Source organism: Vigna unguiculata, chromosome 8 (genome assembly GCF_037176805.1).
Source record: "Vigna unguiculata cultivar grain cowpea cultivar isolate G323 ecotype 2 chromosome 8, ASM3717680v1, whole genome shotgun sequence".
In the NCBI taxonomy this organism is placed as follows: domain Eukaryota; kingdom Viridiplantae; phylum Streptophyta; class Magnoliopsida; order Fabales; family Fabaceae; genus Vigna; species Vigna unguiculata.
In genome coordinates this window covers 35,692,758-35,761,272 of record NC_140799.1, presented here as the reverse complement: position 1 = coordinate 35,761,272, position 68,515 = coordinate 35,692,758, and the positions used below count along the sequence as shown (strand labels likewise).

At 32.4% G+C, this 68,515-nt stretch overlaps 7 protein-coding genes across 13 annotated transcripts; 5 read left to right on the top strand and 2 right to left on the bottom strand.

The window, feature by feature from the left end:
- The first annotated feature begins 17,223 nt into the window (after nt 1–17,223).
- On the top strand, nt 17,224–20,535 carry LOC114193009 (glutamine synthetase N-1). 2 transcript variants are annotated; one of them, XM_028082691.2, is made up of 12 exons: nt 17,224–17,457; nt 17,658–17,697; nt 18,268–18,371; nt 18,497–18,545; nt 18,656–18,762; nt 18,865–18,952; nt 19,189–19,317; nt 19,428–19,502; nt 19,585–19,638; nt 19,805–19,842; nt 19,927–20,086; nt 20,193–20,535. In XM_028082691.2, the coding sequence occupies exons 1-12, from the start codon at nt 17,384–17,386 to the stop codon at nt 20,343–20,345; spliced, it is 1,071 nt and encodes a 356-aa protein (XP_027938492.1). In that variant the 5' UTR covers nt 17,224–17,383; the 3' UTR covers nt 20,346–20,535. The 2 variants fall into 2 exon arrangements, with proteins under 2 accessions (XP_027938492.1, XP_027938493.1); XM_028082692.2 differs by lacking the exon at nt 19,927–20,086 and having other exon boundaries at nt 20,253–20,535.
- A 3,722-nt stretch (nt 20,536–24,257) lies between these two features.
- Nucleotides 24,258–31,881, top strand: LOC114193356 (glutamine synthetase cytosolic isozyme 2-like). 4 transcript variants are annotated; one of them, XM_028083113.2, is made up of 13 exons: nt 24,264–24,400; nt 25,757–25,842; nt 26,363–26,545; nt 29,433–29,591; nt 29,702–29,750; nt 29,860–29,966; nt 30,062–30,149; nt 30,365–30,493; nt 30,670–30,744; nt 30,842–30,895; nt 31,067–31,104; nt 31,199–31,358; nt 31,507–31,881. In XM_028083113.2, the coding sequence occupies exons 3-13, from the start codon at nt 26,472–26,474 to the stop codon at nt 31,657–31,659; spliced, it is 1,086 nt and encodes a 361-aa protein (XP_027938914.1). In that variant the 5' UTR covers nt 24,264–24,400; nt 25,757–25,842; nt 26,363–26,471; the 3' UTR covers nt 31,660–31,881. The 4 variants fall into 4 exon arrangements, with proteins under 4 accessions (XP_027938915.1, XP_027938913.1, XP_027938916.1 ...); XM_028083114.2 differs by lacking the exon at nt 25,757–25,842 and having other exon boundaries at nt 24,258–24,400; nt 26,371–26,545; XM_028083112.2 differs by lacking the exon at nt 25,757–25,842 and having other exon boundaries at nt 24,258–24,400.
- Nucleotides 31,882–32,058: 177 nt separating this feature from the next.
- LOC146884444 (uncharacterized) lies at nt 32,059–33,108 on the top strand. Its single transcript, XM_085665671.1, has one exon. It carries the CDS (start codon nt 32,321–32,323, stop codon nt 32,903–32,905), a length of 585 nt encoding a protein of 194 aa, XP_085521797.1. The 5' UTR covers nt 32,059–32,320; the 3' UTR covers nt 32,906–33,108.
- Nucleotides 33,109–38,888: 5,780 nt separating this feature from the next.
- On the top strand, nt 38,889–41,447 carry LOC114193390 (Pentatricopeptide repeat (PPR) superfamily protein). Its single transcript, XM_085665372.1, has 2 exons — nt 38,889–40,889; nt 41,064–41,447. Exon 1 carries the CDS (start codon nt 38,952–38,954, stop codon nt 40,779–40,781), a length of 1,830 nt encoding a protein of 609 aa, XP_085521498.1. The 5' UTR covers nt 38,889–38,951; the 3' UTR covers nt 40,782–40,889; nt 41,064–41,447.
- Nucleotides 41,448–47,338: 5,891 nt separating this feature from the next.
- LOC114195235 (aspartic proteinase PCS1-like) lies at nt 47,339–49,065 on the bottom strand. Its single transcript, XM_028085633.2, has one exon. The coding sequence runs from the start codon at nt 49,049–49,051 to the stop codon at nt 47,720–47,722; it is 1,332 nt and encodes a 443-aa protein (XP_027941434.1). The 5' UTR covers nt 49,052–49,065; the 3' UTR covers nt 47,339–47,719.
- Nucleotides 49,066–55,229: 6,164 nt separating this feature from the next.
- LOC114194213 (NAD(P)-binding Rossmann-fold superfamily protein) lies at nt 55,230–63,716 on the bottom strand. Its single transcript, XM_028084326.2, has 11 exons — nt 63,602–63,716; nt 63,228–63,274; nt 62,191–62,284; nt 61,355–61,502; nt 60,549–60,761; nt 60,008–60,142; nt 57,646–57,780; nt 57,266–57,481; nt 56,568–56,692; nt 56,028–56,085; nt 55,230–55,447 (listed from the first exon to the last, which is right to left on the bottom strand). The coding sequence occupies exons 1-11, from the start codon at nt 63,694–63,696 to the stop codon at nt 55,337–55,339; spliced, it is 1,377 nt and encodes a 458-aa protein (XP_027940127.1). The 5' UTR covers nt 63,697–63,716; the 3' UTR covers nt 55,230–55,336.
- Nucleotides 63,717–63,832: 116 nt separating this feature from the next.
- Nucleotides 63,833–67,760, top strand: LOC114194212 (uncharacterized). 3 transcript variants are annotated; one of them, XM_028084324.2, is made up of 6 exons: nt 63,833–64,051; nt 64,653–64,746; nt 64,935–65,154; nt 65,934–66,082; nt 66,159–66,290; nt 66,392–67,760. In XM_028084324.2, exons 1-6 carry the CDS (start codon nt 63,963–63,965, stop codon nt 67,589–67,591), a joined length of 1,884 nt encoding a protein of 627 aa, XP_027940125.2. In that variant the 5' UTR covers nt 63,833–63,962; the 3' UTR covers nt 67,592–67,760. The 3 variants fall into 3 exon arrangements, with proteins under 3 accessions (XP_027940125.2, XP_027940124.2, XP_027940126.1); XM_028084323.2 differs by having other exon boundaries at nt 66,159–66,314; XM_028084325.2 differs by lacking the exons at nt 63,833–64,051; nt 64,653–64,746 and adding an exon at nt 65,576–65,718 and having other exon boundaries at nt 65,021–65,154; nt 66,159–66,314.
- Nucleotides 67,761–68,515: the final 755 nt, after the last annotated feature.

Genomic DNA, 68,515 nt, shown 5'->3' with positions numbered 1-68,515 from the left:
ATTATTGCTTTTATAGAACAAAGAGGGTCACATAGGGATTTGTGTTATATAAATATGTATATAGTGTATATTTATTTATTAATTTTCTTAATATTCCGTCAGAGAAATACAAAATGAAATGATCGAGTTTTCAACCTTATAAGGGCATAGGTGAACGAGTAACTTTTTCTACAGAATAACAGATTTTTTTTTATCTCAATTTTATTATTTTTTAAGTATTTATTAATTTTGATTCTTTAACTTATACGGATCATTTATCAGGTTAATGTTCATGATGTGTGTAAGGTCCACTTTATTTCTTACCTTTATTTTAAAGGCTGCTCCAAACGGTTGGGTCTAAGGGTTGGCCCAAAAAGGGAAAAGGAGACCCTAAGTCTGCCCCTCACACTTCCATTTCTTTTACTCTTCAGATTTTTGCAGCCGTCAAACTCCCTCTTTTTTCGCAACAGGAAGCTCTGCTAGCTAGGGTTTGATCCCAGCTCATGGGCAAGACAGCTCTAAACTCAACTCTGCTCCATGTAAGTTAATCTCGAGCTCGTGCTTCTCACTCTCTAGGTATCCTTTCTTTTGTTGATCACAGTAGGGACTTTGTAGTAATCTCGTTCCTAATCTGCTCCCCTTCGTTTTTAGCCCCTTGGCCTACTCTTAGGATTATGGTGCTCTTTGTGTGCGTGTTTCGAATGATTGTTTGTTTTGCCTCCATTCCATGATTGTATGACTTGACTATTGTGGTTAATCGTTTGTGAACCTGTTTAAACCGTGTTTGGGGTCGAACACTTGTCTGTTGTGTGAATGAACAGTGGCGGGCACTGGTTTTCTCGCCCAAGCGAGCATGCCTCGCCTAGGCGAGACTAGTAGGGGGCTCACCCAAAAAACTTCTGCATGAATGGTTGCTCAGGCGACTTGGCTTCATTTTGAGCAAGGTGCAATCTCGCTTAGGCGAGACGTCGCAGAACCCATTGTTCCCTTGTCGCGCCCTCACCTAGGCATGATGGGACTCGCCTGAGCGAGAGGGTCCCTCTCGCCTGAGCGAACCCTGTTAGCTTGAACGAGGCTGCGGGCAGGTTTTGATGTAATTATTGAATGGTTCATTGATGTGTGGCTTACTTGTCGGATCTAAATGCTTTACTAGAAGAGTTGCGTGATGACACCATGATTAATATATGAGTTTGAGATGGAAATGACATGTTATTTATTGGGTATGAATTGGAAAGCATGAGTTGTATGATTTGTTGTCTATACATGATACTAATGTTATGGGAAATTCTTGATTGGTGGGTGGAACATGTATAAAGTATGGGTAGGGCATAATTCCATGACTCTTGTAGTGAGAGATCTTGGTGGCGCCTCATCTGTTGGACGTAGTCCCATGGACCCCCTTAAAGGGAGTTCCTGGTGGTGCCTCAACAAAAGGACGTAATTCCACGGGGGGTCGTGGTGGTGCCTCAAGGCCAGGACGTAATTCCACGGAGGCCACGTGGTGATGCCTCTTGCAAGGGTGTAATTCCGCGAAGGCCTCGTGGTGACGCCTCACTGTTAGGACGTAATTCCACTACTTGGTGGTGGTGCCTCAGTTACGTATCTGAATAGTCAAATCTTGGGGTCTCATATGTTTTGATAGCTCTGGTGTGATGTTTGTTATTTATGCTTGCCTTTGAGATTACATGTGGACTGTTATAATATGAGATTCCTTTACACTAGCTTACCCTTTTGCTTGCTTGTATGTTGTGTGTGGTCTTCTCTATTGCAATGATCATCAATTTTATTGATGTGAGCAGATGTGAGGACCCTTGGCAGTGGTATGGATAATAGGGATGCTGCAGCTTGATGGATTGGATGAGTATTGGACCCACTGTGGGGCCCATCACTGAAGGATTTTATTAGCTATGTTTCTCTTGTCCGCACAAGACCTAGTATAGTTATTTGCTTTTCTAGTGTACTTTATTTAGGCCGTGTGGAGCCTCCTTTATGTAATCTGGAAAATGCTTGGCGTATTGTATGCCTGCATATTCCAAACTCCGTACTCTCTGATTATTCATGTATGTGACATTTTATCAATTTGAGGTTATCCAGTTTTTGGGATGTTACATTTATGGTATCAGAGCGGTCGACCCTTAGGATCTATGGTCTAGTGTGCCTGCTTAGCTACCGTTGTAACTTGTGTGTTGCTAGCTAAGCTCTCAGCTAATCAAGTCTAACTCTTGTTTTTCCTATGTGCTAGTGACATGACACCTCAGCGTAGGAACTCTCAACCTTCTCAGGATGACGCACCAGACATCGCCAGGGCGATAGAAGCGATGGTGGCTGCTATGGCACAACAGAGTACTGTAATGATGCAACAACATGAAGCATCAATGCAGCGACAAGCGGCATCACTTGAGCAGTAGCAGTTGGTCATGCAGCAGATGGAAGCTGCTAGGGTGGCTGCTGAGGACGCTCACCGTCAACACATGGAGGCCCTCCGTCAGTTGGAGGAAAACAGGACCACTGCCCCTGTCCACGGTCCTGAGCCAAGACCTCTCCATCGGGAATGGAGTTTGGAAGACTTTCTGAAGCACCACCCGACTAAGTAAATGGGAAGACCAGTCCAGATGTCGCAGATCAGTGGTTGAAGGACATTAAGAGGATTTTTGATGCTAAGATGTGCCCCGAGGATAGTAGATTGGCCTTTGCGGTGTACATGCTCACGGGTGAGGCTGAGCACTGGTGGATCAGTATGAAGTCCATCATGGAAGAGAGGCAGGAACTAGTTACTTGGGAGGTCTTTAGGAGAAATTTTCTCTCTGAGTACTTCCCTGACAACGTCAAATATGCTAAAGAGGTGGAGTTTTTGCAGTTGACTCAAGGAAGCAAATTTGTGGCTGAGTATGCGGAAAAGTTCAAGCATCTCAATCGTTTCTACACCATGCCATTGGATGAAGAGTGGCGATGCAGGAAATTCTAGAACAGCCTCCGTGGAGACCTTCGACTGATGGTGGCCCCACTATCCATCAAGGACTTTGCGGCCTTGGTGGAGAAGGTTAGGGTTATGGAGAAGATGAAAGTGGAAGTAGAAACTCAGCACCCACACCAACAGAGAGTGGGAGGACCATCTGGGTCCAGGCATAGGCACGAGGAGAGGAGGAAACCCTATACTGGGCCTCATTCCCAGTCTTAGGGGTCTAGGGAATCCTCTTCTCAGTAGGGCAGGATTCAGTGCTACCAGTGTGGGGGACCGCACAAGAGGAATGTTTGCCCTCAACTCGCAGGCTTCAAGAGGTGCAACAATTGTGGCAAGGAAGGCCATTTCGGCATAGATTGCCCCACAGCGACGCGTACCCCAGTTCCAGCCCTTGTGAGAGAGTGAAAACTAAATTGTAACCTCTTATGATTAATTTGTAATTCTTTAAGGGAAAGAAAATTTTCACAGTTACATATTAATTAGAGATAAAATCAATTTAGAATATATAAGTAGGTGTAAAATTCATCTTACAAGTAAGTTTTGTGAGATTGAGTTAAATTTAAAGTTAATTTCTTAACATGGTATTAAAGTCATTGTTAGAGTCACCACAACATTTTGTAGTTTAGACCACACTAAATTATACAACGGCTAAATAAATTTGGCCAAAACATATAATAAACAACATTTTTATAAATGTTGTATAAATATCATGAAAGTCCATGATTATATAACTGTTGCTTCAAACTTAGTGGGCAAAACCAGTAAAAATGTGGTCTAAAATTATAGATGATGTCTAAAATCAACCTGAAAAACTATTGTCTATTGTGAGGATTTTAAGTAATAATTTTAAAAGTATTGTCGTACTAAAAACCATTATTTATTATCTATAGCTACACTCACCTATACCACGCCTAAAAAGTTGTAGTCTAATCTTTAGCTCACGATTTTTATAATTTAGATCACAATTTTATGTCATTGTCTAAAATAATTTTTGTTGTAGTGAGTCTATCTTGAGAATTTGGTTGTCTGTTGAATATATTATTACATCCGTTATCCGACCATCCATTAATGTCAAGTTCCATTATTGAGATGTATATATCTCAACGTGAGGGATGTATTGGAAGTCTCATATCGACTAAAAGTAAGACCAGTTTAAAGTATGTAAATATGTGCAAACCTCACCTTACAAATCGAGTTAGACTTATTCTCACTAAAAACTTGTTTCAAGTTTGAAAGTTTAAATTATAGTTCATTAATAATTTAAATAGACCACATTAACTTATTTTATTTTATCCGTTCCTTCTTTTATTGTCCTTAGTTATTGCTTTGTTTCAGACAATTTTGTATTATATTTGTTAGAGAACTTGGTTTAAATCTATAAACATTTGAAGTAGAAAGGCTTCTTATGAGCCATTATTAATATGATAGTTTTTATTGGTTTAGTTGATTAGAAAATGACTTTCAAGATTGTGGTCGTATATACTTCTTTGGAGTTAAAGAGATCTATAGTGGAAATAATTGTTTTTCCTAAATTATTGTTCGGCCATGATAAATTAAAAATGTTTTAAAAATGTGGCCATAACAAAGAATTGATAGACATAGTGTGTATTTTCTAAAGTAATGGGGGTTTTCAATAAATCTTATTCAAAAGTTGCATAATGTTTACATCCTTAAATGACAGGTTTTTAAAGAGTCTTTGAATATTTATATTTCGAGAACAAAATTGTTGTTCTTTAGGATAATGTTAAAATTTCAACTCAAAACTCCAAGTTTCTTTCTGAATTTCTTTTTTTATTTTCTTGTTTCTTTTCCATATTTTCCACATACGCATTTCTTTTCTCTCTTTATCATTTTTTTATCAGCCATACAAAATATATAAAATAATGGATACATAGCTTAAGAAAGATCTAAAACAAAATAAAGAAAAAAGAAGAGGATAACTTCAAAAACCTTATTTAGAGATAAAGTTAGAACAACACATACAGACTTTCACAAAAAAAAAAAAAAAGCACATCCTTAATAGAGAGAAAAAACTAAGAAAGAACAAGACAGGTGAAGAAAAAAAAAAAAAAGATAAGACATGCACATGCTAACGATTTTGTGACTGCTTCTCTTCTTTATACTAGCCTTTGCCCCTACTTGGTTGTATAGCCCAAGTCTTAATAACACATTATCAATGTTAATAGTATAACCGAGTGTATGGAAAGAGACTATGTGTTACTCTTAATCTCTCTTTATCATATTTTCATCTTTTACTTCTCTCGGTTTTTTATTCCCTTTTTTGCATCTCTTTCACAAACTAATTAATCCTATTAGCTAAATGATAACAACATCTTCAATATTTCTATCCAATTGGATTTCAATTTAATGTATGTTTATTTTTTTTATTATAATATCTCTATTTTTACTAGGGTGGCAAAACGGACTCGTTTTGGTCCGTCCTGTCTTCGACCCTTCAAAAATAGGTTGAGTCGGGCTGACCCACCGTTAAAAAATGGTTGAACAATTCAACCCATCTCGTCTCAGGTTGGACTTGTCAGCCTGCCACTTTTTTTTTTTTACCTTTTTAAATTTTTTTATAAGTTATATAAAAATTTATTTATATAATATAACAAATTAATTTATTTTTAATTTTTAAACACAAAAAATAAAAATGAGTTGGCGGACTGGCCCGTCTTTGATCTGTCAATTGGGCATGCTAGGCAGACTAGGTCACAATGGGTTGGCAAGTTAGAAATTTCAACCCGGCCTGCCCTTTTCCTGGTAGGTTGGTGGACCGATCTAGCAGACCTGACCCGCTTTGACATCTCTAATTTTTACATTTCAACTCTATTTTTAATAATGGATTTTGTTGGTCTAGTTAGTTGAGAATTTTGATTCTTTGGTTGTTATTTTTATGTTGCACTTGGTTGTTTCTTTATGTTAGGCTTCTAAGTGGCTAGTATTGAGAGTTTTCAACTATTGCTTACACTTTAAGTAAAAGATTTATTTTTTTAACTAGAAAATCACTTGATAAATCACTTTTAGAGATAAAATAATTAAAAAGGTAAACTTTTATATTTGTTAAGAAAATAGATATTGAAAGATAAAGAAGGGAATGCCAAATGAGTGTAAAGGTTTTTTTTTTGTCAAATTAACATGGTTCTTAAGTAAATTGTAGGTAAGGAGAGTTTTTTTGAAGCATTAATGAGATGAAAAATATCTTATGACTATGGAATTATGTAGTAGTAAGATATTTTGTTAAATTGAAATGGTTGTTTAGATTACGTTCTAGCTTAAGAATATTAAATTTAATTGTCAAAATAAGTATTGGATGATGAGATTTGGTTTGAACTCTGGTATATGCATGCCGGTTCTGGAAACAAATCTAATGTGAATTTGGAGATTTGGTAGAAGGTTTCGAATTTGTTAACATGTATGAAGAACTTTGGCATTTCACAGGCTTTAATATAAAAGTTGTGATTGAGAGATGTCCATCTTGAAAAATATTTGTTATATGTAAACTGAACCTTATATGAATTAGTTAGTATAATTTAGACTTGTTAAAGTGAATCAACGTTTTTTTTTTTTTTAATGGAATTCATTTGGGGAAATTATTATGCATAATCCAACCAGTGGATGATATTCTATTCAAATTTCATCCAAAGAGGATTAGAATCTGTTCATTGTGCTGAGTCAAAGTATTCTATTTCCACATACATGTTTAATTTACTTGTGTGATAACTTATAAAAAACGATTATGCATAAGCATTAAGTGTAAGTTTTGATGTTAGTTATGTTGATTATGCTTGAAGCAATGAATTATATTTTGATTTAAATAATATGAAATCGCTATTTGAGATGATATAGACTATAGTCTTTTATTTGAAGTATTAAGTATAAACCTACTACTAGAAGGAACTTCAATGGTGTTTTAAATCCTACAAAGCTCAAAAAGAGTTTTTGTACTACTCTAAAATTTGACTCATGGAAGTTAAAATTTGTAAACCTACAGTTTTTAAAATGAATAAGATTTTAGTATATATTAAGTTATGCTTAATACATATCTTCTAGGTTTTGTTAGTTGCTACCAATTTTGTATAACCTTTACTATTATTATTATTTTTTTTAGATTTTCTTTCTATATTTAGTTTCCAAATAGTGAATACTGAATATGGAGTATTTTTGAACTATAAACATGGTATAACCATTAAATGTACTCCATATAAATTAAAGTAGGGATGTTAAAAAAATATGTATTTGTGGATATGGGTATCTGAATATCCATATCTATGGATACCCATACTTGTTATAATATATATTTTTCAATATTAACACATTGATTTTGAATGAATTATTGGTTTTAAAAAATTTCTATTTCTTTGTAAATTGTCATTCAACACTATTTAAATGAGTTATTTAGACTTTGTTTGAAATTTATAAATATTATGTATTTTATTTTATTTTATTTGAAGTGATGGTTAAGATATATTATTAAATATTTTTTCATTATTTTTTGCGTGGATATTAAAAAAATATACAAATATCTACACACGGATGTGAAAACAAGTACGTGACAATATTTATCTAACAAATATGATACGAGGGAGTTATTATCCGTAATCTATCTATGTTGTAATTACTAAAGTAATCTTTTTGTTAAACGAACTCAGTTGAGAAAGCTTCTTGCAGTTGATTATGACAACTTAAAGTGATCACATAGCATCATTAATTATGCGGTTTATAGACACTAGATGAAATTTGATTTTGTTATTAGCCTTTAAGAAAAAGAACATGCGTGCTTTTGAGTAACGTATAAATCGTACTAAAAACAACATGCACCTAACTGTTATAACACTCCTTATGACTGATATTTCGTGCAGAGTTGGAAGTATGTTCTATGTTTATTTGACAATTCAATGTTATAGCAAGATAAATTATAAGGGTCGCTTTTGTAACTATAGTACACATACCTAAGTAATTCTGACAGTTACGTAAGGGTACGAAATTTGGTTCAATTCCATTATTATTTGAGGGTAACAAAAATATGTAACTTACACGCAATATGGATGTGCTTTCATGTATAATAATAGTCATAATTGCTTCACTGTTTTGTAGTAAAAATTGCAACCTTTAGTTTGGGTTTCTGGTATGCGTTGATGTGATTGTTTCAGTGAACTCAATTTCGTATCATGTGTTTTGTTCTAGTCATATCGGAAACGAGAAAACGAAAGGGCATGGGAGGGGACAGAACAAGGACTTGAAGGCTCGTTGCATTTAAAGAGGTCTGCGACAGTGTTCACAATTAAAAAAACACTTGATACTAACTTTTCTTATTTTGTGTCACTGCTTCTAACTTTTCAATTTTTTTTTTAAATAAATGAATTTGATTTCTTTGATTACATTAATAGTGGTGTTATCATATTTATGAGGACGTGAGGACATTAATTGTTTGAAAATGGCATATGGGTCCTATGATTTTGGTGATGTTAAAAAAGAAATGGGTGAGAAGAAAGGGTTTGGATATTTGGTGTGTTCTCAATGACATCCACCACTATCAGACTTTGGAGACCAAGTCTTTGAGGATTAGTTGCCCAACTTCTACAACCTTGGAAAGGAATCTACATTATCCAATTTTGTTCTTTTTTTGAGTGTCCAGGGACTATTTTCTGCTATATATCATGATGTTTAAGACTCGTGTTCAAGTTTTTTAATCAAAAGACTAATAATAATAACAATACTTTGTCAAGCAGATTAAGAGAAATCATGATAGGTTCATATTATCTAATACTATTTTTATTATTGTTAGACCCTATTACAACAATTGAATTAATACAATTAAGAAACGTGGTTGAAAAAACTTCTCTTTTGTTTTTAATTTTGTTTTTAAAGTATCATTCTCCATTTTTGAGTGTATTTTTTTACCCACGAATCATTTTCCTATTAGGTTACGAGAATGGAAACACACAAAAAATGAAATTTATGTCATGCATGAAATTATTGTACATGACGTGAATTTTAAGTCTAAATTCAAACCTACAAAATTAATGTGGAACTTTTAATATATTCATCTCACATCAAATATATACATCTTGAGTATGAGACTAGATATTAATGGTGATCCGATAACAATTCAATAACAGATGAAATAATATGCTTAACAAACAACAAATTTTTTGATAACGGGTGACACAATACACTGAGTAAATGATAAATCTCACTAGGATAGACTCTAACTCATGACTCTAACATCATGTTAAGAAATGCACTTTAAATCTAACTCAACTCAACCTCACAAAATCGACTTATATAACATAAGATTTGCACTCAATCATATAAAATCATCTTATTTTAACTAATATGAACTTAACATTTGAGACCAAAAGTAATATTGATTCTTCAAACCCAAATTATTATCTGATCCGCAGATTTATATACCGCAAGAACCTATATCAGTAAACTTATACATTAAAAGTTTCCGCAAATATTCTATATATGTTCAGCCATGCATATGCAGTTTCTAATAGCAATATCTTTAGTTTGTTGGCTCTTAGAAAGAGCATCCACATATATAAAACCATAATAATAATTATTTACTATTTTTATTGGAATCTATCAGCAGATTCTGTACAAAAAAGAGTCGAGGATTGAGTAAGTGGAGTTTCACTTTCAGTGTCACTAACTCTCAAGTACACTCACTCAAGTGCAAACTAACTGCCTTATTAGATTTTGTCTTTTATTTCTTGTTGAGATTCTTCAGTTTGAGGTCATAAAACCTTGGAAAATAATATTGACATTCATAACCACTTTTGACAACTATTTTTCATTAAAAAAATATTATATTTAGATCATAATAATGAATATAAATAAAAATACCAAAGTTTTTGGCTTCACTATTTTATTTTATTGAGTAATGGTATTAATTTGATGAGTTTATTGTTATTTTGTATCCTCTTCAGTAGAGTTGGATTTGATAAAATTGTTTTTCTTCATATAAGTACGATTTTTTTGTTGTCAGATTTTGATGTTACAGTTGAACTAATGAATTGAATTTTTTTCATATTTGAGAGGAAAATAAATAAATCAATAGGCAAAGGACTGGTATAAATTTCTACGCTTTTAAATCTGGAGCACTGTAACACAAATTGTTCATTAACCTAATCCAGTTATAATATTAGGTTGGATTATTGAATTTAATAGTTTGAAAAAGATATCACGTATTAAAAAAAAGGTTCATAACACGTATTTTTAATATTTCTTAATAAAAATAAGACTAAGACAATACTTATAATATTTACATTGGTAATTTATATTATAAAATATAAATTATGTTTATAATAAAATTATTAAAGAAATACTCTGCTTTATGATATATTTATTCAAAGGCTAGTTAAGTTGGAGTAAATTTGTTTATTTAATATTTATTAACTGGTTATTTAACTCAAGTGTAATTAAGTATATAAAATAAACTCACAAAGTGTAATAAACATTCCGGACAGAGTGTTTTTGTTTTGTCAGAAAAAAAATTGCAAAAAAGGAAAAAGTAGCAGAAGCTTATAAAGCAAAATGAAAGTGTGAATAGTAACTCGGATCAAAGCATTCAACTTTGTGGCCCATAAAGATATGGATCATGACAGCACACAGACCTAAATTGTGAGAGGCCCAATTCGTTAATGCAAAATTGTAATATGCACCCATGAAATTATCTCATTCAGTTTAGACACTAAATAAATAAATAAAATGGTTTAATTTTGAAAAATAATTATACTTACATCAAGTGAACCAATTCCAATAACTTTTATATTATCATCATTTAATTCCAAATATATGTTTATTATATATACACTGAATTCCATTGATATTTTAAGCCATTATTTACAAATAGTCGCGGCCCACGTCATATAAAGAGCATTAAGAAGATACAACACTAATAAGACATGAATTTAATCCACGCATAAACGATTGACACTACTTCTAACCTAAAATCTTAAAATAATAAATTTGTGGATTTTCATCTTGGATTAGTTTTTCATTGTTACTCAATATCGGGGTTCTTTTTTAAATCAGGATTCTTTTGAACCCATAATTATAAACTAGGGTCACTTGAAACTTCTTTTGTTGTAGAATAGGATAAAGTCATCAGGATTACGACATTTAAACGGAAATCATCATGAACGTAATCAATTTCTTTTTTTTTTTTGCAAAAAGTAAAGTCATTAAAACTTTTACCGATTCTTGTATATCAGAAAATTGAGTATTAAGATCGTCATGACTCATGACGACTTCAATTTTGTATTTTTTTTTAAATATAAAAAACGCTAAGAGTCCTGACGACTTTCATTTTCTTTTCGCAAAAAAAAAAATGAAACCAATCACACTCACAACGACTTCAATCTATTTTTACAAAAAAAAAATTCAATTAACCCTATTTTACTATTTCGGGTTTAAAACAATCATGTTCTTTTTTTTTTTAAAAAAAAAAAACCAATATGGGACTATATTTATATATGAATTCTCAACAATAAATGTCCCAGCTAATATTTTATATGTTTTCAAAATCAGTAAGAAAGTTAACTATTGTTGCATGCTACGAATAGTTTGTTCCAACATTGGAAGTATTTTTGATTTACGTTATGGAAGTTTGTGGCCCATGCATATATTCCCTATATCAGCTAAAAAGATAGCTTACCCTAGTTGTTCGTGTTCATAAACAACAACAAAGTGTGGGAAAGGGGAAAAGGTTTTGGAACGTACACATTTATACGTAAACATGGAAGTGAAAAAGTGACATGGATGTAGGAGAATTTGAAGTGTGTGGATAGAAAGACATGAACAAAAATTTGAATGGTCCAGCTGTGGAACATCTTGTGCAGAGAATAAGTTCCTCGTCATTTTTACAGAAACAGTAACGGTTGTAAACCGCTCAATGGAGAAGAAGATGAAAACCAAAGGCTGCAATAATGGGAGACTATAAGTAGATACCACACATTATGGGGCTGTAAGAGAAGAAAGGAAAAGATTGATGAAATTGTGATAGCCTCTGATTGTGGCATCTTAAAGGCTGAAAAATGTGCAAAGATGTTTGTTACTTTCAAGAAATTGTAGGGCATAGGTGGCATAGATAGATATGTTGAACATGCTTCCATGGCTTCTCCACTCATGTTAGCACAAAGTATCAAAATCATCAAATCAAGTTTGGTTTCTTTTCCATCCATCAAGAAAGTGGGTTTGGCTGTTTATTGTAAATAGACAGTGTTAGTGGCTTTAAGAGATCACACCATAAATCACATTCTATGTTTATGTTATTGCTCTTGTTTTGCTTTCTCAAACTGCAGAGTGTTGTTGTCATACACTTTTAAACCTAAAACAAGTTCCAGTTTTTGTGATTTTCGTTTTTATATTTTTTAAGTTTTGTATTTTTGACAAATATTTAATTAATTACGCTTGTATTATATTTCTTTTATACAATATATTAATAGTATAATATTATACTATTATATATTAATATAAAAAAGAATAAAAAAGAATCCACCGTCATTATAATATTATGATATTTACATAAAGAAGTATTATGCAAATATAGTATAATATTTACATAAAAAAGAATAATATATTAATATATAGCATTTAATTATTTAATCAGAGTTACCCCCAAAATCCACCGTCATTTATTTTTAGACAAAATTCATATTAGTTTCTAGTAATGTTTTTTTAGATTTATGTTTATTTTCATTTCATTTTATAAGCTTTTAATTTTGATTTTATTTTATTTTTGTGAAATAGGGTAATTTTTATCATCAATAAAACCAGTAGCTTTACAAATCAAACTAAAGAGAATAAAAACAATTTAGAAAGTTTAAAAGATAAAATAAAAAAGAAATAAAGTTGAAAGTACTAATTAATTTCACCTTTTATTTACGTAACCATTACGCTATAGCATTTGCCTTTTGATACTAAACGAGTTATACACATTTATAGGACTTCTGAAGCAATGGCATACGACGATAGAAAGTATCATATATACTGTGAATATTGTAAAAATAAGGTAAATATAAAATATGTTTAGCAAATAAATTTATAAAATTAAAATAAATATGTGTAATTAAGAAAATAAAAGAATAGTTTGAAAATATTTTAAATTTCAGAAAACAAAGGTATTGGTGACTTAAAATAGTTTTAACATTATTCGAAAAGAGATATTAATAATGACCCATGCCATGATATCCTTTAGGAGAATAAAGTTTCTTCTTATATATGAAAGTTAAACGCAATAATGAATAAAATATTCACTTATATTTTTAACCTTATTTATATTTGAGTAAGATAAATTGTCTCTTCTCCTTCACTTCCTTTTCTTTTGTAGAAAATTAAGTAGGCAATGAAAGATTAACTTAATAACTTTTTTCTCCATCTTAAATAACTTTCAATTTTAGTCTTTACAAATGAAAATCTTACATTATTTTGGATTTTATCGAATTGTTAGCATAATTTTGGATTTTATCGAATTGTTCTTTATGTGAGGATCAAAACACAGTTTTTTTTTTTAATATAAAAATCAAAATAAAGTGTACAGATTGTGAGGTTAGATTTTAATTGTCGTTTATGTAAGGATTGAATTTAATAAATTATTCAGAGTTTTTTTTTTTTTTCTATAAAGACAAAAATTAAGTGTTTTTTCTTTGGCATGGGTTACTAAATGAACAACAATTCCAATTGCATTTTATTTAACTTCACCACAATTGTGATTTTGACAAAAGTGTGGATTGGCTCATAGACAATTTTTATGAGTAGATTTTATGTAGAAATTAAAATAAATTTTTTTCTAAAAAACATGCAAAAAAATATATTGAAAAAAACGTATTATCCCCTAAACCCTTAAAATGTATGTTATCCTGCATAGAATATAAAACTTATACCTATGATATTTTATATTTTCTTTTAAAATGACCTTAGTTATGTGCAAAAATATAAAACTTATACCTATGATATTTCTAGGGATCATACCATTTACAGAAATTGCGTGTGAGATTCAAAATGGAGTGTGTTTCTTAGTCACTTATGTATGTATCCTTTTGTTTTGGGTTTATTGCTTTTTGGTTTTAAAATTTTCTTTTTAATTTCCAATCAATAATAATCATATATCTTGTTTCTTAAAAAAAAGATATATAGTGTGATTTACATAAATATTCTGACTATGACATATATGCTAACCAATATTAAAAAATTAAATATAAGTAATTAATATACTTTTTTTTTTCTCGTGAACTATCCTATACCTACAAATTTAGTTCATTTGATAGAGTTTTCCTCAAAATTGATATTAGAACACACCATATAGGTTTGTAATGAAATATGGTTTGATTAAAGAAGTTTTAATGATAATTTGCCTCTAATTTCTTTACTAATAGCTGATTTGAGTTTTATTCTACAAATTAATCATAATAAAAGTTCAGGTAGAATTTGTTTTCCTCTCACAATTAACTAGAGCTGTTAAAGCGGGTAACCTAACCCGACTCGGCTCAACCCACCACGGGTTGATCACTTAGTGAGTCAACTCAATCCAGTTCACTTACTAGCGAGCTAAAAAAATTTGAACTTGATCCGGTCCATCACGGATTGATAGGTTAAACAGGTTGATTCACGAGCTCACTTAATTAAAAATATACAATTTTTTTCAATCAAAACTAAATTATAATTCTAATTAAAATATAAAAAAATTTCAATACAAACCAAAATCAGAAAAGTACAAATTATCTATGTGTTGGCTAAAAAAAACCTAATCTAATCCAAATACAAATGTCAACTTAACAAAAAAACACTTGTATAACCCTTTATTTACGGGTTGGTGAGCCAACCCGGTTCACCACGGGTTCAACTCGGGTGAGCCGGGTTCTAGGTAGACCGAGTCAAAAATCAACCCATATTAAAATTTGTAAAAGTATTTTAATCTAACTCGATCCGAACTCGTGATAGACTGAGTTAGCTCGCGGATTCCAATCCATTTTGACAGTTTTACAATTAACCTGCAACGATTACTAAAGAGCTCAAATGTCTCTTCGTTAACATAAATATATTATAATTTCATAAATATTATTAAAAAGAAATTTATATACTACTTGGTGAGTTTTATGTAAATATTATATGATTCTGGCGTAAATATAATGAGTTTTATATGCTTTGCTAATATTTCTTTTTTCAAAATATTAAATATAACAGTCAATTTAATCAATGAAGAAAAAAAAAACATGAATCAGTTGGTTTATTATACAGAAGAAAGAAACTGTTACTTTAACCCATTAGTTAAGGTGGTATTTAACTATTTTAATGAATAATATTTTTAATGTCTGACTTTAGTGTGTGGATAATTAGTTAATACATTATTATTGTTTTTTTAAAAAAATTAATAACTCATACTAAGTCACATAAAAAAAATTAAAATAAAGTAAAAAAATAGATATCGTATTATAATTTTCCTTAACCATTTGTTATTATCATTGGAACATTTTACACTTTTGATGAGATTGATTTGAGAAATATAATGTTCATTTTCAATCTTTTATTTAGATGATTAGTTAATTAAATACATTTTATCATATTTTCCTTCTCTCCTATCGTAATTCAAACATCACTTTCCACATCATCAATTAATAAAATTACATCTCTTTTATTTAGATTATTGTTAGATTTTTTTCTGTTGACGTTTGTCATAATTAATATTTTTTTGCAATATTTATAGTAATTCTTTGTGTTATCTCATTAACATTTGTTGTTATTTTTGTCAATAATTTGGATATTTTTTCTTCTAACATTGGGGAAACTTTAGAGCAATATCAACTAATTATGAGTTGACATTTATTCGTTGACATTATTACAAAAAGTCAATAAAATAAACTTCAACAAGTCACTAAATTAATCTAAAGTTGATGATCTAAATAGTTTTGGTAGATATCAAATGAAAACAATATATATTAACCTACGTTATCAAGAAAAAAATTGTTAATATCAATAAAAAAAACTTCAGAAACTTTGACTTAAAAATAAATTAATATTAACAAGAAAATATCAGTCATATTGATAATTTTTTTAAGTATTAACTGTGTGATATTTGAATAATTTTTTGTATTTGGTGTATTATTAAAATGTTTTATTTAAAATAGAAATTAAAATTTAATAAATTTTAGTAATCCTATTCATATAAAATATTTAAAAAATTAAATAATTCAAAATTAAAATATTTAAATATTTTGTAGAGTAAAAGTACCTATCCAAGGCAAGCTTAAGTTATTATATGTTTAAATTCAAAATTTAATGTAAAAATACAAAATGTTGCACATATATATATGTTAATTTTTATTTTGCGAAGTTGTTTGTGTGTAAGATAAGATTATTTAATTCTCAACAGTAAAAAAAATTCACTATTATAATATTACTTTAGGAAGGAGTCAAAACGAACCATGAAGTAAAGTTTCATAAACATTTATTTCTTCAGAAGACTAAAATGTCTGAATTTCAAGCTTTCATCACTTTGAGATTAAATTGGTAATTCACTAAAATATAATTTGAAATATTTTTCCCAATATATTGTATGGTTTAATATTAATTATAATGTTTAATGGTGAGAGAAAAATAGAAGGATATTTGATAATTACTAAAGATGAAAAGGCAAAATTTAATAACCATTGTCATAAAAAAAAAGAAAAATTCTATGAAATGACCTTTGGGGTTTAAATAACACGTTGAGCTAGCTTAAATCACATGCAATAAATAAATAGTCACTATTGAACTACATTATTTATATTTATATATAAGATTATCTTCAAATTTTTATAGGGTTAAATATGTTTTTGGTCCCTTAACTTTCAATGAATTTTGGAATTAGTCTATTTCGAAACTTTGAACCAATTTAGTCCTTCATCTTTCAAAATACGTAGATTTAGTCCTTTTAATCAAATTTTGTTATGTTTATTTGACATTTCAAGCACGTTTACTGATAGTATTTGATTTAACATTAAAACAAAAATATGTCAAACAATATAAATAACTCAAGTACAATAATGAAATGTATATGAAAAATCAAATAAACCTAACAAAATTTGATTAAAAGTACTAAATTCACATATTTTAAAAGATGAATGACTAAATTAATCTAAAATTTCGAAATGAACTAATTTCAAAATTCCCTTAAAGTCAAGGATCATATTTAACTTTTTTTTTTTATAAAGCTCTCCGAAAATATAACAATATTATTCTTTCCGGTTAAAGGACATGTAATGTACGAGCATTCTGTTACAGTTTTATCTTAGTGTATTTGTTACTTTGTTTCGGGAACTGGGAGATTAGCATAAGCATAAACACTATAAAACCCACTGCAGCAACCTTCTATCAGCACACTGAAAGGAAGAGAAAGAGAAAACTTCTGTCCAAATCCAAATACTCTCTGCTCAAATTTTTGGTTTGTCGAAGATGTCGTCACTCTCCGATCTTGTTAACCTTAATCTCTCCGACTCCACTGAGAAAGTCATCGCCGAGTACATATGGTTAGTGCTTGGTTCGGTGTTCGGTTCAGTTCGGTTTTTTTTTTTTTTTCTACACTCACACGTCCTCTGTTTCCCCTGCACTATCAAAATGACCATTGCGATGTTGCATGATGGTTTCACTCACCATTGCTTCTAACTCTTTCTTTTCTTTTACCTGAGCTTAATAAACACTTCAACTCTTGTATTTTCTCCATGTTTAGGGTTGGTGGATCTGGCATGGACATGAGGAGCAAAGCAAGGGTAACTCACTTCTTCACTCTTTCTCACCAAAAGAAAACAAAAAGGGAGAAAACCTTTATTTGATTTGGTCTCATAAATTTTTTGGAGTACTGTTTGGAAAATCTTTGAAAAGAGTACAAGTTTATATAAATTTTTCAAATGAAGTACCTTACCCAAGGCTTCCTTCAGGATAGGTCTCTAGTATTTTTTTTTTAAATATCTTTTTATTAGGCATATGTTGGGATACTTGGTTAAAAACTGGAATATGTAAAAATATGTTTTATTATGATTTTTAAATGTTTTTTATTAAAAGATTCTCTTTTTGATTACTTAATCACCATCTCTCTTTTGAACTGTTCAAGCAATATATATAGAACACTAGTTGGCTATGTTTTTAATAAATGATTTTCGCGTAAAACATTTTATTTATTTTTTAATTTATTTTAAACTGTAGATCTTATTGGTGGTTTACAGATTTTTAAGAAAATGAGTACAAATTCCAGTATGAAGAATGTATATATGTATGTCAGCTTTATTTATTTTTGCTGTTAGTAATTAGTAATGCAAATAAAAAATGATTGTGGATTTTAGACTCTCTCTGAACCTGTTGAAGACCCTTCGAAGCTTCCAAAGTGGAACTACGATGGTTCCAGCACAGGTCAAGCTCCTGGACAAGATAGTGAAGTTATCTTATAGTATGTATTTGATAATTTCTTCTCAGTATTGCTTCATTTTCTTGCAATTTTACTCTTTCGTATTTAAGACTGGTTATTTTCCAAAATTTTGTTATTAATGTTGAGTATCTTAATGAATACAACAGCCCACAAACAATTTACAGGGATCCATTCAGGAGGGGTAACAATATCCTAGTATGTTTCATCTTCTCTACTATTTAATCTGTAATGAACAAATCTTTCATCACTTAAACTTGTTTCCATGGTGAAACCATTTCATATGTTTCAACTGTAATCGATTTCAGGTTATGTGTGATGCTTACACTCCCGCTGGAGAACCCATCCCGACCAACAAGAGACATAACGCGGCAAAGATATTTAGCCATCCTGATGTTGTTGCTGAAGAACCTTGGTATAGTCGATTCCTTGCAGTTGTTTTTAATGAACTTTTACTATGATTTTATTCTCTTTTTTTTTTCTCGGATATAAACGTCACATGATGATCTCCAAACAGGTATGGCATTGAGCAGGAATATACCTTGTTGCAGAAAGATGTTCAGTGGCCTGTTGGATGGCCTCTTGGTGGTTTTCCTGGGGCCCAGGTCAAAATTCCTTTCTTCAATCTTTAATATCACACTAACAAATAATTAAGCTTTTAATTAATAATGCACACATTTTATTGATGACATGTATATTTCTTTTGATGAAAGGTTATTAACTTTTGAAACTAACTTAAAATTGCTGACTTCTTTTTATGCCATAACTCACTTTTTATAATGCTTTGATAATGACTTATGGCTTCATGCATTCTCTGTATTTTTTTTTTCTCGCTCCACAGGGACCGTACTATTGTGGTATCGGTGCTAACAAGGCTTTCGGGCGTGACATTGTTGACTCACATTACAAAGCATGTCTTTATGCTGGTATTAACATAAGTGGAATTAATGGAGAAGTGATGCCTGGTCAGGTAAGTTGAAATATGCGTCATAATCTTCATGTTCATCATTTTTTTTTCTCTAATGGATTGTTGTTTTAGAATTTCAACTCTCTTAATTCAATTATTCTTCATGATGATAGTGGGAGTTTCAAGTTGGTCCATCGGTAGGTATCTCTGCTGCTGACGAGTTATGGGTTGCACGTTACATTTTGGAGGTATTTATCACTTTAACACTTTAGTAGCTACAACTTGGTCCATCACTAGTTTCTTAAGAATATTTTCTCTCTGTATCACCAGAGGATCACTGAAATTGCTGGAGTGGTGCTTTCCTTTGACCCTAAACCAATTCAGGTGAATAATACTAATCCTGTTTCAATAATACAAAAATTGAGGTCACGTTGGCTCTCTATAATCAAAACATACGGTAAAAATTAGATTTAAGTAAATTAACATTGAACATGTATGTAATCCTTTTTGGTCTATGGTTATTGATTTTGGTTATGCTCTTGCAAAACAGGGTGATTGGAATGGTGCTGGTGCTCACACGAATTACAGGTAATCATGGTAGTTTGTGATTAACATGGCATAAGGTCACATTTTTATGGCTAACAAGGAGATGATATGTGTATAATGTTGCAGTACCAAGTCCATGAGAAACGATGGTGGCTACGAAGTCATCAAAAAAGCAATCACCAAGTTGGAAAAGAGGCACAAGGAGCACATTGCTGCTTATGGAGAAGGCAATGAACGTCGTTTGACAGGAAAGCACGAGACAGCGGACATGAATACCTTCATATGGGTAAGCCATAAAGTTTTATCGTAGTAGTATAGTTTATTTACGACAAAATCAAAACATTGAATGTTATGTTAACGTTGTTGATGGTGGTGTTGATGTGGGAATGCAGGGTGTTGCAAACCGTGGTGCTTCAATTAGGGTAGGGAGGGACACAGAGAAGAAAGGGAAGGGATACTTCGAGGATAGGAGGCCTGCGTCTAACATGGACCCTTATGTCGTCACTTCCATGATTGCTGAAACAACCATTCTTTGGAAACCATAAGCAACCTGAAAACACGACCACTCATGGCTTCTGCTATGCATAGTTGCTTCAACCTTAGGATTATCAATTTGTTCATTTCTGTTCTGTGTGCGCTCTTGTTTTGTGACCAGCTTGCCTGATGTTAGGCTTTGTTGCTTCATTCCCTCGATCGACGTTTTTAGTTTTGGAATAATAATTCTATGGCTTTCAAGAGTTTGTGTTATGTTGTTGTTCGGTTCGAATTTCGATTTGTGAAGCAATTCAGGTTTCTGTTTGACTAAACAAAGTGCATGCGAATCTCTGTTTCTGCGTCTGTCTAAAATGTCTGTTGATCGATACTGCGAGTCTGCGACGGCTTTTCAAACACAACTTTAATAATTTTACATATCTTATGGGTTTAAAAGTGTTTTGTCAACATCACACATTTCAATACTCTGAAAAACATTGTTTTGTAATTGAAAAAAAATCAAAAAAAAAATCAAAAAAAAAATCTAAGGGACCACCTTAAAAGAAGGAGATAAGAAAAAGAAAAGGTTAAAGTGAATATATGCTTACAATGCTCATTTTTAACTAAGGTACTTACATGATTCGGGATTACAAAATATTATTAAAATAGATAAAGTTCATGTCTTTCAAAGCCAAAGTTCATGAAACCAAACAGTAACAGAACATGTTATTTAGAAAGCCCCAAATCAAAATATGAAAAAAATTAATTAAAAAGTATCTCTAACTTTATTACTACTTTCCATGCAAAACTATTATGATATAGTTAAGAGTTGATTATGAAGTGACAGATAGAATATATAGTGTGTACACGCGTCTTAAGACAGTGTTGAGAAAGAAAGTATAGCCTTCACGAGTGTGTACGTTAAGTTAATGTCTGTATTCTGTTATTTGAAGCTGCTGTGCTGGGAGGTTTGGTCCCAAGGGAACAACTTTCTGATAATTCTTGGACCTGTCATAGGGTTTGGTTATGCAGATCTTGGATCTTGGTGTGAACCCGTTTCACCAGTGTTCTGAGTGTTCTGAAGAAGAATTTCACATTCCAATGCAAAAAGTAATATGAACTGAAATAAATTGGCATTACATGCCAAGGGGGTGCAAACATACATGCAGAAAGGTTATTTCTTGAGATTGGTGTTGCCGTACGGAACATTTTTTTAAATATTTTATTATCAAAATTTTGTTGTTTTCCTTCTGGGGTCCGAAAGCATTTTTTATTTTATATATATTAAAGTGGTCCGTTTAATCCCCAAATCTATGATGAATTGGGTTAAATAATTTTCTTTTGGGTTGAACTTTGAGTGAGATGGACCAACTATTTATTAGCCTGACTAGAGGAGTGGGGTCTGAGGGACCTGTTTTGATGGCCTAGTTAAGGGTCTTTTGGCCTTTGACTTTATATAAATTTTAATTTATTTTTCTTTTGCACATATATAATGTTTTAAATAGTAATCTACAATTTTCTTTACCTTTCTAGTTCTATGATTTCATTAACTTTTATATTTTTAACCATAGTTTTCTTTAATTTATTGTAATAGAAATAACAGTATGGTTTTTATGGCAAAAAAGTTAAAGAAAAAGATAAGTTGAAAATTAAATTAATTTGAAGATATTTCACGATATTACACTTAGTAAACTTAGTATTATTATTATTGTTATAAAAGAGATATTAAAAAACTATTTCAACACAAATAGAAAGGTAATTTACAAATCAACAATGTAGAAATACTATTAGTCCTAACTTCATTCATTCAAGAACAAATATATAAAAGTCGAAGTTACAATAATATATAGAAGATAATATTGAGTATGGTAACATGTTCAGCGTAATTCGTAAAAAGTATTTATTATTCCAGACAACTGAATATATATATATATATATATATATATATATATATATATATATATATATATATATATATAATTAGATATTAATTAATAAAAAAATCTTATAATTACAAGACAATATAATATCTAAAAGCCAAAAGAATAATATAATTTTGTTACAACTCTTAAAAAAACTAGTAATGGATCTCACTTAAGAGGATGTGTTTGTTTGGAGAGATATTAATATGATACATTTTCAATGCATGATGCTTACAAAATATCCGGCTACAAGTTATAACAGTGACAAAAGTGTGTTTAAGAGTATTTGAAAATGAAAGGGGCTAAGCATATGATATTCAGATTTGATCATATTTCGAGAGAGAATCATTAATTACAGACTTAATATTAAAGAAATATTTCATATAAGGAATTCACATTATTTCCAATCCAAAATTTTTAAATAATAAATATATATATATATATTTAACTTTTTTATTTTTACTAAAGGTAAAATTTAAATTCACATTTAAATTTTTAACAATTTATCCTCAAAATCATAAAACTATGTGAATTTATGAGTTTTCATTTTTGTAGAATAGTAAACTTTCTCATTTTTGTAGAATAGTCACCTTTCTTGTTTTTAGCGAGACTTAAATGTATGAATAAATTTTCAACAAAATTGGACTTGTGATTAATGCAAGAGACATGAAGATTTGAATGAGATTTTTTTCATATTGCAAAAGACAAATAAAGTTCATATTAATGGTAGAAGAAATTCGTCTTCAATGTTGGTATTAGAAGATTCAGACAATTGGGTGAGATGTTGTGAGAGAGACTTTGTATTATGTCACCAATATCTTGTGAGTTATAAAACTTCTATTAAACATTGTAAGCTTTATTTTCTCTTTACCATCACATTTATAATTATCTTGGTACAATTCATACATTTATCGAAACAAACATTATTTAATATATGTGTCAATATATAATAAAATATTAAAAAATTTATGAACAAAGTCACATACCTTGAAAGACTTTGACTTTGTGAAAGTGTACAACAATAACAACATTATGCATTCAATTCATCAACATAGTTTCCAAATAAAGTCCATTTCATTCGAAAACTAATGTACAAAAATAGTATTGCATAAATTTTTTGAAATAACATATACTAACTTAAAATCTAAAACAAAAAATATTGTTACCCATAAGCATTTATTGAGAAATGACATTCATCTTGGTCTTCTTATGACATTTTTCAAACTCTCTTTTAGTTCCAAATTTAATAAATATTTTAATGATATCTGCATAAAACATATAAAGATAAATCCATTAAAATGTTAAAGTAAAATGAGAGATATGTACAAATCAAAATGTTAAAGTATAATACATAAAATTTACCAACTAAATAGTCGGTGTCAAACCTAAAACCATTGATGATAGAAAAAGGAACGTACATAAAGTTTGTTTTGGGAACTAACTTAAAATCAAGTAGAACTAAAGTAAAAGAATGCATTTAATTGAGGATTTGACAAAGGAAAAGCTCCATTGATAGCTATTATAGAGCAGAAATTTGTAGAAGGTAAGAAGAGGAGACCTTTATGCATTTTGAAAAAGAGTGTAAAACATAAGAGAGAAAAGTTTCTTCGAAATTTTTTGAGCCACACGTCAATGTTATAGACAGCCATGCTGTGCCCCCGTTATGCAAATTAGCTTTGCCACGTTTTTTCCTTTTTTCTTTTGAATGTTTTTTGAATTCTTTTTTTAATTTCCGAGATTTTTCTTGTTGTACCATGTATCCAATGTTTCCATGTTTCTTTTAGTGTTCCCAGGATGTTTCATAGATTAGAAGTATAGGTGTTTGTAACTGACCTGAAAGTTAATCTGAACTATGAAACTTTTTTTTTTAAACATATTAATATTACAATGTTATTTTATGAATAGCATCAACATTGCTCACTAGCATGAGGAATTTTTAGCCATAGGATTAAGGACTATGTTGTCCAGTGCAGGTGTCAAGGGAGATGACACGTGCATCTCAAAGGAGAAGAGATAGAAGCGGCATTGTTTGCATTTTTGTTTCTCCATTTTTACATTATTTATTCCCACTCTCTCTCTCTCTCTGTCAAACCATACTCTTTCTCTCAAATCTTTCTCCAAAACTTCAACTTTCTCTACTGCTGCAAAACCAACAAAAGTTTTCATTTCCAGTTTTTGAAACTTGGGTCAAAGAAAACATCCTTGTGGTAATTGCCTATATTTCTATCTTTCTTTTTAGTTCCACTCATTTCCAGTTTTTCTCATAAGAAAGAAAATGACCATGATTTTAGCATAGATTCAAAAAATTGGAATTCTTACAAGTAGAAATTAGTTTCGTTTTTTTAATAGGTTCTTCTGAGAATTATCGTAATTTTTTGTTTGAAAGGCTTGCTCCTGTTCATAGTTGCTTCTCATAAGTGCGTGCAGGGATTAGAAGCTTGTAATTTACACCGAATAATTCTTGGATCACTTTTTTATTTTTTGTGTGATGTTTTTGTTGGTTTTGTGAAAAAACTAAAGCAACAATTAGGCATGTGTTGGACTTCAATAGTCTGAGCACTGGACCTATGGTTTGTGGAGATATATCTTTCTGCACCCCATGATTTCTCCTACATCTCCACTGGTTCTAGAAGACAAAAATACCCCTAGTATATGACAGCTCAAGACAAAAATACCCTTACTATATGACATCTCAAGACAAAAATACTCTTATTAATTATCTGACATCTCCTATTGTGCAATTCTTGTCCATGATCTGATTTTTTTTTTAATTTAAAATATGACTTTTGAATTGTTCTTATGCACTTTTTGTATTTAATAATGACTTTTTGGTTTAATATTTTCAAAAGTTTATTAACATCCATTAAGCATAAAACAGTCCTTTAATAAGTCAAAATAACAATATTTTAATTATATATATTTTTTAATATAAATTGTAATATATATTATTATAGCATTAAAGTTGGTTGTAAAAGTGGGTGCATTTTCTTAAGTTTGTTAAGTAATATTTTTGTATAACATTTATGTATACTACTAGGTCCCTAACTTGGAAGCTATAAGAAGGAGCGAAGATGGTAATTAAATAAGAATGTTAATCTTAACATTAGTAATACAATAACAACACTATAATAAATCAAAGTAATAGTGGAGGAAATCTGGAAACATAGGAATAAGAATGTCAATCTTCAAACAAAAGAAGGTTGATCTTGACGAAATATTTGGTTTAACACAAGTAACAGTTTGGATTTGGATGAAATACAAAATTCTATCAGTAAATTTTTCATATAGTGATTAGGTTTTTTCACCTCTCTCATGCTTAAAATCCTTATGATATGATAATTATTGTGTGTTCTTAGTTTGACAAGTGAGAAAGATGCAAGACCTTTTTAATAGGGACTTATATTTATTAAGTGGAACCTGAACATATTTGGGATAAAAACAACTTTGCATTTCTCTCATGACTGTTTTTCTCAACTTTTTCTCCATTTAGATGAGGATTTTGAGCTCTTCAATTCGGTATGAAAATCTGTCCAGGCTATATTGATTATGTCTTATTGCTTCAGGTTATGTTTGGCTCCTGGTTGGGTTCCATGGTATTGGTGACCTTTGAATGCGTCATTCTATACACTTTACCTATACTTATTCATGTGTAGGGTCTTTCTCTCTCTGTTTTTGGTTGTGTATTTTGGAACAACAGAACAAGTTTATGGCTACTGCTTTAGTCTCATGTGCATCTTCTTTAGGGTCTTTTTAATCTTTGATGGATCTCTAGTTATTGACTGTCATGTTTTAAAAGATTTCGATGTGCATTCTTTTGTATAGGTTATTGATCTATTTGTACAAAATTTAAGACATAAGTACTCTTCTTTAATTTATTCATTCACTGAAAAAAAATCAAAGTGGAACAGTGAAGGTGAGTTTTCTAACAAAACCTGTGATGAAGTTATAGATCTCAAGGTGATTAATGATATGGAAGAATGCGACAATTTCAGGTGTAGGTTATGTCAGTGTATCTTGTTACAAAAACGTATTATATATAATTTGAAGAAAACCTATATATACAGTGTAGGTTTTTGAAACATGCATGATTCCTATTGCAGAAAGTTGTCCCCCCCAGTGTATGTTGATTTTCTTTTCAATCTGGTGATAACATTTATAAATTGTTTTAGCATTTCAGAGATCACACTATAAAGTCCACTAACCTTGTATCCAAACAGTGGTACAAGGGAATAGAAAGAGAAACTCTGATTGTATGCTGAAATTTTTGATTCGAAGAAGATGTCGTTGCTCTCCGATCTGATGAACCTTAACCTCTCCAACGCTACTGAGAAGGTGATTGCGGAATATATATGGTCAGTGTCTCATCTCATTTCTCACCACATATTCACATCCCATGCACGTGTAAACAAGAGTTGCAATATAGCATGTCTCTATGTGTTCTTATGTGTGCATGGATGTACTGATAATATTTTGTTTTCTTTTCCCTGCATGCGTTTAACAACTACTCTAGTAACTACTACACTACTACTCTAGTGTAGTATTCATAGGGATTTATGCATTCACATTAGTTATATCTCTGACTAACTTACACTAAAGATTTCCATAAAAGAGTGTTTAACAAAATCTATTCAAGATTTATATTCATAAAAATAATTTTAAACTTCATAAATAAAATTGTTAGATTGAAAGAAGTATTGCATATTAAATTTATCATATTCATTTTCAATGTACTTTTCTAATTAAATATATATTTAATTTCAATATTATTCGAAGTTCAAGAGTTCTTTTGATTTAATTTTTGGAACTAGAATATTTAAAAATTTAATCATAACATCTTATTTTTCATCTCATTATCATAAAAAAATTTCTTTCGAAACTTGATTTAACTAATATATTTAAATTTATTTTTGACATTCAAACATATCAGATGATTTGATTTAATCTCAGGTTTAAGATATGTTTTTCAACATCAATTTATATTAGTTAAAAAATCGAGTCATCAAATTATTTAAATATTTAAAAATGTTATATACAATTTCAATGCAAGAAAGATATGTCAACTGTGATAATGATGGTTTTCCTTTTACACTAATGATTTAGGAGAAAGAGAATAAGTCTTGAATTTTCTTTCTAATTGATCTGGACTTCCTTCTTCTCCTCCTTTCATCTCCCAAAATTACTCAAAAAAAATGTTCGAGTCGAGAGAGAGGAAACAAAATTTGTGAAAAAATAGTATTACAACAATTGACACTCAAGAACTTTTATATTTTTATAAAATTTTGCTCAAGCAAATGAAATTATTCGCTCAGTCTAATCCTATGTTTCAAGTGGAAGAAAGGTATTTTCTTTTAAGTGAAAATACATGCTCAAATAAAAATGAGTTGGAGAGACTCCCCTGTTTCCTCCTATTTTTTCTTGAGCAAAAATATGTCACTTAGTGAATCCTCCTACATTTGTTGTGTTGATCTAATTTAACCTTTCTTTTGCTTTCCTATTCTTTTCAAATGTTCTTGTTTCTTTCCTTGATTGATTGTTTTCACTTAAGCGAAAATGAGTTTGAGAGATTCCTCTGTTTCCTGCTATTCTGTTACAAAAAGGTTAACCCGTTTGTACAATGACACAAAATTCCTTAACAATTGTCCCTCCTTCAGGAGCCTGGTGATCAAATTATTTAAATATTTAAAAATGTTACATACAATTTCAATACAAGAAAGATATGTCAACTGTGATAATGATGGTTTTCCTTAGGAGAAAAAGAATAAGTCTTGAATTTTCTTTCTAATTGATCCGGGATTCCTTCTTCTCCTCCTTTCATCTCTCAAAATTACTCAAAAAAAATGTTAAAGTCGAGAGAGAGGGAACAAAATTGTGAAAAAATAATATTACAACAATCGACACTCAAGAACTTTTATATTTTTATAAAATTTTACTCAAGCAAATGAAATTATTCGTTCAGTCTAATCCTATGTTTCAAGTGGAATAAAGGTATTTTCTTTTAAGTGAAAATACATGCTCAAATAAAAATGAGTTGGAGAGACTCCCCTGTTTCCTCCTATTTTTTCTTAAGCAAAAATATGTCACTTAGTGAATCTTCCTACCTTTGTTGTGTTGATCTGATTTAACCTTTCTTTTGCTTTCCTATTCTTTTACAAATGTTCTTGTTTATTTCCTTGATTGATTGTTTTTACTTAAGTGAAAATGAGTTTGAGAGATTCTTTTGTTTTCTGCTATTCTGTTACAAAAAGGTTAACCCGTTCGTACAAGGATACAAAATTCCTTAACAATTGTCCCTCCTTCAGAAGTATGGTGAATTCAGAACTCCTCCTTTATTGGAGTAGGTTCCTCCCCAAGATTTGAACTCGAGACATTGGATTCCTTGCAAGGCTCTGATACTATTGTTATGAAAAAGTTAACCTATTTGTACAAGGACACAAAATCCCTTAACACGCTCAAGTGAAAATGAGTTTGAGAGATTCCCCATTTTTATGCTATTTTTTGGTTAAGCAAAAATATGTCACTTTAGTGAATCCTCTTTACATTTGTTGGGTTGATTTGATTGAAACTTTCTTCTTCTTTCCTACTCTTTTCAAATACTTTTGTTTTTTTCCTAGTTTGATTATTTTCGCTAGTGTAAATACTCACTCTACTCAAAATGAGTTTGAGAGATTCTCCTGTTTTTTGTTAGTTTTTGCTTTAGCAAAAATATGTTTCTTTAGTGAATCTCTTTACATTTGTTGGCTTGATCTGGATGAAACTTTCTTCTGCTTTCCCATTCTTTTCAGATATTCTTGTTTCTCTCCTTAAAGAAAAAAGAAATCATTCTAAATTGGGAGTATTTATGATTGAAATTTAAAGGAACTCATGTTCTTAAATATCCACTACCAACCCCAATTTTACTGAATTTTTTCACGTAACATGTACCTATACTGCAAACATTCTCTTGATGTACCTGAATAATATTGTGCTTGTTTGCTTTGAATAATATTGATTTTGGTTTTATTTGTATGTTTGAACAATGATCCTCTACTTAAATTGCTAGTTCATCCTATCTTAACCACATTTTTTTGTCAATTTTCTATGATATTATGTGATGAAATCGCAACTGAAATTTAAAGTTTCGCTTACTACACACACCAATGCATATACTGACCACACATTGGCACTACTACATGTTCTTGCTTCAATTGTTTTCGACACGCTTAATCAACTCTTAACCCCTTTTGATTTTTATTATGACAGGGTTGGTGGATCTGGTATGGACATGAGGAGTAAGGCACGGGTCTTGGATATAAAGACTCTTTCAGGTCCGGTTAATGACCCTTCCGAGCTTCCCAAATGGACCTATGATGGTTCCAGCACTGGTCAAGCTCCTGGAGCAGATAGTGAAGTGCTATTATTGTAAGCCTCTGATTCTTCTATTTAGGGTAAATTTGGACCATCACATATTTAGGGTTCTTTCTTTTCCGAACACTCTCATTAATCTTCTGTCTCTTAACCAAATACAACAGTCCACAAGCAATTTTCAAGGATCCATTCAGGAGGGGTGAAAACATTCTGGTATGTTTCTTCTTGTCTGCTATTTTATGTGTGAAAAAAAAAAAATCTTCAGATAAACATGTTTCCTTGATGGAAACATCTCATGTCTTATAATTGCAATTGGTTGCAGGTTATGTGTGATACTTACAATGCTGCGGGAGAACCCATTCCTACCAACAAGAGATATAATGCGGCAAAGATATTCAGCCATCCTGATGTTGTTGCTGAAGAACCCTGGTATTTATTGTTGCTTCCTTGCAGTTTCTAGTGACCTTTCACTATCATTTTCTTCTTTTTCCTACGATAATTCTTAATGTATGATCTCCTTCTAGGTATGGCATTGAGCAAGAATACACCTTGTTGCAGAAAGATGTCCAATGGCCTCTTGGATGGCCTATCGGTGGTTTTCCTGGACCCCAGGTGATATTCGTTTTCTTCAATTTTTAAAATGAAGATTAGGTGTTTGATGTAAATCACCACCAGCATTTAATTTTTGTATGGCATTCGTCAGATTATTCCGGCCACTTACATGATCTTTTCTATGAAAGGTTTCTAAAATTTTGACACAATTTAAACTTATCCGTCCATTATTGTCTTGTTGCTACGTGTATTGAAATTTTTCCCTTGCTCAAAAGGGACCCTACTATTGTGGTGTTGGTGCAAACAAAGCTTTCGGACGGGACATTGTGAACTCGCATTTCAAAGCCTGTCTTTATGCAGGCATTAACATTACTGGAATTAATGGAGAAGTGATGCCTGGTCAGGTAAATTAAAATAAAATATTCATATTAATCATTCTTTAACCCTATTGTTTCAGCCAATGCCAAATTCTAGATAAAGCTGGATGTTGCTTGATCTATATTGTATTCTAGACTTATATTTTGTATTCTTTTTCTTCACATTCTAACTTTGATTTGAATTCATTCTTCATGATGTGTAGTGGGAATTCCAAATTGGTCCATCGGCTGGCATCTCTGCGTGTGACGACTTGTGGGTTGCTCGCTACATTTTGGAGGTTGTTAGAACTTGAACACTGTGTCACCCTCACAATCAAATTCATTATTTTTTTTTTTGTGAAAATATTACAGCAATATCTTTATCTGTGTTAACAGAGGATCACTGAGATTGCTGGGGTGGTGCTTTCTTTTGATCCTCAACCGATTAAGGTGTGTATCCCATACTCATGAAAAAACTGAGACCATATTTGATTCTCTACATATTCAATCAAAACATTCATGTGTTATTACCACTGCATACTTTCTTATGTATATATGGTTTATTGAATTTGGTGTAATGATATTAAATCATGTCATTTTGGCCGTGTTCTTTAAAACCAGGGTGATTGGAATTGTGCTGGTGCTCACACGAATTTCAGGTAATGAATGTGTTTGTTTGTTTGTTAGTAATTAACATGGTGTCACTTTACTTTTAAACTTGACTAAGTGGATTATATGTATATAATGTTGCAGTACCAAGTCCATGAGAAGTGATGGTGGCTATGAAGTAATCAAAAACGCAATCAGTAAGTTGGAAAAGAGGCACAAGGAGCACATTGCTGCTTATGGAGAAGGCAATGAACGTCGTTTGACAGGAAAACATGAGACAGCTGACATTAACACCTTCATATGGGTAAGCAATGAAACATTTGTTACTGTAATCTTCTACTTATGTCACTTAGTTTTTTGAATTGATGTTAAATTAAAAGGAGTCATAAAATCAAAACATTGAGTTGTTATTAGTTTATGTGATTGATGGTGGTGTTGATGTGGGAATGCAGGGTGTTGCAAACCGTGGTGCTTCAATTAGGGTAGGGAGGGACACAGAGAAGAAAGGGAAGGGATACTTTGAGGATAGAAGGCCTGCATCTAACATGGACCCTTATGTCGTCACTTCGATGATTGCTGAGACAACCATTCTTTGGAAACCATGAAAGTAGTCTGAGAGCAATCACACGTGTCTTCCTCAGATCTTTGTTGCTTATATGTTTACTATGATAATTTGTGCTTTTTAATGTTTTCTTTGTACTGTTTGGATGTTAGGTCATGTTTGTTGGTGCTACCAAGTACCTGATGAAGAATTGTTGTTTCATTTCCTCTGTGTACATTTCAAGTTTTGGAACCTCAAGTAGCAATATTAATGTTATTTTGTGTGATTTTCTTTTGTTTGAGGCATCTCATGTGTATATAAATACGTTTTTAAACGAAAACGACTGGTTTTAAAAACTACAAGAACAAAGAATAAGAAGCAGCCTCTAATAGACAAGTCAGAAGTACACGTATTCTTCCTAGCTAGAAGAAACAAGAAATAAAACCGTTCTCGTAGTAGGGCCCAATGGTGGGCCCAATACACGCGTCCAAATTAAATGATCCCATTAATAGCTGACAGCAGCACGAGGACTCTCTGTGCACGGCCCAGCCCAACTTGGTGGAAGAAAGTCACATATACCTTTCTTCACACATGACCTAGTGCTAAATTCAACACAACACAACACTGTAGAACGCATTAAACAAACCTACTTACTACTTTTCCCCTGTTGCGTTGCATTGCATTGCGTGGAACTTAATTTTCCCACACATTCTCACATCACACTCATGGCCTCCAATTTCTCTTTCCTAACCCTTCTCATGGAGAGAAGAAAACCACCCAAAAACAGCACCAACACCAATACCAATACCAATGACTTGTCCTTTGTAAAGGCTGCTGCATGGGCATGGTACCAACACAACTCGGGCTCTAAGGGCAAGACCATAACCGAGTTTCATGCCACAGTAACTCACCACGAGCCACGGCCTTCGCGTTACAGGTTAGAAGCAATGAGAACCGCCATGGAAGCACGTGAAGGGTCCCCAAATCTTCATGCAAAGAAGCTGTCCCTTCTTGATGAATACGAAGTGCAAAGCATTTCAAGGCAACTTAATAGTCTTGTGGAGGATTCTCATCACAAACCTTTCAACGGTGCTGACAATAACTCTACAAATGGAAGAACGCAGAAGAAGAAGAATGAGAAGAAGAAGGTTAGAAAAGGGTTTTGGCTAAGGCATGGAGCTGTTTGTGGAGGAGAGAAAGATGTGGTGGATCCTAGTGCTGTGGGGGTTTCTCGTCGTGGGTTACCGACAAAGCAAGTACCTGCGGTTAACGAGGTTAAGCGTTTGCCAATGGAAATGGGTGCACTCTGATTGTTTTCCAATGCTGGGTACTGGTTTCGCATGTTTCTTTAACATATACTTGTTTGTTCTCATGTTGTAGATTTGTCTTCTTCATATACAAATTATTGGGGTAAAAAAGTGTTGTTCTCTCATTGAAAATTTTCTCTAGAGAGTGTGGTTGTAAGTACGGGAGCAATAACTTCACAATGAATTCCATTTTCTTTTTATTTGTACATCATCGAGCGTAATACTGGACTATGTTATGTATGACTGGACTATGTTATGTATGAATGCGAAAAGTAACAACTCCTATTTATTACATAGAATGTCATAATTGGCAACAATGTTATATATATATATATATATATATATATATATATATATATATATATATATATATATATATATATATATATATATATATATTATCTGATAATAAATTAACCAGATTGATTTTCTTTTCAAGTTTATTGGATTCTCACTTGTTTGGGTTCTAAAATCTAAATGGTTTTAATGTATTTTTTCTTCTAAGTTTGGCAAGTTTAATTATTATTATTATTATTATCATTCTTTCAAATATGAATATTTAATTATCCGATATTCGATGTCAAAAATTTCAGGATCTCTACATATTCTTTGAAAGTAACGTTATTTTCTATATCTATTATAGCTTTAATCAATAGAAAATTCACTTTTATAATGATCATGATAGTTTTAATTGATGTAGAATATGTTGAAACTTCTCTACTACATCAAAAACATTTATATCAAAATTCATTAATGGATATTAAATATAAAAAATAACCAATATAAAAAAAATTATATGAGAAGAAATGTATACATTTAGAAATATTAAGTTTGTAAAAATGAATGAAAATAATCTTAAATGTAATTTGATCTTGCCTTGTATGTTATATATACATTATATCCCATATTACTCATTTTTAAAGAATCGTATTTTTATATAATATTTTTTGAATATATACATATATTTCAGGTAAATTATGTCAACAAAAATTTCACATTTTTGTATTTCCATAGTTATATTTTATTTAACATTTTATTTTCTCTTTGCTGTTAAAAATTGTTCATGGTATGAATTAACCATAGAAGTAATGATTTCTCTTTAAATAAAATAAGTATATTGTACTATGTAACACCTCATTTAAATAATTATTTTAATTAAATGATATGTCACATGGATGATATAAGAGATGGGTCATGGAGTATAACTAGGGATGTCAACGGGGCGGGTAGGGTACGGGTAGTAGCTCCCCCGTACCCTACTCGCTGGATACTCGTTATACAGGTATCCGCCTATTTTTTTCATATCTGCGGGTATCCACGGGTATCCGCGAGTATCTACAAAATTATTTAAAAACAAATATTTGATCGTAAATTCAAATAAAATACAATAAAATACATCATTGTAATAAATTTTAAATAAAGTTGAAATAAACTCAAGTTCATACAAGTCCAAATAATTATAAAAGTAAATATAAAATGACGTTCAACACAATTGAAAATTCTTTAATTAGTGCTTTGATCAAAAAACACAATTTCTCCGATTGATTCCTAAAAATAAACAAAATAAAAAAATAATAAACCTCAATCGTCACGTGCCAAGTATTCTTATTTTAATTAGGGATGGCAAAATGGGCCGGGCCCGACGGGCCGGCCCGCTAGCCCGTCAGTAAATACATGGGCCGGGTCCAGAAATTCAGCCCGTCAACCCGAGACAGCCCGGCCCGTCAAGCCCGCTGGCCCGTCGGGCCAACCCGCGGGCCAAAACGGGCCGGCCCGCGGGCTGTATCACTTAATAAAAAAAACAGCACGTGCACATTTTTTCAGTATCCCTCCCTCACACACACTCTGCGCCGAGACACCTCACACACTCTGCGATTGCGTCTCTTTTTCTCGACTCTTCCCTGCGCTCACTTCTCCTCCACCCACGGCGTTCTGGTTCCATTTCAACTTCGTAGCGTTCTGGTTCCATTGCAGGGCTATTTGTGTTGTGATAATTTTCTTGTTTAATAGATCATTGTTGTTGTATTCTTAATTGTAGGAGAATTTCTTTTGGTAATATAAAATTGGGACATTATTCAGTCAACTAAATTTGAAATGAAAAAAATTAAAATCTGATTGGGTCACAAATTATACAAATGAGAAAAAATTGGCGGGCCGGCCCGCCAGCCCGCCAGCCCGCGGGCCGGGCTCAGAAACGCAACCCGTTTCACCATGTCGGGCTAGCAAGGCCCGGCCCGTTTAATACGGGCCAAAAACGGGCCGGGCCAAAACGGGCCGGGCTGGCCCGTTTTGACACCCCTAATTTTAATTCCATCATTTGACAACAAGCATACCATAAACGTCATTGTCTATATATGATTTGATGTATATGTCCAATTTCAAATAAAGAAAAGAGAAGAATGTCAAGGGGGTGTATCTCAAAGAAGACAACATATCAATACTTGAAGTATTGAAGAATGAAGACAAGATATGCAACGTAGAAAAAATTAGGCTATAATATTTTTTACTTATGTGTGTGTGTGTGTGTATATATATATATATATATATATATATATATATATATATATATATGTTATGAGGGTATTTTTATAAATTAAAGTGGGTACGGGTATCCACGGGTACGGATACTATGATACTCGTACCCACCCCGTTAACATGCGAGTATCAAAAATATCCGTACCCGCGGGTAGCGGGTATCCATTTTTAATATTTGTTTCCTACCCATTGCGGGTTTTATCCGCGGATACCTACGGGTACGAATTTTTTTGACATCTCTAAGTATAACCATGACTCCTTACCATATCCAAAAATACTTAGAGGGATCCAAGGCACACCATGATGCAAGACTAAACAAAATACAAGAACTTGACAGTAGTTATTAGGGTACTAAAGGGCAAAAATAGTACATGGGTCATAGCCCTATCAGAAAGCCCAAAATAGTAGAATCTAGTCCAGGTGGGCTACACAGCGGAACCATCACCTGTTGACCACGGGTGTTCCTCGCATATGCTCACATCAATAAATTGATGATCATCGCAAAAAGAGAAAACCACACATACCGAACATACAACAAACAACAGAAGGGTAAGCTAGAGCCGAAAAATAGTTTATCATGCAGTTACTTACAATTTCATAGTTCAAGATACATATGTCAACCCATCATGTTATGACTTGCAAACAATACACTAAAACTCAGACACGACTCATCCGGATACATATAATTTAGTCAGATTCAGCAGATGTTTGCACTTGTGGTAGATTTTCCTACTCTACCGAGCTACTCACCCCCGAGCTAAGTGTTACAATGTCTCAACCCCACACACAAGGTTAGCCCTTAATGGATTTCATGCCTCCTGCTACTCTCACCACAAGAATCAGTCCGCTCTATGTGAGACTAACTGACTCCTTAGAGTGTCAGGATGCAACCTTACCTTAAATCCTTACCAAATTATATAGATAGGGCACATGAACTCCCACTAACAGGGGCCATGGAATTACGTCCCGACCAACTGAGGCACCACCATGAAGTCTCACCTAGAGGCTCATGGAATTACGTCCTAACCACATACGATTCATATTTCACCAACCAATTAATACTTGTCATGCATATAAGTCTTATGCCAACCTTTATAACCAACCCTCACTCATATTCCATGTGAAATCCATACCAACTCATCATTCTCAAACCATGGAACCAGCCATAGATGTAGCATATCCAAATCATGTTAAACTCATTCATCGCAAACTATAGATTTTCTCATTCATACCAAATTCATGACCACATATATAACCAACCATTCATGTATATTCCATACCAAGATCATGCCAAACTCATCATTCACCACCCATAAACCATTTTTACTCATGCATATTCACTCATCTCATGCTTTAACATAGCAATCCAACTTAACATCACATTATACAAACGATTTTTGGATTTTAGAAATAAAACTGCAGCTTGTGTAAAGCTCAGAAATTTTTTGTATGTATATTCAAATTAAATATGATTGAATCAAGAACCAAATGAAACAAGAACCAACTTAATTGAATAACTATAAAGAAAGTTGTACACCAAACAAGCAACAAAGGTCAATGTTGTCAACAACCAAACTACAGTGATCTTGCAATAAAAACTGCTCTCACTACAGAGCTCCAATTCAAGATCGGACTGGTCAAAGTCGAAAACTATGTGTTAAAGATCAACTGTTAAAATATCAGCTCGATCCAACGGTTAACGAAGTAGTAACTTTCATTTTACGAAAAGTGTGCAGTGTTGTCAACAACCAAACTACAGTGACCTTGCAATAAAAACTACTCTCACTACAGAGCTCCGATTAAAGATCCGACCGGTCAAAGTCAAGAATTTTTTGTTAAGGATCGGCGGTTAAAATTTTAGCTCGATCTAACGGTTAACGCAATAAAAATCTTCATTTTACATTTTAAAAAAAGTGTGCAATGCAGAAAAAGAGTAGCGCCACATCAATCAAACATACTCACACACCATACATTTTTATTCGACTAACAACCTCATCCAAGTATCACAGCCATACAAACTGACCAAAAAATCGGCAAAATAACTTTAAATACATAAACCCTAGCTCCCCTTACCTGGAAAAAGCTAGCAGAATATCCCAACACTTAAGCAAGTGAGTACTACCGACCACAAAGCAAATTCACGATTTGTAAGCCCCTAAAGCCAGCCTTTAGGTCCAACTGATTAGGGACAATCCTTAAAAATAAGAGCAGAAAATAATTGAGTCTTACATACTATGTATTGGATTTTATATTGATGTAGATGAAACATTTGATACCAATAAAAGCGAATCTACCGTAGGTGTCATATAAAATCTTGACAATGTCTTCATTATTTTGGAAGAGAATACATGATATCAAGAAAAAAATATTAAATATTTGATTAATTAGACATATATAAACAAGATAGGTACGTTAATAAAAGGCTTAATTACTGTTTTAGTCCTCTAATTTGTTAGCAAATTTCAAAATAGTCCTTCTATTATTCAGAGTCTCAATTTAGTCCTCAAGTTTTCAAAAGTGACTCAATTTAGTCCTCAAAGTTAACCGCGTAAAAATGAATAACGGAACAGTGACATGACTGTTTTACTCTGTCTCACTTCGAATTACGTGGCTCGTTACACTGTGCTTATGTGGAAAGTGAATTGGGTTGAATGTAATTAGGGTTACTAATATTGGAATTGGGATCAGGGGTGAAAAAGATTTGTCGAGGCATTGCGTTGGTGTGAGGAAATGGGAGTAGCATCAATTTCGTTCTTGGAGTTATCATCTGTATCGAAATCAGGGAACATATTCCAGGTGAGTTGTGCTTTAAATTTTATGGCTTGTGTTTTAGGGTTTTGTGGATTTTGGGTATAGGATATAAGGTTTTGATTTGGGGGGTTTTGGGTATAGGGTTTTGGGTACAGCAACCTCTCCACATTGACAAATGGGAGACACACCCAACCCCTTCCACCCACCACCAAGAGAAGACACACCACGAATTTCATTGTATAAACAAGTGTAAGACTTATAGGAGTTGGCTTCGGACATGTCTCTTAACAACAAAATTTGGGTCCAAAATAATTAGAAGAATGTTGTGCAGCAACGTAGCGGAGGAGAAGAATGAATTTAGGATGTTGGGAAAAATTTAGGGTTTCATGATTCCCATTTCTAAACAAAGTTAAACATTTTCAACATATGTTACATCAATTGCTCTTGCCTCTTAAAAACATTGACACGTATCAGTACAATTGTGTCACCTCACTACTGTCTGAACAACGTCTGTTTAAATTAAACGAAAAGAACTAAATTGAGTCACTTTTCAAGACTTAAAGACTAAATTGAGACTCTAAATAATAGAAAGACCATTTTAAAATTTGCTAAGAAGTAAAACAATAACTAAACTTTAATAAAAAAGTATCATATTATATACATTTAAATTATAATATAATTAGTTTACGACAACGTGAATTCTGACCATTGTGAAGATAGTGAGCTTGAGTTCAGATGCAAAAGAAGTAGAAGAAAGCCAACCATGGCCATGGTAATGGCCCTCAACTTCAAAACCAAGCTCTATCATGACTTTGAATCCCTCTGTTCCTGCGTTGGCGTTCACCTTCACCGTCTTCCATTTTCCTCTCTCTCCCCCTTCCCCTACGAAGACCACGACCTTCTATGTGCAATCTCCGAAGCAATCCAAGATTCCCAGAACAAACACAACCATGATTACTCTCAGAACCCAAGACTCCGGCGCATCCTCCCTTCCCTTACGACGCGCCACGTCGCCAACCTCATCACCCTCAATCCTCTCTCCCTCTCCCCTTCCTCCCTCCTCTCCTTCTTCAACTACCTCGCATCGCGACCCCCCTTTCGCCACACGCTCCATTCCTACTGCACCATGCTTCACTTCCTCTACCTCCACCGAATGCTACCCGAAGCACACTCCCTTCTTTCCTTCCTCGTTTCGCGAAAAGGATCCAACTCCGCTTCTTCCCTTTTCTCTTCCATTCTCCGCACCATGCCTCTCCGTCACCACTCCGCTGGCGTAGTCTTCGATGCTCTAATGTGCGCTTACGTTGATTCCGGGTTTATACCGGACGCTGTTGAGTGCTTCAGGTTGGTTTTGAAGAATAAGTTCCCCGCCCCGGTTCGCGGTTGCGAGAATCTGCTTCGTCACGTGGTCAGGTTGAAACCCCTTGAAGTTGAACGCGCTTGGGGTTTATATTTGGAGGTTTTGGATTCTGGGTATCCGGCAAGAATTTATTTTTTTAACGTTTTGATGCATGGGTTTTGCAAAGTTGGTGACGTTGGTAATGCGCGGTTGGTGTTCGATGAAATTCCCAAGAGGGGTTTGCGGCCGACGGTTGTTAGTTTTAATACTTTGATTAGTGGGTGTTGTAAAGTGGGGAATGTGGAGGAGGGTTTTCGGTTGAAGGGTGTTATGGAGAGTGAGGGAATATATCCTGATGTTTTCACTTTCAGCGCTTTGATCAATGGGTTGTGTAAGGAGGGTAGGTTGGATGAGGGGAGTCTTTTGTTTGATGAGATGTGCGGGAGAGGATTGGTTCCGAATGGTGTTACATTCACTACTCTGATTGATGGGCAGTGCAAAGGTGGGAAAGTGGATTTGGCTTTGAAGAATTTTCAGATGATGCTGGCTCAGGGTGTTAGACCTGACTTGGTTACTTATAATGCATTGCTCAATGGTCTCTGTAAGGTTGGAGATTTAAAGGAGGCTAGGCGGCTTCTGGATGGGATGAGTGCGAGTGGTTTGAAGCCTGACAAGATCACTTTCACCACACTGATTGATGGATTTTGCAAGGATGGAGAAATGGAATCTGCGTTGGAGATTAAAAGGAGAATGGTAGAAGAGGGGATTGAACTTGACGATGTAGCTTTCACGGCACTGATCTCTGGGCTTTGTAGAGATGGGAGAGTTCATGATGCGGAGAGAATGTTAAGAGACATGTTGAGTGCTGGTTTCAAACCGGATGATCCAACGTATACCATGTTAATTGATTGCTTTTGTAAGAAGGGTGATGTTAAGGAGGCGTTCAAGTTGCTCAAGGAGATGCAAAGCAATGGACATAGACCAGGAGTTGTCACGTATAATGCGCTAATGAATGGAATGTGCAAGCAAGGTCAGATGAAAAATGCTAAAATGCTGTTAGATGCAATGCTTAATTTGGGGGTGGCTCCAAATGATATCACGTATAACATTTTACTAGATGGTCATTGCAAGCATGGAAGCTCACTTGATGTTGACACATTCAATTCTGAGAAAGGACTTGTTGCAGATTATGCTACATATAAAGCACTTGTTAATGAATCAAGTAAAACTTCAAAAGATCGCCTAAAGGGATGATTGTTACTGATATCTTTTAAGCTGAACTGCAGTAGTTGCTGGACCTGGCTTACAGATAAAACATCATCAGAGTAAATCAAAAGTAGCTCCACTATCATCACTGAAGCGGTAAGAACATGCAAATAGGATATGTTCTCAATTTCATTTTTGTATGATTCTTGATTTCATTGGCAGAATGGTAAAAGTACTATGTAAGGAGGCTTCATTTTTCTTGCTTCGCTTTTGTATAGTGGATAATAACAATAATAATAATACTAATTGAAGTTCTTTTGTCTGCTTCAGTGATTCCTTGCAAATAAAAGCCGAAATTGCTTCTAACTGTGATTCAGTGGCATTTCAATGGCTTTTTACTACCAGATATGGATGCCAATTTACGGTTTTTTTTCCCTTCTAGGCAAATCACTATGTATTATTACGGAAGTAGGCAGATTTTTTAAAAATTACAGAAATGGACAAAACGTTATGGGGGTGCACGTTTTCGTATGAAGAAATCGTGTAGCCCCCAAACGTTTTCGTGGTCAAGCGGGTCAAAGGGCGAAATTGTATGGGGGGTGAACGTTTTTGGTTTAGTAATCGATTACAACATGTTGTAATCGATTACTGCATGCTGTAATCGTGCAGGGGGGTTACATTTTTCGTTCAGTAATCGATTACCGTATGCTGTAATCAATTAGTGCATGCGTTGCAATTTTCTGGGTGTAATGTGATCGATTATAGACGAAGTGTAATCGATTACATGATTAATGCATTATGTTCGAGTGAAATGTAATCGATTACAAAGGTATTGTAATCGATTACAGTCCAAATTTTTTTTTTTTTAAAAAAAGGTGATTAAATTAGAATTGGATCAGAGACAAGCATAATAATTTCTAATGATTTTATACAGTTTTTTGGTCCATCAAAGAATAAAGTATTTCAAATTATAGTTGATGAAGGCATAAGAAATATTAATCTTCATAAAAAATTGTCTTAGTTTTGATATTGTAGAAAGAAAAAAAAAACATTGAAAAGTAAATTAATTGAAATAAAAAATGTACAAATTATTGGCGAAATGGTAGTGTGCTAGAATATATAAGCGTTTTAGTCTGCAGAATCGAAAGGAGTGACTTGGAGTGGGAAAGGAGTGGGTTGGGGGTGCGAAAAGAAAAAAAAATCTCTTTTGAAGAAAACGTGCACCCCCCACACGTTTTCTAATAGAAAATGTGCACCCCCCACACGTTTTCTATTCAGAAAACGTATACCCCCCATACACTTTCAATTTAAAAAAACGTGCACCCCCATGACGTTTTCAACTTCACGCTTCAGAAACGCATGCAGTAATCGATTACACCATATGGTAATCGATTACTGCTTCAAAGACGTTACCCCCTGCACGATTACAGCATGCAGTAATCGATTACAGCATACGGTAATTGATTACTGAACCAAAAATGTTCACCCTCCACACAATTTCGCCCTTTGACCTGCTTGACTATGAAAACGTTTGGGGGCTACACGATTTCTTCATACGAAAACGTGCACTCCCAGAACGTTTTGTCCATTTCCGTAATTTTTAAAAAATCTGTCTACTTCTGTAATAATGGAGAGTGGTTTGCCTAGAAGGGAAAAAAAACCCCAATTTACTTCTTAAGGAAACACTTTGCTGATGGAACAAGCGACATGTATGGATGCTACTTATATGGAAGAAATATGCCCCTTAAACAGAGCATGTGGTATTTTTTAAACCCGATCATTCTCAGAAGATTTGGTTGTGGTGCTGCTACTTTAGGTCATGTTTGGCTTTAAAACTTTAAAAATCATAACAACGTAAAGAAGAAGCTGCGTTGACACTTTTTTCTTTTAAGTAAAAAGTTATTTGATAAAAAGGTTAAAACTAGTCCCTCTATCCACTGAAAATTATATTCATAAAAAAATATTTGAAGTTGATTTGATTTACATAAAATCTTTTCAATGATTATCGAAATAAATAAAAATACTAAAATAAGTATATTTAAAACTTTTAATATTGAAAACATCTGTAAAAGTTATTTTAATGATGGTTTGTAAATAATTTTTATACCCAATATAAAATGTTTGAAAACTTATAAATTTCTGTTCAATAATAAAATTAAAAATTTTGGTCGTGATTCAATAGAATCAAATTATATCAATGTGTTCGGAAAAAGTTCTCAGTCTCTGTTGATGTGTCTCTTACACATTTGTGTGTGCAAAAGCATGTACTTGTCTGTGAACGATTTAATTTTTTTAAGGCAAGAGTGTGATATGGTTACGAGAAATTGTAAATTGAATGCTAATGATAATGGTTCTGTAAGTTTACTATTATTTCCTTCACTTGCATAAATCAAATGACATGTCTAATTCAATAATTTGACCCAAAAGTAATATTCTAGTAACTTTTTTCTCTAATATTCTATCCACTTCTTTTCATTCTTTTTGGCTTACATATGGCCATCAGATATTAATTTATTTTTGTTTTCTCACTTTTGTTTTTAACTAATTAAACACCGATTCTCTATCTTACCTAAAAACAAATAAATCAAACTGAACATAATAACATATGATTAAACTAAAACCTAATATATAAACCCAACAAAGTCAAATATTTTTGGACTGAAAGTGTTAAATCTTACCTTTCAAATATGTTGTTCAACTTCTTCATCTTTTTATAAAGATGTTTAATTACAATAATTCAATTGACTAAGGTGAAATGAATGGTCATTAACTCAATGGGTACTGTAGTCTAAAATAATTAAAGATAATAAATATAGTCTTATTGAATCCTATGCCTGTAAAAAATTTAATTGTAACCAAATTAGTTTATTTAGCTTTTGATAAATTAGTTTATGTTTAATTTCTTGCAACTTCAAAAATAAATTTAATTATTATAATTTATATAATTATAATTACAATAACAAAATGAAAACTAATATTATAATATTTATAAAAAAATTAAATTAGTTCTATCGTTTCGATTGTCTAGAGCCCGATCTCGACATTAGTAGATGAATAGGACATTCAAAGGTGATCAAAAGTTTATAGATCCTGAATTGGGCCTAAAAAAATTCAGATTTAACTAACAAATCTTGTAATCTAAGAGATATTTTAGCAAAAAATATAAATATTTTGTTTATAAACAAAATGTTAACTTTGACAATCTCAAGAGACAGAATATATTTAAAAAAGTAATATATTTTTTATGTTGAAGATGAAAGTTCATGGATTGATCGTGATTCATTGGACTTTTGTGAAGTTTTTGATCCTGTAAACTTTTTTGATGTAAGCTTTTTTTCAATGTGAGTTTTTTCGGTCCTAATCCATATGGGTCGGGATCAAGTCTTATGGATTAGACCAAATTAACACGTCTAATCATTATGAAGAAGAGGATAATGAGAACACTTTACAATATAACAAATATTACCTCCAATATAACCACAAGAAACCTTTAATTTGTACGAGTCACGTAAAGATAATGAATTTTTCCTCATTCTTCACTTACAACTACACAATTAATCCTCATAAATTGAAACTTGATTCAATAGGAGGATCAGTCTCTCCACCTCAGGAAATCTACACTCAGCTAAACAAATTAAATTTTCATGTGTTTTTTTTTTTTTTATGTTAAGAAAGATGTAACAAGAAAATTGTGCATAACCTACAAAAATAGAATGTCCAAAGAAGAAGTAATTTCGTAATCTCACAAATGATTCTCTTTTCTTGCATTATCTAAAATTCAAAATCATAAATTTAATAAATTTACAAACTTATCATAAATTTAATAAATTTACAAATTTATGAAATAATTTCTTTTGTGTATAAAAAGATAATTTATTAAAAAAAGATAACAACCTTCATAAAAAACAAAATAGTATTTTATAAAATATATATTATATTGTTCAGGTTTAAATATACTTTTATTATACCTATATAAAAGATAATAAAAAATAAAATTTTATAATAATTTTTTTTTATGTCCAATTGTTGAACTTATAAATGTTAAATTTTAGATCAACTTTTAGACGTTTCATCATCTTCTGATGTATCAAATAAATCCTGACTAGGACAAGTCATTAATTAATATAAATAAATTTAAATCTAATATTATCAAATACAAGAAGTAATATTTTTACATATATAAAAAATATATGGTTTGTGCTAATCATTGATTTTAAATATTCTTATAATTTAAAATCTGAAAATTTTCGTGATAAAATAATTTGCCATCCGGACATGTATGGTTCAGATTAAAGTTTTTTTTTAAAAAAAAAATACAAATTCAAGACTTATAAGATTGTTCTATAAAATTTAAGTTTTAAATTTAATATTACTTGGAGATGATATTATATATTGAATAAGAGACTGACATCTATCCCCATCCCCACGCTTAATAGCCACCTGTTTGATCTTTTTAATGTGATGTGATGTCAAATATGTATGCTTCTCATTTTCCCTTTTATTTTCTTTCGGGGTTTTTATAGTAATTAAGATGAATCTTTTCATCCGAATAATTAAAAATGAAATTTTATAAAAATCACAAGTGTTCAAATTTAGAAAGTTTAAAATAATTTAATATTTTTACAAAATATACAAGTAGTCCCTGTAAAAAAATATACCAAAACGAAGAAACTTTTAGAGGAATAGAGTCCCACCAAAAAAAAAACTCAAATCATTTATGGCCACCCAATATATGAATGAATGTATAGTATTTGGACCCATTGAATAGAAAGGGATGTCCAAGTGACCCTCTTCCAATATTTGATTCACCTATATGTTCCATGTCAATTGGGAGACTCTTATTTTCTACACACAAATTTTCTTTTCATTACTTCTCAATTTATAAAATGATGTCAAAATTATATAAAAGAAATTAGAAAATGATCATTTTGATATTGGTTAGAAATATAGAAGAATTTTGTTATTTAATAATAATTTATTATTCTTTCTATATGAATTAATAGAATGGAAGGCCTTGTATTTTTAGGACAAAGACTAATTATTTTAAATTTGATATTCGCGGGTCGACCTTATATTTAATTATTTTTCTGAAATATAAGAAATAAAATTTTACTTAATTTAATCACACAAATAATTAGAGATGTATTTGGTCTAAAAAAAATTCTAGTATTTAACTATAGCACCCAGAAAAAAGAGAGTAACAAATTAAAATATAACATGCTTTTTTGTTTTTTTATAAATGAAACAAAAGAAAGGATGATTAAATAATTGACTTTAAATACTCTAACTTAAAATTTTCAATAACATAATACTACATCAATATCTTTTTAGTTAAAAATTACTATACATTTAAAATATTTAGTCACTATTTAAAAATAATCAATATAATATCAGTTTTAATTTAATTAAACTTTTTATCTTTACTTAATAACTAATAATTAATTATTGTATATGCTATAATAAAAGAAAAAGTTTGAAATTATTAAAAATGTTACATTATATATAATTAATTATGATGTAAGTCTTTCTCTAACTTATCTTCAAGTATTTAATTTCTCTTCAAATAGTTCATTGCATTGACAATAACCATAAGAAGTTCACGGGGAATGATGGATCCTTTTAACAGCTGTACAATAATTCTATTAATTTTTCATTCTTGTGCATTTTCATTTCCATTTTACCTCCTTCTTCCCTATCCTCACCCTGCACCATCATGATCTTGAGGTTTTCGTCAGATCTGTGAGTATATTCTACAGATGAGAGAGGAAATGAGAGAGGAAATGTTAACATATTGTTGAAAAAAAAAAGATGAAGTAGTTCATTTGTTCAACTGTCGTAAATTTTATATTATTCACTAACAAAATAACTTTAGTAAAGAAAACTAAAAAGTGCTTCGATATTTTTCTGATGAAATGATACTTGAAAATATTTATATTCTATGACAACACTTTGAATTGTGTAACATATAATCAAACAGAAAGGGAAAACTTTATCCCTTGGCTGGTAAGATTTGCAAAAAGAAAAATATATACTTTGATTGGAGGCAAAGTAATTTGGAAGCGCGGAGGCATAGAGAGAAGCCACGTGGACATTAGTTGAAAGAAGAGAAGTAAAAAGGTGGTTGAATCAGATTTTATCCTTAACTAAACGACACAAGGTTTATGTAATCATGTGAATGATGTGATTGTCGGGAATTATGTGGACGCAGTTCGCGTTTTGGGCGGTCTCAGCATCTGAGCTGTCAGTCTTTGAGGACCCCACCTTGCATCCTCGTAAAATCTATGCCACTTGCCACGACCACAACAACTACCGTCACTCTTGACTTTGTTCCCTTTTGCACAACACAAGCTTCTAACTTTTCCCTCTTCCGTTTTCGGCATATTTTTATTCTTCTTTCTACTCATTGTTCACTCTTTACTTGTGGCAGTGCTTTGTTAAATCGTCTATTCAGGTAAAGTTTAAATAGTTTAAATGCCCTCTTTAATCAGTTGAGTCTTATTCATATTCAATCGCTATCTTTAAGCCCCTACATGAACCCTAATTTCCTACTGACCAACCGTTCATTTAAAAGATTATATTTTGATTTAGACATTAAGTGGAGATGATTATTAGATAAATAAGAGAGCATCATCTTATTTTTGTATATAATTGAAGCTTATCTTAATTACATACAGAAACTATACACACAGACATTATTGATTGATGCCACTCTAATCGTTATCTATACATTATGAGTCTCCGTCAGATTAATAAACACGCACGACTTAAATATGACACAACACAAGGCAATGCTTCTTCCTTTGGCCTCCCCCGCATGCGTCCAAAACGTTGACGTTTAACCCTACCTCAACAAACACAACTTTTTCTTCAGCTCCAAATCCCAACGTCACTCATCCATCTAATCTATACAGTAACCATGGTGTAACATTTTCTTACACTCTACACATCATAACCGCATGCACCACCACGTATTCTAATGTTTACTCCTATGATCTGCTACAATCGGCCTCACCAAACCCAACTCTGTGATTCGCCAGATCGAACTCCACCCACAGATTCTGCTGATGGATGTTGCCTATGATGTTGCTGGCTGCACCCAATCTCTCCGACCTGCCAATTCCCACGCAGTGGACCCCGCCGCCCACGTCAGCCAGCACCCTCTCCTTTGGAACCACAATCTCCACGCCTTTCTCGAACTCCAACACCACGTCCCCTATCAGCCGTCCGATTGTCTCCTTTGCGGACCCGTCGAAACACATGTCCGCGACTCCGCCATACACGTACCCCTTCTTAATCCTGGGCCCCACAACTCTAACCACCTCCTCCCTCACCCTGTCGTAAGCCTCGTCGACCAGGAAGGTGAATTCGGATCCGGAGTCGATCATGGTCTGCCCCGACCCGCCGGCGTCGGGGTGAAAAACGGAAGGATTGATGTTTAGCCTCTTGCCACCAATCCTAATTCCCTGCATGGGGACGGTGTAGGCCAAGGGGTCCAAATTCGGCATGCGTTGACTTTGACCGAACGTCAACATGCTGACGTAACGGAGGCGCGCGGAGTTGGGGTTGTTGCCGAGGTAGAACGACCCGGTTGGGAGGTTCCCTGATCGGGATTGTCGGGTGGGAACGCAGTATGAGAATTTGGTGATTTTGGCCTGCGAGGGGAAGGAAAGGCGGCCGAGGTTCATTCCGAGGATGCCGCCGGCGTCGTGGGACTCGGTGGCGCAGCCGAGGGTAAGTGGAGGGGTTGTTTGGGTAGGGGAGAAGGTTAGTTTCTCTCGGACGAGGTTGCCCTCGGCGTAGGTGCCATCGGCGTAGAAGTAGGAGTAGTGGCAGAGGCGGTTCTGGTCGCAGGTTGTCGGGAGAGTAAAATCGGGAACGCGAGGTTTGCAGAGGGGGTGGGTGCAGGGGATGACGTAGAAGGAGGAGGAGAGAGAAGGGTCGAACGACGCCGTTGGGGGGGTTTTGTTATGGCACTGAATCCACGAGAGTTGGCTTCCCGTGTCCAACACCATTTGTTGATGCTGCGGAGGGGTCCCTATGGGGAGGCTCACGACCAGAGCCATGGAGTACTTGAACGGCCATTTTACGTTGTACGAGGCGGAGGAAAGGCTTCTGAATTTTGGGTTCTTCTTCAGTGGCTTCACTGCGGAGAGGGGAAGCGACCTGAGAGGGAAAGAGAACGAGACTGAATCATGGTTGGCGGCGGAGGAGGAAGCGGAGAAAAACAGCGACACCGCAAAGAGAAGTGGAAAGAGTGAAACAGTGGAACACAGAGCCATGGTTTTGTGTGAAGAGTTAGGGAGTGAGAGTGATGACATGGGGTTTTATTTATACAGGCAAAGTCTTAAAAAAAAAAGTAATTATTTATACTAGCATTGTTTTATTTGTGCTTTACGTCATAAATTGTACATATTTTGCAAAAGAACAAAATATAAATAGAATTTATGGTGTCGGAAAGAAAGAATTGGACGGCAAAAGTGGGAAGTGCAGCCCCTAGGTGAGGACGCGTTTTTCTTTGGTTGAGTGGGTGATATTATGATTCTTTAACAAAAACAGGGTGATGCGTGTTTCACATCCTTTATGTATGATAATACCCAATTAAATTTGGTCGAATCCATGTTCCATTTCTCTTCCTCTGCCCACCTCTTTTTGAATGTGGACGAAGTGGTTGAGTTCAATTTTTCAGATTTTTTTCTTTTCTTTTGTCGAATAGTATTTGTCCTGTTCCTACCTCAATGCCTACGATCGTTTCGTTTCTTTATTTCATTACACTTGTTTATCAATCAAATTCTGACATGTGTATGCATGTAACGCACCATTACCAACAAAATCATCCATTACTTGTGTAATAATGATATAGTGTACAAAATCCTACTAAAATTATGCGAGATACTATTCCATTACATTAACTAATACATTACCAGTTACTTTATTTCGTTCTCTGGAAGATGCTATCTAATCATGTCATTTCATTTGTTTATTCATTTATTAATATACATTAAAATTCATGGTGGGGCTATCCAATCATGCTTACTATATTCTTCTCTTCTTATCGCAAGTTGAAGTAGGCATTGCAACACCACCAACCATTTGTGTCTTGTTATGTAGATGATAATCTTCAAAACAAAATGAACCAAACCTCCAAATATTCTTTTAATATTTGAAACTCGACCCTGCAACTAAATCTAACAAACTGTGCTTGTTTTCTACATGTATTTTAAGTTGTGGATAATTGTATCAGACAAACTGGTTCTGCATACCTGCAACAACAAACACTTGATGAAAATATACACTTTATTTATCCAACTGGAGTGAGTTAATTTATCTTTGAGATAACAATGGTCTAAAGAAATCATAAAGTGATGCGATATTATTATAGCTTTTATGAATAGACAAACACTTTATCTTAGTAGTCACGACCAAACAAGGGGAGAAGCTACTTGATTATAAATGACTTAAAGAAAAACAATCAAAATTACTTGTTCATAAATGACCATAAATGAGAGTTGTTGAAACAAAAGAAACTCTTAGTACACCATCATTTTGGTCTTTAAAGACATCAAATAAATACACGTAATACATTGTCACAATAAAATTAGAAAAAAAAAACAAAATGGATTGAAAATAATTTTATTTATTTCATTTAATGATTTTATAATAATGTCATATATATATATATATATATATATATATATATATATATATATGTTTCGACATAGAACTGTCTAACTTTTATAGAAGCCATGAAAACTTTTTCTCCTTTTAAAAATGTCCTTTCCAAGATCAAATAAAATAAAAAAAAAATGTGGAGACAAAAGAAATTAAAAAGGTACAACATGAAGGTAAAGAACGTGATAAAGTTAAATCCGTGTGATTGTTCACGGATTGATTACGGTATAAAGTGATAAACTAATCACGAGATATGTAAAACAATTAATACATATTTTAATCACTGAGATATATATAGTACCATTTTTTTTTTTGAAAAAAATAATAATAAACATGTTATTCATTTTGGATTTTAGGTGACGTTTCAAGTACAAGTTTTCTTGCATTTTTCTTATTCATGCATGAATGGGATTCTTGCGTCCATTGATGCTTCAAGAAAAAGATGTATCACAGTGTTGGATTAAACGAGTTAAGAGAAGTGTTTGATGGATCTAAATTCTCTATTGAATTTTGGTTATTGTCCTGTTTTCAAGATACATTAATTTTTTAAATATTAAAATTAATGTATCTTATAAAACACATAAGGAACAACAAAAAATCCAGAAAATGATCTGTATTTGTCTTAATGTATCATTTTTTTTAGAAATTGCAAATTAAAAATATTAGATTATTATTTTCATTTTTTTCGATAAGATTCATTCTAGGATTAAAATCAATAAAAATTGTGTCCAAATACATTAGCTATAGCATGCTTATAAAAAAAGAAAAATGAACTATAACACTATGGGAGAATATACCATGTCTTGGAAATATATTATTAGGAAAATACTAAGCGCAGAAAATATTATAGTTAAAAATTATTAGTTAAATTGTAGAGGGCAACTTTGGTTCCAGAATATGCCTTTTGGATTTAACTTAGGTTTTCTTTAATAAATTAAACTAAATAAATATTGTTGAGCGTGTAGTATTATAGTTATATATAATTGCGTTAAACTGAAAAGTGTTAGTATATGATGCAAATAATAGAAAACTAGCACCCGTGATAACGATTAGGAGTATATACATCGAATTATATCATTGATCGAAGTAGTTTAATTCATTGATTATTTATAATTACAACTGTTAATGAGCCATATATAACTCATTATTTATAATTACAACTGTTAAATGAGCCACATCACATCACATGAAATACCAATTCTTTTACTTCTATAATTCATGCAACTTTTGGTCGACTTAGTGATAAGTTTTTTTTAATTATAAAATAAATTTTAAAAATTGTCTCATTTATTATATTACTTTATTATAACTTATAGGTCAGTGAAGCAATTTAATGACAAGACTTAAAAAATGTTGTGTAATAATAACTTTTTTCAAGGTACTATATTTAGATTAATGTTACAAAACGAAATTGAAATTCGGGTTCAGAAATAAATTTGGTTTTTGACAATGGTCTGAACATTCTTAGGTTTTAACGGAGAATTATCGTATATTAATTATATACTAATATATGTATTTGTAATTAGGGATGTCAAAAAAATCTGTACCCATGGGTATCCGTATATAAAATCCGCAACGGGTAGGAAATGAATATTAAAAATTGATACCCACTACCCGCAGGTACGGGTATTTTTTATATCCGCATATTAGCGATGCGGGTACGGGTATCATAGTATCCGTACCCGTGGATATCCGTACCCGCTAAACTTGAATTCAAAAAAGTACCCTCATATACATATACATACACACACACACACACACACATATATATATATATATATATATATATATATATATATATTAATAAAAAATATTCTGGCCTAATTTTTTCTAAGTTGCACATCTTGTCTTTTGTATTCATTCTCCAAAAGTATTGGTAAGTTGTCTTCTTCCAAGTACACCCCTTGACATTTTTCTCTTTCCTTTATTTTTAAAATTGGGCAAATACATCAAATCCAATATAGATAATGACGTTTATGGTATGCTTGTTGTCAAATGAAGAAATCAAAATAAGAATACTTGGCACGTGGCAATTAAGGTTTATTATTTATTTATTTTGTTTATTTTTTAGGAATCAATTGAAGAAATTTGACTTTTTGATCAAAATACTAATTAAAGAATTTTCATTGTGTTGAACATCATTTTATATTTACTTTTATAATTATTTGGATTTGTATGAACTTGAGTTTATTTGAACTTTATTTAAAATTTATAACAGTGGTGTATTTTATTTTATTTGATTTGAAATCATGATTAAATATTTGCTTTTTAAATACTTTTGCAAATACTCGCGGGTACCTGTGTATACCCGCGGATATGAAAAAAATAAGTGGATATTCGCATAACGGATACCCGACGGATATGGGTACGGGTATGAAACAGATATTTATCCAGCGGATAAGGTACGGGGGAGCTACTACCCGTATCCTACCCGCCCTGTTGACATCCCTATGTGTAATATTGTATTTTTTCGATCGAGAATGAAGATAAAAACAATTATGTATATATTTGTTGTATTTTATTGTTATTTAAATATTATATATATATATTTGTTCTTTTTAGTTTCTTTTAGTTTTGTATCACTTTTTTTTGTTACACACACTTTTATTTTTCTCTTTTATTATGATCTTAACCATAAACTTTTCTTTTCTTTGTACAATTATTTTCGAATGATATGTTATCAAATTTTAATGAATAAAATAGTTTTTAGGTCTCACATTTTATTAATACTTTTTTTAATATTTTTATTTATTATTTATTTTTTATAAAAAAATGTTTGGTTCTCAATTTTTAATTGTTTAGTTGTTTAAATTCTTCATTTATTAGGTAATATAAAAAAATTATTTTATTAATTCTTTTTTGTATTTAATTTTTGTTTGATTTGAAGAACTTTTATATTGTTAAAATAATTTTCATTATCTCTTAATGATTTGACTAGTTTGATATGTAAATTTGATCAAATCTTCAAAGTACTTCTATTTTATTATGCCTTTAAATGATATATTTTTTTTCATCCCATCCAATTTTGTTATATCAAGTCTTTTCCCAAGAACATATTTGATTATTTTTATTTTTTTAATATTTTTATTTATTGATTATTTTTATCATACAAAATACTGTTTTTATGATTTTTTATATAATTATTTTTATTTTCTAAATCATCTCATAAGTGTAATTTTATCATAGTTATTTTTATAAAATTATTTTATTTATTATAATATAATAATTTAATGTTATTGTCATGGATTTTGTTTATCATCATCTAAATTTGAATTTGAAGTATTACAAATTATTACTAGTTTATTTATTTCCATTGCGATTTCATTCAAGTTGTGCAATTATTATTTTTGTACTAAAACCACCAAAATTTAATGTATTATTTGAAAAATGATAAAATAAAGTGAGTTATAACTTTTTAATTTTTTTTAAATATATCATATTAAGAGACCGATAATTAGATTAAAATTTATAAAGATAAACTAGTAATTTTGTAGTCCATTCGCTTTGTTCCATCAATTTTATTTTTGTTTTTGAGGAAAAAAATTGGAGTTAAAATAGGAGGTGGAATTGATGAGGAGTCACTATGTTACATTCCTATTTTTACTAATCAACAATGAAATAACTTATCTTTTAAGCCTTATTTCCTCTCTTCACTTCATCTTACTACCCAAAACATAGGCTAAGTAAAAACTAAAGCTAAAAAACACTCACCCATTAACCCAGAAGACACTTATTAGCAATTTATATCAATACTCAAAATGTATCGTCACATTATACTTTTTTAATATTCTAAATAAGTTATTAATTAAATAACTGATTTAGAATATTGTCACTTTTCAGAATTGTGAAACTTTAGATTAGATTTTACAAATCAATTATATTATATAACTAACTCAGAAGGTCATTATCTATATTTGTTACTATGATATAAGTGAACAAGAAAGTGTTTTTTTACTTAGCTAAAATATAATAAGTTTAATACATTAATTATCTGTATGTGTACTCTTTTAAAACCCTTTCACTATTAAATAATATATAGGTTTCGTTATCGTCTTCTCTCATCATTCTTGTTGTCTCACTTATTCTTATCACATTTTTATTTACTTAATTGTTATTTTTTCTGTAGCTGTTCACAAACTTTCTTAGTTTTGTGAAGAAGTGTATTCATCCATATTATCGTGGCTCGTTTTGTGTTCATGGTTTAATACCGAAAAGGAAATGTATAACTATTATTTATACAATATTTTAATACAAATATAATCATTATTTTTTTCATTTTTTTAAATACTCCTGCATTAAGGATACTTGGATTTTAAAAGTTCATATTCATTATACTAAACGTACATTGAAAAGAAAATTATACGTGTTATGATAAGTATCATTTTAATTTTATAAATTAATATCAAACACTATAAGAAAATTATTAAATAATAATCAATTTAAAATCTAAAAATAATTAATCATTACACTGCATTGACTAATTTAACATCATTTGATAAACAAAAAATTATTAATATTTAAAATAGTATATATTATTAATACAAATTATAATTAATTTATAAATTAGAATCTAAATTAATTACATAACATTTTTTTTCATCTAACCTCTAAAGCATTAATTCATATGTGTTGGGTTACGGATTTGTCATTAGACTCTGAAGAATGCCATAGATAGAATGGGTTAGTATCATATTTGAAAAATTATAGAAATAAATCTAAATTTAAAATTAATAAGTTATAATTAAATTTAATTATTAATCTGATTTCAAATTTAAGAGGGATCAAATTCTTTTATTTTAAATAAAAAAAAACTAAATTGAATCAAAATTATAAATAAAAGAACTAAGTTAAAAAAGGTATAAAGATTCAAATTTTTTAAGTCACCGGGAGGAAAATAAAACTTAAATCATTCAAAAAGACTAGCCTCGACAGATTCACAGTCCAAAGTCAAGTTCAGCTCGTTTTAACACTGCAGTCACTCTACTGTAAAATTCTGGTTCATTTTCCTTTATGTCATCCAATGTTCGTGATTCATGTTCATCCACCTGAGAAACAACAACTACATTAGGTTATAACTTAAAATCATCAACTTAAATTGTTTAAAGATTCTGATTACAAAAGAGTTAAAATATATCAGCAAAGAATTACATTGACTGTTATGCTAGTGAATCAGAGGAGACAAATGACAATCATTCAATTACCTTATCACAGCATTATGCCCCAAATTAGTGAATTTGATCACTGATAAGGAAAATTTCTAAAGAGTAGGAAGTTAATAAATATGACTAAGAATCAAGGAGAGACAACCTTCAATGAACACACTCTGATTTGTTGCAAATTATTAAAAATCACAACTTTGAGGGCCCCATGCCCCATGTCTATTGATTTTGTAGTTTTCAAAAAATTCAACCAATCAGAGAAAAATGTGTTCCAAAGAGTTTGTTCCTAACACCTTTTGCTATTTTATGAATCATTGGAGCTTGTCATAATAGGATATGCCCTACAGTGGTTTCTCTATTTAACACACTATACAGATACAGACACAGTTCCATACCATGAATAGGATTCTTAAAACACAACAAAACATTGAAGCTTTTGCTGAATATGATGGAATTACTAAAATACCTCTTTGAATTTCAAAAGAATCAGATTTGAAACAGATGCTGGTTTTGTGATGTCCCACCTAAATAAAACATAAATGTACAGAATAGATAAGTATAAAAAATTCAAATGAAAAGCCAAAGGATTTACATTTGCTATCATTCTAGAAAAACAAAGGACGTGGAAGTGGTCAAATTTCATACGACTGCAACATGTTAGACAAAAATGTAAATTCCAACTGCAATACAAACCATAGTTTCTAAAACTTTTATTACTCATTTAAGCACAAATAATTAATATTGTGAGAAAAGTAACATTTTGAGATGTACAATTTTAATGGAGAAAAGAAATGGAGGAGTGCGCTTTAAGAGCACTTCAATACAAAAAGGAATATGAGGAAAACCATAAATAGCTTGAGGAAGCGTGCATATTTAAACTGAAGCAACAGATATAGCAACAACAGAGGGCACAAGTTTACAGCTGAAAGAAAAAATGTAACCAAATAAAGTAGCTTGAAAGTGAGAAATAGTTAATCTGAAAATAAAATCATAAGCCAAACGATACCTAACAAGCATTAATTCATTAACCGATCGCCACATTCCTCGCCCAACATCTTTCACATGCCTTTCTCTGGCACTTCTTCCATTCCATAACTCTTTAACAATATAGATCACTTCTTCAACATCTACCTATGAAAAAGAAAAAGAAAAATGATAAATAAAAGAAGAAATCTCCATTTATTTTTATTTGTCAAACAAACTACTATATATATGTCAAAACTACAAAAAAATTGACATAAAATTCAATCTGCAATTCATACACGGACGCCACCTTGAAGCTTCTTTTGTGTAAATCAAAAGAAGACCTCTTAGGTTGAAGAATAAAGTTATTTTTTTTAGTTTTCCCATTACAAATACAATAAAAGTAACATTGATCCAGCATTTAATGGTAAGGTGTTGATATTAGTATCACATAAATATCGACAGATATTTTAGAAAACTGTGCTTCGTAATTCTCAGTTATTAGAAGCAAGTATGCAGTAAGTTTTTGACAAAAAAAAAATACTTGAAAAGACCTTCTAAATATGCTGAAAGTAAGTAGATTGTGTCCACTATAATCACTTTTGGATCATTGAAAAAGTAAAATTGATGCAGGATAGAGATGGAATAATGCAACTGATCCTAATTGTTTTAAGAGGTCAAGATATCACATTTACTGAATAATTTGCAATTAAACAAAAATGAAATAGGAAAATTTCATACCAGTACTTCGGTGGATGTTCCATACAATGACTCCTCATGCTCGATAAGGCGTTGATGAAGAGTATGATAATGATCCATATCAAAATTGACTACAGGTTCTGTTTGAACATGAAATCCTGCTAATTCTGTCACAACATAGGATGCCATGAATTGCCCAAATATTGCAGGGATGGTGCCAAGCACAGGTATGATACGAACCCTAAAACCTGGTATAATCTGGAAGAGGACCGAGAAGTCAAAACATGCATCCAGCACCACTAAACGTCATGATAGAACAATAGTTTGACAATGTAGAAAATATTGTAGGCTTATCTTTATTACAATTAAACATATATATTTATATCTAAAGGGTGATTAAACTAATGAAACCATGAATTCACCTGGTAATCTGAAGGGTTTTCTTCTTCTCCGCTTGGACCCTTAAAGGGAAGCAGCTTAGCTTTGGGTTTTTCTAAAGAAAACACCACAGGGATACCACCTTCAATGCCATGATCTTTCCTCAAACGGTGTCTTACCTGCATAGATATGATTCCAGTGTGAGTTATGTAGCTAATACTAGAAAGAAGAAACTGAGTGAGGACAGAGAAAGTCATAGTTCAAAGATGAAATCAATCAGCTCTGAGATAACTGCCATCTAGCTAGTATTTGTAGACACATGAATTGATTCCCTTTACTGAGAGATTATTGAAAACAGTTTTAAAAAAAAAGTGTAAAGAAGCAGATGCACTGTCACGGGTTGGCCATAATGCAAGTTTAGCTACAATACTACATCTTTCATCCACCTTAATGACTGAAGTCACTGAGTCTTGGAAGACAAATCCAAAATTACATAAATTGGTGGATAGACTCGCACAACAACCTTATAAGCAGTACACTTTTGATGGTACCTTGTTTGAAAAGAAAAGGTAAGGAGGTCATAGGTGTTCAACAAGGCTTAAGAAACAAAATTCTAAGTCATTTCCATGATTCTCCCCGTTGTTGGACATTCTGGAAATGAACTCACTTACTGAAGGATTAAGGAGCAATCTCATTGGAAAGGATTACAAAGGGATGTAAAGAGGTGGATTAGGGAATGTGTCAAAGCAATGAACTAGTCACCTGCAGGGCTTCTTCAACCTCTGCCTATACCTACTAGAGCATGGAAGTCAATATCTATGGACTTTATGACTAGGTTGCCTAACTCCAATGCGATGAGTGTCATACTAGTAGTACTTAATAGACTCACTAAATATGCTCATTTCATAGCTTTAGGACACCCATTCAGTGCAGTAAAAGTAGCAGAGTTATTCATGAACACAGTGGTGAGATTGCATGCATGGCCAGAGGAAATTATTTCAAATAGAGATACAATCTTCTTGAACAACATTTTAAAAGGTTTGATGCAGTTATATGGTGTTAAGTTGTTACGATCCACAGCTTTCCATCACAGATTGATGGATAGACTGAGATCCTAACAAGTCATCAAAGGCTTACTTGAGATGTGGTAAAGGGAGTATACTCAAACAGTGGACAGATCAGATCACTTGGCAATGACTGAACTACATTAAAATACAAAGTTTCACACAACCACCCAGATGACACCTCTTGAGGCTTTATATGGATATGTTCCTACAATTCCTAATTTGGTACATAATGGAGAAACTTTAATTGAGGCCGTCGATTACACTGTGCGAACAAGAGAGCAGATTGGAAGAATGCTACAAGAAAGTTCCTGTAAATTTTATCTGTTTATCTGTTCATCTGTTTAAAAATAGGAATAATTCAATTTCTGAGAGAATTGTGAGTGAGTGCAGTCCGACTTCAGATATTTTAAGAAGAAAAAAAACAATCACAAGTGTAAATTTACTTAAATTTAAAAATAACAGAATTTAACTGGCTTGAGAGCAATTTAGGGGAGCAAAACCGCAGAGTCCAAATTAAAAAGTGTAATTGAGCCAAAAGAGAACTTCGAGCCTACACAAGTTTTTCTCATAAGAGGAACAAAAAATAGGATCCAGCAAGATATATAACTTAGGTTTGACATGCGTAAAAGTGAATATCAATCATACGCTTGAAATAACAGTTGAAAGTAATGACTATATCCAGATAATCCATGCCAGCCATTCAAGAAAATTATCAGGACAGATGCTTAAATCACATTTCGAAAACAGTTGCTCTCTAATCAGAAAGTAAAAGAAAACAGGTCCGTATGTATTATGCTTAATTCACAAATTTTGCAACTCAGAAGTCCTGGCAGGCAGTAACCATCCACAATCACAAGAATATTATTTTAATATAATACTTAACTTTAGTTAATTTGAATGAAAGATGACAATATGGAAAATGAGACATCCTGAAATGAAAGAAATAAAACCAAAAGAGAAAGATCATATGAAAAAGCTTTCCACTACTGTCAAATGTCAAAATTCTGGTGTTCATAAAATCAGCAAGAGAGCCCTAAGAATAAAGTATTATTTAAAGTAACCAAGATGCTAAAAACTTGTCTTTAACAATGATATTATCAATTTTCGTGCGCACAAGTTCAGCTGTGCTTTCTATACGCATTTTTCATTGAAGTCAGTAAATTGTAATTGGCAGATGGTGTTGAAGAGCAATGCATTAGTGCACTATTGGGATGATTAGGATATTAGGATGCACATCTACCGGAGGGAATGAGAATTGGTGTTAAATTTCCATAACAACTAATTTATATGGTTTAAGCTCTAGAAAATACAATAAAAAGGAGACATAAAGGAACATTACAGCTCGAGACAATGGATCATTAGTAGACTCTCTCAGATCGGCAATGCGTATTCTTGTTGGATCAGCTCTGGCACCAGCCCCAGTGGCGGATAGAACCTTCAAGCCCCTGCGTACGCATGCAGCGAGAAGTGCCACCTATGACATATGACAAAACAAACCATGCAAGGAAAGATCAATATTATGACAACATATATTTGAGTATGAACGGCATGATTGTTAATAGTAAGGAGCACAGGATAGGAGAACAGTTTTTATCAAGTTTTCCAAGGCCAACCAAGTCATATTGGCATACGTACTACCAATATAAATTATCCATCAGACCACATTCATATATGGATCCCAAAATGTTTCTATTTCACAAGTTAGAAGCTAAGGAATTGAAGGAAAGAAAAGTAAAAGACTATGAATATAAAACAACCATTAGTGCCTGATCACAAGACCTCTCACAACAGGGGATTGAGGGATACCTATGTTACATGATAGAATGGCAGCATGAACTTGTAACAATACAGTCAAGTAGAGAGTAATCTTTAGAGGATACCTTTGTATCAATGTTATCAATACAATCCAACACAAAGTCAGGGTGGCCTGAGAGAATTTCTTCTTCAGTGGATGAATCATATAATAGCACTTTAGCATCTACTTGGCACTCTGGAAAGACAGATAAGTAATACTCCTTAAGGCACTGAGCTTTCGAGATGCCAACATCTGCTCTTGTCGCAACAGCATGTCGATTTAGTGATGAAAGAGAAACCTTCTCATTTAACAAATAAATAAGTACAAAACTATATGGAAGGCACATGCATACAAAAATTCTAGAGTTGGGAAAATATGACAGCAAAAGATAGAACTACTTTATCTTTTTTTACTATGTTTTACCAAATACAGCTTAATAATATTGTTAACAGGATTTTAGCTTGAGATTCTTCACCCATGCACTGGAGTAATTAACAATAAAGGCTTGTATAGATTGACATTTAACGTGAATAGAGTAACTACTAAAATACTATTCATGATAGCTAATCAGCAAAGAACCAAGTAACCCAAAACTTTTTCCAATCTAAACTCCAGTTTCTTACTTAAACTATAATAGTTGATTAATTTACATTTCTTTTATCATTAAGGTAGTATATTCCAAAACTTATGACTATTATGTAGTCATACCATTTAAGCACATAAAATGCAGAATTTCCAGCCAAAATGAAGAAAGGAAGCTCTAAATAACATTGATGTAAGAGTCATAACATCCATTTCACAATGTAAACAAATAAAACTTCAGAGTTTGGTGGCAACGAAGTTTTCTAGATGGCATTAAACATTAAGGAGAGAATCAATCTGAGAAAAAACCTGGTCAAAGTCAACAAGAAGAAGCTTGCCAATCCCTGATCTCAAGAGCATAGTAGCAGCATGACTACCGACACCTCCAAGACCAATGACCACTACATATGATCCAGTCACTTTTTGCTGAGATTCAAAGCCAAAAAACTGAATGTTCCTAGTTACGGCATAAACATTCCACCCAAAAACAATTTGATTAACATAAGTTCGAGAAAAGATATACATATCAAGAAAGTACCATCCATGTACGCTTAATGTAGATCAAGTTGAGTAGAATAGATATATGCGGGCATTTAATGAAAACAAATGTATAAAGGGCATTTAAGCATTGCGGGAGATGTGTTGGTAATCCCAAAAATCAAAGAGAAGAAATCTTCTACCAGTCAAACTAACCCCTTTTTTTTTGTTTCTTCTTATCTCAGCTAATTCACATCAAGCAATCAAAAAATCGCCTTCATGGCAAAAAGTAGTCTTTCAAAATAGAATCAATGTAATAATATTCCATTGGTTATCCATGATGGTGGGAGTTGTGGGGCAACATGTATAGTGTACAATTTCTATGCAAGGAAAAAATATTTCATGCCATGTCCAACCAACCTATATTAAACATCAAACACTAACTGTAAAAACTAGCACCAAGCATAGTCCAGCTATTTTGGTAATTGAGGCATTAGCTCTAAACCTTCTTAGACCGCTAAAAGAGCTCACAGTCAAAATGAAACAAGATTGAAGGTGCTACTTAGATCATGTTTTACCAATTAACTCAACAGTGTAGAACAGAGTTACAGTCAGAAATAAGTTCAGAGAAAATGCTAATTAAATTTATTGGCAACCACTTGCAATACCTAGTTAGCTGTTCTGAAACAATCTCATCTTTCAGAAGATCTTCGTTAACCACCCTATCATTTTTCTTTCCAGAAATAGAGCATCCCTCAACACCTGCATGAGACACAAAGTCCAACACTTACAAGGACACTTAGAGAAGCAGTCTTATTAATTTCCTGATGTGAAAGTAGGATTTAGGCAGATAGGAGCATTAGTCACATTGAAACTTGTTCCTAACAGGTTTATACAGTCTGCATTTGTATCGGTAGTTAGCCTGACTTCCTATAAAAAAGAATATAAATGATCTAACAAGTCAATTATATAGTCTATTAATAATTAACATAGGAATTCAATAAAACTACCTGAAATCTAAGACAAAAAACACGGGAATAACTACTTGTAGTACTTGAAATTGGTTACATTTAGTATGAGCTTTAAGGGATAGATAATAACATTTAGGATCTATGGGTAACAGAACAAACTAGCCAAAGTGTATAAAAAGTACCTCTCACCCTGAGCAAAGACACTCAACTCTAAACGCTCTAGCTAGAAAACCTAAAATACAATATCAAGGTACTTTTGCCCAGAAAAACATTGAAACTTAGATGAACTCAAACTAATACATTTACAAGGAATACCAGTTCTACAATAACTAAGATTTAATAAACTATCTTACGAATGCAGTTTTTTTCCCCGTTTGTTACTTATACATTAAAGAAAAAAAAAATGCAAAACCCATTAACTAAATAACTTCCTAAACAAACTATAAACTTGGTATTTAAATTCTATCTCCCCATATCTCCGTTCCTTCCTCTATATTTCCGCTGAAACAAACATAGGACAAGAAATTAAGCATCGACATGTGTGTGACTTATTGCAACTTCAACTCACCACTATTGATGAGTGATGAGTATGCGAGCGAATGTGCAATTTTTATAATTAAAGATTTTAATTAGGCAAATATGAAAGGCTATCGTTTAGAAGCAGGAAAATAGAGTCATCATAACAAAAGAAGTGGAGACAAATTGGTTAAAATCTATTCTTTCAGGCCACTTACCATTGAAATCAGCCGTAACATTCTTACTGCACTGCGATACACCTCTTCTGCAAACATCAAAACAAGCATTCAGTAGCATCCAAAGTACAGTAAAAAAAAGTATCCCTTTGCTCAATGACCTAAAGTTAAACAACGTGATCCAACCAACCCATCAACTTTTACGACACTCAATTATCGCAAAGTCTAAAATTGTAAGCAATAACGTTGTTTTAGCACCAGCCCTTAAGTTTGTGGGTTCCAACAACCAAAGGACCAGTTCAGTGTCATTGTATATATATGCGTGTCTGTGTGTGACAATACAAAACAAAAACAGTAGTTCAGCTCAAATATAATTAACAAGAGAAGAATAAAACGGTAAAGAAGAAGTTGCATACTTTTGAGATTGAAGAAGCCTAAGAAGAAAGAAGGTAGATACAGAGCCCAAGAGAGCTCCTCCTCCCACCAATGCCAAACATTTCCCTCTCTCCATTTTCTCTTTCCTTGCTAAAACCCCCCTAAACACAACTAATTGTAGAGGTTTTATTTCGGGTCCAATTAACCGGGTCGGGTTAAATTACCCTGTTTCAATTCGGACCCTTGTCTCTTTTTTCGAGGAAATTGAAAATTTTGAACAACAATAATATAAAACAAGGGTTCAACAATTTCTTGGGTGTGTTGAGGGTTCCATTCAGAGTGTGCTGCGTTTTCAATCTTTTCCCTTTACGCCACATTCTTCTTCTGCTTACGAGCAGGAACATGGATTCTCCGGTCAAGAAAAAGGCATTGTCTCGTGTTAACTTTAGTTTTAAGAAGAAAGGGAAGTACCCTGTATTCCCCCTAGTGAGGTTTGCACTTCTTCACGCATCTATCTCTAACTTCAATTTTCCTTTTTTTTTCTCTTCTCACAACTTTGCTTATGGAAGTGATTATTTGTTACTTTATGTTGATTTAATTGCAAACACAACCGTCATGATTTTTTTTCTATTTTTTCTGTTCTTTACTTGTGAATGGCGCAGTAGTCTTTAAACACCTTCTGCTTATGCATTGAGTTATGCCCGTTTATGGATTTGGTTGATTTTCTGGTAAAATGTGTTGGCAGCTATGTTTGAGCATGCAACAGTGTATACAACTTGAAAGTGTTCTTTCTCAAGATGTGTTTCATTTTGTATGCTATAGCCTGTTTAGATAAACTGCTTATAGAAGAGGGAAATAAGAAGGGAGAATATATTAGCTTTTTCATGTTGTGCATTTTATCTTTTGGAGAAGTTCATTGCAAAGTGTTTCAGCAAATGTCATGTGTACTAGTTGATTTTAACTTAGCGAGAAACTCAATTTACTTTGCCTTCTTATTTTCTTCTTCTATGGATGCTTGTGAGGAACTTGATCTTATATGCATTATTTTATACTAAGATGATTTTGACTTTTCCTGTGTGCATGTAATTACAGGTATAATGAATTTCGGCAGCCTGTTTGCCAGGTATGTGGTGTGGTTATGTTGGACTCTATACGTTCACACCTGGCTTCTCCTGAGCATAACGAGGTAATGGTATTTGGTTGGTTTATGCTTGAATAGTTAAACATTTCTCAGTGGTATTCTCAAAACTCCTGACTTATTTTTGGATGCTCTTATCATATGATTTATCGAAGAGTACCTTCTTACATGGTTTGTTTTTCCCTTTGTTGTTTCTCAACCTCCCTTTGTTCTTTTGGCATGATTATTATGGGCAGGAAATGAAAAAACGGAATACTAATACTACTGCATCGACTGACCATAATAACAATGCAAAGCCACTCACTGGTACCAACTCTCCCAAGGCTAATACAGAACAACCTCAAGACAAAGAACGCCAATTGCCAGAATGTTCACAAAATGTGCCTCAAGATCAGTCACCGTCGATGCTTCCAAGAGATTTTAGTGATGACAGTGGTAAAATAAGGACAAGATCTGGTACGAATTTGGTTTAGAAAATGAAGCTGTATGTGTTTGCTCTTGTGCGCTAAATCATAGAGAGTTGCAGTTGCATGCCATTCTACCGATAGTGATATTTGTTCATACATACATGTTTTGTGCAAAGATATATAATATCTAGCTTGTTCATTTAAAATTACAGGTATAATTCCTTATTTTTCTCTCTCCAATTCTTTTGTCACATCAATGATAGAGAATTTTCAGAAGACTGGAGTCTCTTTTTTGGGTTCTTATTGGCAATGTTCATTGGACTTTTTATTGAGATAAAAGGAGTTGATCCCTTGACTCTTTCAAATCCTTTTTCCAATTTCTTACTCATTTGTTATCTTGAAATTCTTTCCATCTTTGGATCCCCTTCTGTCGAATGCTCTATTTAAGGCATAATCTTGTATTTGCCTAGGTACTTCAGTGTTTTAATCAGAAACGGTACTTTTATCATCGTGACCTTGGTGTCAAAGCCATGACTTGAAGACATGAAGTTTGAAAAACCTTTTCTGAAGTCTGAAAAACTAATACTACCTAATACTCCCTTCACCGAGGCTGGTATGTCTCCACACCCACCAAGTGGAGCTTTTTGGTGTTTACAAAAACGAAATAAGAATTGAATAAGTTTTCCCATTTACCTAAATAACTTTTATGCCATTTTTCATTAAATATCCAAAGGCTGAAACTTTCTCCCTTTGGCACATCCAATATAATTCATGCATTTCATTTCAACATTTTTATCATATAGTCAACCGAAGTCATTTTCTTTCTAGTTTCAAAAGTAACCGAAATGATGGATCCTCCTAAAGATCAAGAATACGTGGAATCCAACAACAGCTCTGTAAAGATGAAATCCAAGATTTCACCTTCCATCCATGAAGCATTGGCATCTTCAAAACGTGGAAGACCACGAAAAACCAAGGTAACTGCCATCCAAAAACTTTGAATTCCATAAAATTCACTGCATTGGCTTCTGATGAAATTCTTCTTGCTCCCAGCCTACCAAGTTCATAATCAACCAGACACCCAACCCCCCATCAACACCCCGGAGGTCCAAAAGAATAAAGCATGTGGCAGATAGAACTGCCGACAATGTGCCTGAAGCATCGTCATCCGAGGAATTATTGAAGGTAAAAATAATTGCATTACTGAAGGTAAAATTGCTTACATCACTACTAGTCAAAGTACCTCTTCTTCTTAATCACTGTAACATCTATTTCTATCATAACAGAGGCGTACTGCAGAGAGTTCCCTAGTCAATGGCAAAGAGAGTTCCCAAGTAGATGGCAAAGAGAGTTCCCCAGTAGATGACAAAGAAGCCTCTTCCGATATTGACCCCTTAGTAATGTACAAAAGAAAAAGACTACCTCGGAAGCGGTATTCTGGTCAAACGAGCAAGACTACAAAGAAAAGTGCTCCCAGAGAGCCTCCAATTGCTGCAATTTCAAGCTCTACTACTGATTTACCCCCTTATAACGATCCTCCTGCAGCTGCTCCAGTCAATGTTGATGCTCCTCTTGTTGAAAATACAAATGCTGCTGAGCCAATACTCAATGGAAGACTTGTAGAAGAGGTGGAGAAAGTTAACCCTGCCCAAGCCAATGCTCAAGAGCAGGTTGCTTCCAGCAAGGGTGAAGAATCTCCAGATCAAATGGACCCAAAGGCTGATGAAGTCTCTTCTGGAAACACACCACTTGATGTAGAAGCCATTGACAAAATGATCGAAGATGACCCTTTGAGTGCTATTGAAAATATCCTGACTGGGAAGGTTTCCATTTCTTCCAAAACTTCACAATCTGCTACTCTGTCAGAACCACCAGAATCTCAAAGCTGCCCTACAGATGTTCTGTCAAAAGAGCTAAAGGACTTGATGCAGACCTTCAGCTTAGGTGATTTTGTTACAGACTATGAACAATTATCAAAAGTCCTACTTATTCTTGAAGAGTTGCATAAGAATGAGAATTTACTTTCTCTTGCCCAGCAAACATTCATGAGGACATTCAGACTCTTCTTCAACAGTGCTGTTGCTCACCACAAAGAATCTTGTACAGTTGGAATAAAGAAAGTCAAGTTGAACCGAGCTAAAGAAGATATTCTTCACAAACTGCAAGAAACTAAACATGCACAAGAGCAAATCACAACGTCCATTTCAATTGCCAACATCAGGGTCAATGAAATATCTTCTTCTATTGAACAACTTGAAGAACAGTTATCTAAACTGAAGGAAGAGAGGGAGACCTTTCAGTTGGCTATAAATGAAGGCGAGAAACAAAGGGAGACATTGAAGAATGATAGCATCTTGTGGGCTCATCAGACTAAAGACCTGGTTTTTGATCTTGCAGAGATTGAGGCCAAAGAAAAAGCCCTTCGACAGCAACTTGAAGCAGACAAAGATGCATATAACCAATTTAAGGCATCCTTTCCTTTTTAATTTACATCTGAACTAGTTGTTGTAATAATTAACTACAATGTTATGTTTAATTCTGTATTAGACCTGGTTAAGTGCAGAATTGTAGAATTATAACTTTGGTAACAAAATCATTGGACGAAAATTAACTACAATGTCATGTTAATAGTGTATTACTTGTCACCTTAAACTATTTGGTTGTCATTATTTCATGAATTCTACATTTCATGTCTCTCCTTTTGTTTCCACCCGCTATCACTCTAACAATCGTTATATCACGTTATCTTTTTATTTATAGAAAAGTTCTAAAGTATTTTGAACCAACTAACTAGAATTTATTCCATTTAAGTAATTCTAACATCTGGAATGATTATTTGAAAATATTTTCTTCATATCAAATGGCATGTGGGTAAACTTAGTATTTAGCATGCAGCTAGAAGCTTACCTTGCAAAGCAACATAACACAACACCGTGATTTGTTAGGATTATTTATGAGTTAAATATATTTATAATTCCTAAATTTAGACATAAAATTAATTTAGACATAACACAATACAATTTAATTCTCAAATTTAAAAAATAATAAATATAATCTTCCTAGTTTAACTTCGTTAAACATGTAAAAAAATTTAAACTTTTGAGATAAAAAGATTACATTATTTTTAAAATATGAGAATCAAAATGTATGAAATTTAGTATTTCAATTTTACATCTAAATTTAAATACTATAAATATATTTAATCCATTATTTTATTCTACTGTTTACTTTTTCTTTTTAGATACTTCAAAGTAAAATGACAATTAAAATCAATTATTTACTCTTAAAACTAGCCGTGCATATTTCTTTATTTAAAAGTTAAATTCATTCTAATTCCAAAAAATTAAGGCAATTTATAAATATGTATCAAATTACTAATAATTAAATTAATTTTTAATATATTACGAAAA

Coding starts and splice junctions, on each gene's coding strand:
- LOC114193009 (XM_028082691.2), top strand. CDS start 17,384: ATGTCGTCACTCTCCGATCTTGTTAACCTTAATCTCTCCGACTCCACT. Junction 18,953..19,188: donor GTGGTTTTCCTGGGGCCCAG/GTCAAAATTCCT, acceptor CTCGCTCCACAG/GGACCGTACTATTGTGGTAT. Junction 19,843..19,926: donor GGTGCTCACACGAATTACAG/GTAATCATGGTA, acceptor ATAATGTTGCAG/TACCAAGTCCATGAGAAACG.
- LOC114193356 (XM_028083114.2), top strand. CDS start 26,472: ATGTCGTTGCTCTCCGATCTGATGAACCTTAACCTCTCCAACGCTACT. Junction 30,745..30,841: donor TTGCTCGCTACATTTTGGAG/GTTGTTAGAACT, acceptor CTGTGTTAACAG/AGGATCACTGAGATTGCTGG. Junction 31,105..31,198: donor GGTGCTCACACGAATTTCAG/GTAATGAATGTG, acceptor ATAATGTTGCAG/TACCAAGTCCATGAGAAGTG.
- LOC146884444 (XM_085665671.1), top strand. CDS start 32,321: ATGGCCTCCAATTTCTCTTTCCTAACCCTTCTCATGGAGAGAAGAAAA.
- LOC114193390 (XM_085665372.1), top strand. CDS start 38,952: ATGGCCATGGTAATGGCCCTCAACTTCAAAACCAAGCTCTATCATGAC.
- LOC114195235 (XM_028085633.2), bottom strand. CDS start 49,051: ATGTCATCACTCTCACTCCCTAACTCTTCACACAAAACCATGGCTCTG.
- LOC114194213 (XM_028084326.2), bottom strand. CDS start 63,696: ATGGAGAGAGGGAAATGTTTGGCATTGGTGGGAGGAGGAGCTCTCTTG. Junction 56,693..57,265: donor GAACATCCACCGAAGTACTG/GTATGAAATTTT, acceptor TCTTTTTCATAG/GTAGATGTTGAAGAAGTGAT. Junction 56,086..56,567: donor AATGAATTAATGCTTGTTAG/GTATCGTTTGGC, acceptor TGTTTTATTTAG/GTGGGACATCACAAAACCAG.
- LOC114194212 (XM_028084323.2), top strand. CDS start 63,963: ATGGATTCTCCGGTCAAGAAAAAGGCATTGTCTCGTGTTAACTTTAGT. Junction 64,747..64,934: donor CTTCTCCTGAGCATAACGAG/GTAATGGTATTT, acceptor TATTATGGGCAG/GAAATGAAAAAACGGAATAC. Junction 66,083..66,158: donor GAAGACCACGAAAAACCAAG/GTAACTGCCATC, acceptor TCTTGCTCCCAG/CCTACCAAGTTCATAATCAA.